Here is a 72089-nt window from a genome sequence, read left to right on the forward strand (position 1 = left end):
AACATGTCATAACTGTGGAAGTTCTAACCATCTGGCTTCTTTTCGCAGGAAAAATAAGAATATTAACTCCTTACCTTCAAAATCAGGAGTTAAGAGTCAGTCAGTTAGATACAAACCACAAAATCCTTGTTTTCATTGTGGTAGTTTATGGCATTCCATTTATACTTGTAAGGAATATCATAGTTTGTACTATGATTATTATCAAATAAAACCTTCTTTGAAGAAAGTTTCCATTGTTCCTTCTAGTGTAAATTCTGATTCAAAGTCTGATAATGTAAATTCTGATAAGAAAAATGTTAACATAAACTCTGATGCTAAATCCGCTGCAAATGTTAACAAACTTAATAAGGCCAAAGGATCCAAGCAAGTCTGGGTCCTTAAAACTAATAATTAGTGGTTTTTGTGATTGCAGGGCAACAGGAAAAATATTCTAGTTCTGGATAGTGGATGTTCTGGACATATGACTGGAAATAAGGCCCTGCTATCAGACTTTATGGAGAAAGCTGGCCCAAGTGTTTCTTATGGAGATGACAACATTGGAAAAACATTGGGATATGGCAATATCAATCTTGGGAATGTCATCATTAAAGAAGTAGCTCTGGTCTCAGGACTTAAACACAACCTACTGAGTATAAGTCAAATCTGTGACAGAGGTTATCATGTTGATTTCTTTGAAGAACACTGTGAAGTTGTGAGTAAATCTAAAGGCAAAGTTGTTCTGAAAGGATACAGACGTGGTAACATTTATGAAGCCAAGCTTTCAACAAGTACTGATGGCTCTGCAATCTGTTTGTTAAGTAGAGCATCAATTGAAGAAAGCTGGAATTGGCATAAGAAACTCTCTCATTTAAATTTCAACAATATAAATGAACTGGTCAAGAAAGATCTTGTGAGAGGATTGCCAAACACAGTATTTGCTCCTGATGGTCTTTGTGATTCATGTCAGAAAGCCAAACAAAGAAAATCTTCATTCAAGAGCAAGACTGAATCATCAATTCTTGAGCCTTATCATCTTATACATGTTGATCTATTTGGTCCTGTAAATGTCATGTCTATTGCAAAGAAGAAATATGTGTTGGTCATAGTGGATGAGTTTACCAGATACACATGGGTGTATTTCTTGCACAGAAAAAGTGAAACTGCATCTATCTTGATTGATCATGTCAAACAGCTGGATAAAATGGTCAAAGATTCTGTGAAAATTTTAAGGAGTGATAATGGAACTGAGTTCAAGAATTTGATAATGGAAGAATTCTGCAAAAGCCATGGAATAAAGCAGGAATTTTCTGCTCCTGGAACTCCACAGCAAAATGGAGTTGTTGAAAGGAAGAATAGAACTCTCGTTGAAGCTGCACGTACAATGCTTGAAGAAGCAATGCTTCCAACCTATTTCTGGGCTGAAGCTGTGCAGACTGCTTGTTTTACTCAAAATGCAACACTCATTAACAAGGATGGAAAAACACCATATGAGATGGTGAAGAAAAAGAAGCCAAATCTGAAATATTTTCATGTATTTGGATGCAAGTGTTTTGTTCTCAAGACTCATCCTGAACAACTATCAAAGTTTGATCTAAAAGCTGATGAAGGAATCTTTGTTGGATATCCACTTTCCACAAAAGCCTTCAGAGTCTATAATTTGAGAACAAAAGTGGTCATGGAATCTATCAATGTCTCTTTTGATGACAAGAAGATCACTGGTCTTAAAGATTTCGTTGACCATGATCAGCTGAGATTTGAAAATGAAGACTCATATTCTGATACTGAAAATCCTGACAGTCTAAGTCCTGATACTGCAAACTCTGATGGATTAAACTCTGATTCATCAAGTTCTGATTCGTCAAGTTCCGATAAGCCAAGTTCTGATAATACTGAAAATCTAAATACTGAAGAATACAACTCAGAAAGCATAGTTTCAGGGGGAGCATCAGAAAATGAAAATGAAGATAGCATGGATCATGGGGGAGCATCCAGTTCTAGAGAAAACCTTCCATCTGCAAGGAAGTGGACAAAATCACATACACCTGATTTAATAATTGGAAATCCTGATGCAGGTGTCAGAACTAGAACAGGTACTTCAAATGAGTGTCTTTACAATTCTTTTCTCTCTCAGACTGAGCCAAAGAAAGTGGAAGAAGCTCTTCAAGATGCTGATTGGGTGCAAGCAATACAGGAAGAGTTGAATAAATTTGAAAGAAACAAAGTCTGGACCCTAGTACCAAGACCAAAGAATAGATCTGTTGTTGGTACAAAGTGGGTATTCAGAAACAAAACTGACAGTGATGGTATAATTACAAGGAACAAGGCAAGGCTGGTTGTAAAAGGATATTCTCAACAGGAGGGAATTGATTATGATGAAACATTTGCACCAGTTGCTAGGTTAGAAGCCATAAGGATATTTTTGGCTTATGCTGCTCACAAAAAGTTTACTGTCTTTCAAATGGATGTGAAAAGTGCTTTTCTCAATGGAGAATTGGAGGAAGAGGTATATGTTGAACAACCTCCAGGTTTTGTAGATACCAAACATCCAGATTATGTCTACAGACTTGACAAAGCACTTTATGGACTTAAGCAAGCTCCTAGAGCATGGTATGAGACTTTAGCTCAGTTTCTTCTGGAAAGTGGATTCAACAGAGGGACAATAGACAAAACACTGTTCTACCTCAACCATGGAAAGGACTTACTTCTGGTCCAGATTTATGTTGATGATATCATTTTTGGATCTACAAATGACAAACTTTGCAAGAAGTTTGCCAAACTTATGCAGTCAAGATATCAGATGAGTATGATGGGGGAACTTAGCTATTTTCTGGGCCTTCAAGTCAAGCAAAATGAGGAAGGCACTTTTATTTGTCAAACCAAGTACACCAGAAACTTGCTAAAGAAATTTGGAATGCAAGATTGTTCAAGTGCATCCAGTCCAATGGCCACTGCAACAAAACTGGATAAGGATACCGATAAATCAGTAGATATTACTGACTACAGAGGTATGATTGGCTCTCTACTCTATCTAACTGCTAGTAGACCTGATATCATGTATGCTACCTGTCTTTGTGCAAGATTTCAAGCAGATCCAAGAGAACCTCACTTAACAGCTGTAAAAAGAATCTTTAAGTATCTTAAAGGAACAGCTGCTCTGGGATTATGGTATCCTAGAGAATCAGATTTTAAACTAATAGGTTACTCAGATGCAGATTTTGCAGGTTGCAAAATTGACAGGAAAAGCACAAGTGGAAGCTGCCAATTTCTTGGAGGCAGATTGGTTTCTTGGTACAGCAAGAAACAAAAGTCAATTTCCACATCAACTGCAGAAGCAGAGTATATTGCTGTAGGAAGCTGTTGTGCACAGATTCTTTGGATGAAGAATCAGTTACTGGATTATGGGTTAACATATTTCAAAATCCCTATTTACTGTGATAATCAAAGTGCTATTGCTATGACAGGTAATCCAGTTCAACACTCAATGACAAAGCACATCAGCATCAGGTACCACTTCATCAGGGAACATGTGGATGAAGGTACAGTGGAATTGCATTTTATTCCCACAGATCAACAGTTGGCAGATATCTTCAGAAAACCATTATGTGAAGCTACTTTTACAAGATTGATAAATGAACTTGGAATGGTTTCAGGTTCCTTCTCTAAATTTGCTTAGACTTGTTTTGTGTTATCAGACTTTATGCTCAGTATTTACAGAATTAATCTCATTGTGTATTCTGTGCTTAATTGATAAATGTCTTTAAGTACTAACTGTTGTCTGATATATGTTTCTAAACTCTGATAAGTGATATGTCTGTTCTAGTACCTATTCAATCCTATGAGGATAACTGTGCTAGATACTGACCTAGTAGTCTTCAATAAACAAATGATTCCATGGAAGAAGTAATTATTTCAGTGGAAATCTTATGACACTAGCAAATTCTAATAACTGAGCTTAGTTAAGTTCACTTTGTATATCTTATTACTAAGTCACAAATTAGAATAATGCTACTCATCTGTTAAGTTCTGATACTAGTAAAACTGCTGAATGTACTAAGTGCTGATAGACCTCTCTTATCAAAAGCAAAAGCAAAAAGATCAAAGATTAAAATCAGGTACTCCTTTGAGATCTAGAGTAAAAATATGGAAGGGAAGACCCAAGTGCATTGTTGGTATTAAGTAAATATGCATCAGAAAAGCAAAATATTTTCTTGGTGACTTTTCACACTCTATGATTACTGGAGAAATACTCTGAAAATAGCATAAATTCTGATAAACAGTCGTGACTCACTTACACTGAGAAGCCACTGTAAAATAGAATTTCAAAAGATGCATAAAATTAGCACAAAACAGTTGAGGTGGACTCAAGCATAAACTCATTCTTCAGTGGGTTTCAGGACAATGACAGATCTTTAGCAAAATTTTAGTTATGCCTTATTTCTAAGATGTACTACAGTGAATCAGACTTTACTCTTTGTCTGTTTTTAGCTTAATGCACACACTAATCACTCCATCTGAATGATGAAAATTTCTGTGGTGGTCTCTGTTATTTTAGATAAAACAGTCAATGTGTCATTATTGCACAAATTTTGAGGACAAGTTCTAAGCTACACGTTCTGATGATTAAGTACTGACGTCCATAACTCAAAACTTGTATGAGTAATTACTAAGATAGGCATTCCTTTTTCGAGTTAAGAAATTATGTTCTGATGACTGTTAAGTTCTGGTATAGGTCTAAGTTCTGATTTCTCAGTCTAATCCTATACTTGGCTTCTCTTTGAATAAAATTTAGTAACAGTCTCAGTTTGTACTCGAATATGTTGAAGTGGAAGATTAATAGTCACTGTGATTAGGATTAATGGTAGTTGTACTTGAACAGACCACTGTTTCTTGTGTTTTGTGCGGTCTTGACCATGCTTCCTCTTTCCAATGACTGTTATTCTTTTTCAAAGTCTAGGGAGACGAGGTAGAATAAATTCTACCTGTCAGTATTAAATATCTTTGCGTCTCTTGGCATTCTCTTGCCTATATAAACAGCCACTTCACATTAGTCTTCTCATCACACTTTTATCACAAATTTAGTCTTGTTTTTCATTTACTATCTCAAATGGCTGAATTTGGCTGGTTCTACAATTACGGTGATGAGACTGTGCATGTCTTTTTGAATGGAATTCCAACTCCCTATCCTATCACCAACATCCCTCACAATCTCTAGATTCAATTTCCAGAGGTTATCAAACGTGATCTGGTGGTCGTTCGAAGCGACCTTCACCTTCGTCGTATCCGTCAGCAAGAGCGAATCATACGACTCGCCATCTTATTCGTCGAAGATAGGAAGAGGAAGATGACTTAATCTCGTCTTCTTCCTGTTCTTCTTCATCATCAGCTTTGTCAGGCTTCTTAGCTAGGACTAAAGCTGTTGACGTTAGGATTAGAAGCTTAGGGAAAATCTTGTATAAGTATTGATGTAATTTCCATTTCATAAATGTATTGACTTGATATATTAATGAAAATTGTTTTTACTTCAAGATTTTGTCTCTGAGTTATTTTATCTTGTGTTGATAAATCCTGATTGATATTCTGATGACCATTTAAATTGTGCTTTTAGTTAAGTTCTGATTCTCTGTCAGCACTTATTCATCGAAATTATCTCGGTCATTTCTAACATGATTTATTTTCAGAATATTAATGATGCAGTGAAAAATAATTCAATCAGTGCTAACGGTTTAAATTTTGAATTAAAACTGTTTCTCTTGATTAAAGGAACGATTTTTCCTTGAATCAAGGCAACTGGGTAAGTAATCATTCCTGTTTTCTCGAGCCCAGTAACTATCCGTTATTACTGCATGTCTGACAGGTGTCCAACAGTAATATTTTTTTTGTATAAGTACAGTAGAGAGAAGATTTCTTTAATCTTTTTAATTTCTTCATCTTTTATCTCTCTTCTTACTTTTACTCTCCTTCACTTTACTATTTTCATTGTTTTCATACAGACATTATCTCAAACACCTAACAGGCATACTTGAATCTCAATATTTTTTCATGGCACCAAAGGATTTAATCATTGATGGAGCAAAGTTTGTTCCAAACAACTATGCTGCAATTCTTGATCATGCTGAAGCTCCATCTGAATTGCACTTTATGCAAGATCTTCTTGCACATAGTGAGGTTGGGTACGCCTTAACTCAGCCTGAATTATTTTCAAGTCAACAAGTTCTGAGGTTCTGGAGGACTGGAGTTTTTGATGATGGTGGTAAACATGGAACTCCCAATATTATCTTCCAAGTGGGTGATTCATCCTTTGTAGTCACTCCTGGTACAGTACGCAGGGCTTTACATCTTCCAGAAGATTGTACTTTCTCAATTCCAGAGGACTCAGCCCTTCGGGAGTTAATGGCTGAATTGGGATATGAAAAGAGTCTGACGAAACTTGGACAGTTGAAACGGGCTAATATCAGAAGAGAATGGAGTTTCTTCTTTGATTGCATCACCAAAGCTTTTGGGAACAAATGTTCAAACTTTGATGCTATCCCAATCATGAGTCAGCACATCGGGTATTCCCTTATCAATCAAACTCACTTTGATTTTGCACCTGCTTTAATTGGTTTTATTGGGGATAGGATGACAGAGGATCGAGATGTTGTTTATTTTGCTAGATTCTGTCAACTTATTTACACTTACTGTACTGATGAACCTCATTTAGTCAGCACTCAAACCCCACCTTTTAAGGTTGCCAAAAGGTACTTTAACGACCTGATAAATGCTGACACAAAGAAATCAATGGTGAGACCATTACAGATTCCTCAGTCTGTGAAACAGATTCTGGTAAATGCTGATCCTGCTACTTACAAATCTGTTTACTCAAATGTTCAACCAACTCACCATAACCAAAATCCATCAACTTCAGTACCTACCTCTCATTCTACTCAACCTACCCTCAGAACTTATCTCAAATCCTATCTCTCCACTTCACAGACTGCTCAACCTTCTTCTTCAGCACCTACTGTGAAGCCTACATCCTCTAAGCCATAGAGAACAAAGACTGTTCCTCAAACACCTCAAAAGAGGAGGAGAATTACTTTGAGAGATGAATCAGATTCTGAGGATCAGATTCCTTCTTCAGAACCTGTGGTAATTGAAGCTGAGAAAGCAACTTCTCAGAAGGATTCTGAAATTGGGGGTTCTAGGCTTCTCAAGAGGCTTAGACGTATGACAGTTCCTGAAACTCCCAAGGAATCCAAATCAACAAGGAAGTACAAGAAACAGAGGGCACAAAGGCCAGTTTCAGATGATGAGGAGGAAGCAGCTAAGGAAGGAGATCAGGAATCTCTGATCTCACAAGACAAGAAATTTGCTCCAGTCACTTCTTCTCCATCAACTCCATCTCAGGAAGCTGTATCTGACAAGGCTAACTCACCATCTGTGCCTCTTGTTGATCCAGGCACAAGTGCTGAAATTGATCTTCAGAACCTGGTTGTGCCTGCAATACTTTTCTTAGAAGCTCCAACAGCATATAATCCTTCCACAACACCTGTTACTGATGCTGTTCAAACTCCAGAGTTATCAACAACACCTTCTCTGCATCAAGATGCTGATGATCAGATTTTAGGTGAGCATCAGGATATGGCTGTTGATCAGAACTTAGTATCAGATCAGCAATTAGAGGATGCCGAAGCCTCCATTGCTACTCACACTGTTGTCTTATCAGAAGATACTGATTCTTTAAGTTCTGATGCTGCAAATGTTGGAGATACTGGTGAAGCTGCTACAACTGTAGATGCTGATGAAGCAGGTCCTTCAGGACATACTCCTCCACCGACTCTTCCTAAGTCTGAACTGGTAAAGGAGTTTGTTATCAGGGATGCACCAGTACCTTGGAGTGAAACTCCTGCAGGTCAGGAGTGGACTAAGGAATGGAACTCAGTTTCATGTGTTCCAAATGCCTTACATCTTGCTGAGCACTTGACTAAAGCTGATGAAATGTTAAATTCTGATGATTTTAAAACCCAGCTTAGAGTCATTGCATTGAGTACTAAACATCTACAAGGTCTTCATTCCAATACTCATGCAGAGCTACACAAGATTCAGGAGAACTTTATCAAACATGAACAAGTTTGGAAAATTGATAAGAAAAAGTTCTTCCAGCCTACCATTGACAGGGTTGCTTATATTGAGAAAACTCAAGAGAAACAACAAGCTCAGATTGATCAAATTCTGACAAATCAAGCTTCTCAGCAATTACAACTTACTGAACTCCAGACCTCAGTGGAACTACTTATCTCTCTTTTATTACCTGCTGATGCCAAAAAGGGGGAGAAAGTAATTAAGTCCAAATGCAAAACCAACAAGACACTGCAAGGAAAGGATGATGGAAAAGATGACCAAGGAACCTCTGGAATGGGTAGTGGTCATAGTCAAGGTAGAAGGTTTACATCAAGACAAGCTAGTCACAGAACAAGTTCTGATACTGGGAAAAGAATAAGTTTTGCTGCTGGTAAAAGGATAAGTTCTGATGAACTTCTAGATCTTGATGAGGAAATGTCAAGACAGTTATTTCTTCAAGAAAATCCAGGTGGAAAGTTTAAAGGAAGAAGAAGCCAGACTTAAATCAGAGAAAGTCGCATCTAAATCTGAAGCTTCTGGTAAAAAGTTACTTCCAAAACCTAAAGGTATTGTGATCAAAGAAAGGATACATACTGAAAAAACTTTGGCTAGATCACAACCACAGATAGATCCAAGATCCAAGGGTAAAGAAAAGGTTGGTGAACCTATCAAGCCTTATGTACCTCCTGAGGAAGAAGAAATTACTGGTGGAAAAGATGATCTTGCTCTGACTACAAGAAAAGTTCTTAAAACAACCTCTGACATGGCTCAAGTTGTTCAGAGTCAAGAAATTGTAAGTTCTGATATTCAGAAGAAGCAAGTAACCTCTGACAGTGCTCAAGTTAACTTGATATCAGAAAATAGATCTAAAACACTCCTACCAGGATTCACTAAAGCAAAACAGACTCAATTTTTGAAGACTACTCCAAGTGGTTTTGAAGCAAGAGTAGTTACTGGAAAGGAAGCTAGAGATAAAACTGGATTGGGAAGTGCTGATGAAAGAAGAGTACACAACACTACCAATGATCCAACTTCCTTGAGTGAACCAGGTATTGGAGCAACTCCTGAGAGATTGAATCAACTGGAATCTGTACAGATGGTTTACCATACCTACTTGAAAGAATACATCATGTTGTATTTCATGACAGATGGTAGGGTTTATCATATAAGACAAAATGTCATTCCTTTGAAGTATTTTGAAGAATTGGAGCATGTACTTTTCTTACTTCAAGTGGATGACAGAATAACAGAGACTGCTGCAAACTACTTAAAAGAACAGATTCAGAGACAGAAAAGGCTTTATTCTATTAAGTCTGACAGCATATATTTTCCAAAGTACAGAGATCACAATGGTGATATTGTTGATATGAAGCCTAATACTGCACAGATCAGAACGTATCTTGGTATTAAGGGACTTGAATTCAATCTTGAATCTGACAAAGCTTATGTCATAAGACTAGATCAGGAGTTAAGGAAAGCAAAGATTAATGATCTCAGAGCTGCAATCTTTCAAACTGGTGAAGATACTGCAGAGCTTAAAGGTGTTAAAAGGAGAATGATTGATGAACTAAGATATGCTGAGAAATGTTTGTTGAAGAACTATCTCAGAACAACTCCTGACATCAGAGAGATCAGAAAATGAAGAAGCCAAGTCGAAGATCTACAACTGCTTAAATTCTGATATTTATACAGATTGAAGTTGTTATCAGAAGTTGAAATTGGTAAAAACTTTAAGGACTGTAAGTTGTAGTTATCTAGTCTATTTCTCATGCATTTGTACTTAATGTTTTTGACATCATCAAATATCTGTTAAACTTGTATATTTTGTTAATTTACAAGTTGGGGGAGATTGTTAGATATATTTGATAATGTCATGACTAATATGTTTTATATTTAGCTTTCAGATCTTACGTGAATAGGATAAATCAGTACTTATACTAGAAGTCAGGATTTAAGGATATCAGTACTTATATTATCAGGAGATAATCATCAGAAGATAGATATCAGAACTTAAGTGCTGAAGGACAATCAGATAAGGACAGTAGCTGATTAAAGGAAAGAAGATCGAGATAAACATAAGAAGAGATATGCATGAAGAAGGAATTCCGTGAAGAATGGAATACTTGGAATAAAAGATATCTGATTGATATATTTTAGGAAGCAGAATTATATTCCATATCAATTAGCGATTATCTTGTAATTGTGTAGTATATAAACACAGGCATAGGGTTTACACTATAAGTGTTATCATTATCGAAGTTATTATTATATATAACCCTAGCAGCTCTCGTGATATTTGTTCATCATTGAGAGGTAACAGTTCCATACTGTAACAGAGTTTATTGTTTCAATAAAGTTTGTTTTCTGTTACTTAAGTTCTTAAAGTTCGATTTGAGTGTACTATACACTGTATTCACCCCCTCTACAGTGTGTGTGTGACCTAACATTGTGCATCCCTTACTGCTGCCGAGAATGGGGAAAGGATTTCAGCTGTAGCTGTCACCCTGCCTTCGAGATGGTTAAGTAGCCTTTTTTGATCTCCTACATTGAAAGTTCCCATGCCGGGAATGGTCTGCATTTGAGGCTGCGGACCTTGGGGTTGCAACGGAGGTATTTCCACTTGATTCCCCCCGGGAGGGGCTTGCTGCTGGTTTGTATTCTGGGCGTCTTCAGGTATTACAATTATTTCAGGATTTCGTTCTTGATTTCTCCCTTGATTCTCTTCCCCACCTTGGCCGCGACCTCGAACCGTACCGCGATCATAGTTTTCTATATTCCTGGGATCATCATGTTCCACATAATCATAGCCATCTGCTTGGTTATTCCAGCGGGAATCAAGGTGTCCGTGGTAATTTCCACGACGGTATCCGTCTAAATATCTGCCTCGGCCTCCACCTCTTCCTCTCCATTGAGGCCTTCTCCATCGATTGTTTCCATACCCACGTCCATATCGATCCAGCGATCTGCGAGGAGGAGCTCTCTCATGATCGCGGTGCAGCTCCCGATTTTCCTGGGGATTCGGGGGCACACGCGTTGGATCGCGGTGCCGCTCCCGATTTTCCTGGGAATTCAAGGGCACACGCGTTGGATCGCGGTGCCGCTCCCGATTTTCCTGGGAATTCAGGGGCACACGCGTTGTATCATTGGGCGTCACATCTCTGCGATCAGCTTCTCTCTACTATTCAAGTAACACCATTCTCAAATCGTCATCGCCCAAGCGAATCCCCAAGCGATCTTTCAGAGCTGCGAAGCCTCGTGGCTGATTCTCCGGTATTGACTCCGCCTGACGGCATTCCTCGAGACTACGTCCAGAGCGGTGCAGATGGGTGGCTCCCCGGTTATCTGTTCGCAGAATTTCCCGTCCATCAGCATCTTCTTCCACTAGCTCAACGATCGGGGACGTGTCATTAGAATAGTCCAGGCATCGCGGGGTTATCGGCACATGCCCTCTTTCAGTGTGGCCATGGCCGGCCGAGACATCCCTATCTGTCATGGGTGCTTTTCCAGGCGCCTGAGCCGCTCGGTTGTGGCGAAGACCCCTCCTGCCCTTGCGCCGTTCCACGGTGCTTAACCTTGAATCGAAACCATTCAAAGCGTCGCCCATGCGATACAGTTGTTCCAACAAGTCGGCGTTGCTGATGAGCACAGGCGGCTGTCCTCCAATGTCCGGTGTGGGACGGTCAGTCATGGGCGGAACGTAGGGTTCATATTCATAGCCATGATCGGGATCTTCTTTAGAGCTTCTATCGTAAAAACCTCCATCGTGATATTGAGACATCCTTCCTCCCAGATGTAGATCTTGTCCGGCCCCTCCTTCTAGCGCCAATTTGTTGACGGAGGAATTTGGGAACAACAAAACTTGAGGTTAGTAGCCGGAAACAAGATCTGTGATGACAGTTCTTCGTCGAAAACGTTAACAGTAACCGATGAATCCGATGAATAGTGTTCGTCGGAAAAGATGAACAGTGTTTGGTGGTGAGGATTATTGGGGGCTGAGATTGCTTAGGGTTAGTGGTGGCTCATTTGCGCTCTCGCTTCTGACCCCTTACAATGTGCCTACGTACCCCTATTTATAGGGGATCAAGCCCACGTAGTTCTTGGGGAACAAGAAACCTAATGGGCTTAGATTTCTTATCCCGAGGCCCAATGGGAAACCCACTGGAAACCGTCTTCTACTAGCTTTAGGAATATCCGCCGATGAGGCCCAACCACAAAGGCCCAAGGCTCGTCCACGGCTTCGAGACTTCACGGATGAGGCATCTCCCTGGCCAAGGATAACCCTCCGCTACCAGCTGTTTCTCTAGTCCGTGGACGCAGGTATAGCCGTGATTCACCCCAAATGTTGTACGCATCCTTGTCCCCCGATAAGGAGCCCCTACCAGATTGCAGGACAAGTGATCCCAAGCTTTTGGGTGCAAAGTGCAGAATACTCCAAAGTCTCCCAACGAGGATACTCGTTGACTACAGAGACAGAGCTCCCAAAGCACACACCAGATTTTACCCCACATCCCCAATGAGGACACCCATTGACTACAAGAGGAGGCCTTCAGTCCAGGCATACCCCTGGAGGTCTCTGACCACGGACACCGCATTTCCTGCAGATATGCTACAGGAAGGAGTTCTTCAATAGAGTACCTGCATCAAATAAGTTAGTAATAACATTCTCCATCTTCCTTGAGTCTTCCAGAGAATCCATCCAAGCAGCACATAAAAGCTATATTTATATGTTCAAGTAGAAGTTTAAGGCGCGCCCTAACATCTCTGTATGTTGGCGCCGCCCTGTGTTACCAGCCTTTGGTCTCTTCTTATATCATTCTACATCATAGGGCGCGCCCTAAACTATTCATCTTTAGGGCTCGTTCCAATTCTGTCTAAATCAAGCAAGTCTGCCAAAGCAATCATGTCCAAACAACCCGTCCAAAGAGTCTTCCTTGCTCTAGGCGCGCCCTAAGGCTCACTTACACTACAGGTTTTAGTTAAGAGAATTCTCTCCTCCTTCTCGATAATTGGACGCGCCTCCTTCACCTGTTGGATGGCGCGCCTTTAAAGCATGATAACCACAACTGTCAATCAGCTATTCAATCAATGGGGCGCGTTCTTAGGGCGCGCCTTCTATTTATGGAAAGTCAATCTCATCCTTTTCCTAGATTTCAGGCGCTCCTTCTTTAATTCTGCCCATTATATTAATCTTAATCTAAATATTGTTTATACCAATTTTTGGGCATAATAATAGGAAACGTCTTCAATTAAACAGTCAATAAGGCACAACTTCAAAATTTAAATAGGAGTATAGTTTTCCAGATTGTTCTACCAATAACAACGAGAACTATTTATTTCAAAAGATGCCTCCATGATCTTAAAACTCATACGAAAGATCTATTTGATCTTGCATCTAGAAGTAATCACGACTACATAAAAGCAATTAGCTAATAATATATCCTTAATAATATCAACCACAATAACTAACTATTTATCTAGGATCGTCCATAATGTAAGAGAGCAAATTGGCATACAGGATAACAAGGCAAAAGTTGCGGTCGAGGCGTTACCCTGGTGCAAATAATTTCAGCAACAAATAATATATCTTTAATAATATGAACCATAGTAATAAACTACTTATCTAGGATCGTCCAGAATGTATGAGAGCAAATAGGCTTACAAGATAACAAGACAAAAGTTATAGTCGAGACATCCCTCACTCTCCCTGATAAACTCAATTTCAGTCGACAAATTAAAAAATGCATAATTTCTAATTTAATTCTATCGTACAGTTATCAAGACTTAGCATTATGATATGGGTACACATAACATAACTACATAATTTGATTATTTTCTAGAACACTAAAATAAACATAATTAGAAAAATAAATATATTTTGTGCTCAAGACTTCTATTCTGATTATGTTACAGAATCGAAAATTTACAAAGTATAAATAAAAATAATGCAGAAGAATTTTACAATAGAATTAAAAAATACATAAATTTCTAATTTGATTCTATCGTACAATTATTATAAAAACTAAATGCTAACAGAATCAATAGAGATATCCGTAAAATTATGTGTTAAAGATATCAGTAAAATTTAGTTCAGGTCTTTTTCTTTCTAGGCAGAAACTCCTTTAACAAAAGTTTTAGTCAAGTGACGAAACTAAATTCATGCCGGTAAAGACAGAACAGAGAAAACGCAGAGGTCTCACAATTCATTCTGATCATTTTACAGTCCAAACTATTTCAATTTACTTTCCTGAATTATATAGTATTTACAAGAACAGCAGGCATAAAAATGCATCAAGTATTCGAAAACAAATATACAAAATGCACAAATTATAAAAAAAACTATAGAGAATAAGTAAACCAGTAACAGTAAACACTCGTTTCTAGTCCAAGAAAGCAAGGATAGACGTCTGCACAGGCACACAAACAGAATATTGACACAATACCATAAGTCAGGTGCAGTGTTTCTGTAAAATAATTTAATTGGCTTGCTTAAGCTTCTTGGTAATTGCTGCAATGTATTTGCCTTGGTGGAAAGCCTGCTCTAACTCGAGGTCCGATGGCTGTCTTGAGCCATCACCAGCAAAAGTTCCAGCACCATAAGGACTTCCACCTTTTACTTTCTCCATTTCAAACATGCCAGCACCAAAGGTGTATCCAATGGGAACAAAAATCATCCCATGGTGCACAAGCTGAGTGATGGCAGTTAAACTGTAGAAAATAAGAATAATATTAAGCCTCATAGGATCTCATGTGGTAATTTTTTATTAACAATGAAGTAAGATCTTACGCAGTAGTTTCTTGTCCACCACCTTGGGATCCTGTACTATAGAATATCCCAGCAGGCTTTCCAGCAAGCTGCTGAGTTCTCCATAGCCCTCCGGTTGCATCAAAAAAGGCTTTAAATTGGGCAGCCATCATTCCATATCTCGTAGGAAAGCCAAAAATGAACCCATCAGCCTCAGCAAGTTCAGCAGGTGTAATGTGTGGTACATTACTTTTTGGAGGTGCACTCATTTTTGCAAGTACCTCATCTGATAGTATCTCCGGAACCTAGTATCACAAACATAAAGATGATAACTTTAAGAACATTAGATTTTAATAATTTAAGCTAAAGACTAAATGATGAGATAACCAAGCAAGGCACACTAGTAGAAAATGTGTGAGCTAAAGCAAGAAGAGACAACAACATATTATATCAATGAACCACATTGCTGATGGTTCATTCTTTAGACTTTGAAAAGCAACAGGAAGCATCTCTACTACCTGCCATAATTTGGCCTCAACTCCCTCAACAGATACAGCTCCTTTCTTTATCTCTTCTGCAAGCTTCTCAACATGTCCATACATAGAATAGTATCTGCCGAGAGAGAAAACAAATTAGTCACATTAGTCAAGTTGCGTTAACCATTTAGGACAGGCAAAACACCAAAATGTGATATCTGTTGCAGGAAACACAGTAGGTTATGAATTTTAAGTCACTAACAAGATTAAAACAGCAACTTCTTTTGGTGTCACTGTCACCGGAAGATTAAATTTGTTTGTTTGTAAAGAAACAAACACGTCAAGAAAGTTACAATTTAAGGTAAAATAAAAAACAGTGATTAAGATAAAAAGAATAAACAGTGATTGGAGACAAAGAGCTATTAACACACAAGTCATGTTATATGAACTTATGTAACGAATCCAGAGTCGAATATCTTCCAAGAACAATAAAGGGTATAACAAACACATTATTTCCATTACATGGCCGAGGACTTGGGTCCAAAACCATGGAAACGCACCTCATAAACCTAGCTAACTAGACCGAGTTAAAAAAATTAAATTAAACAGTATCAGCCAATTAGAATACAACCCAAAGATATGACATGAACCAATATCTATTGGAAGAAATGAATAGAAGAGTACTTTTGACATCTTAGAGTGAAAATTTTTCAACGTTCTGTATTCAGTGATGTGATTTAGTTATTGCCCTGCTTGGCTGTCATTTTTTAGTAAGATCTTACTCAAGAATTTTAGTACATGTATACAACACCTCCTCAATAGGATTGATACACTTAAATAGTTTGAACATGAACATACTGTTACAGAAGAACAGCATCATAGTGCAAGCCTAAAAAGTAAAGCCTGATGAACCTAAACTTGAAGAAATTAGTTATACTATACAAAACAATATTTTTCCTTGTCTAAACGCGGACTGTTCAAGTGTTTATCCACTAGGTTAAGTGTTTAAACCCCGGATTTTTTTTTTCACATTTTACAGAGCTTTATGCATTCGATATAATACGTTAATGCTCCAGTACGACACTATAGACAATGATGAGAAAAAAAATTAGTGATATGCACCACCAAAGCAAGCAGTTGCATTTCAATAATACGGGATAAACATAATTAAATTCCATAAATACATCTCGTCATAATTATAATTCTTTAAGTTTGCTTTGATACGATTTCTGCACTTAAACTTATTTTTGTTAAAAGATACATAGACTTATGATGTAACCAAGGAGGGGCTGGCCAGGATTGAAGTCTTGCCTGCACTGAAAAAATTAGTGAGATTAATTGATTTTGAATCTGGGAGTGGGAGTGTCTTAAATAATGAGTTGAAATTCTTCTTTTAGCCCGAACAATCTTAAATGATTCAACAAAAAATTCATAGCTGAATATTTCTGCCCAGTTGTCCTTAAAAAATCTAGCTCCGCCACTTGCCTTAAAAAAAAATATTTGTATTAGCAATTTAGTGGTGTGTAATGGGAACCTCGGGCCTTATAGACGGGTAAATCAAACTTATCATACCCCATCGGTTTCATTCACATTCCCACTAACTCCTGCCCTTCATCCTCATTCCATAATAATGCATCCAAACCCCTCCAAAATATTAATACTTGTCTACGGCACTAATGATATTGGAAGCTTTTCCAAACCAGTCAATCCACACATTCCACTACAAAGCAAAGTCTACAATTCTTCGGACTAGAACTGAGTCAAGCTTAACATGGATCATAACGAAATTGTATAAATATATGGATCATAACATACATAAATCAATTTAAGTAGAATGATATTATTAGTTTTTGCAACAAAATGAATCTACAAAAAAACTTTAGGTAACATGAAACAATTACATATTGCACTTACATGATGATTCATGCTAGAAACTTAAAAACAGAGAACGATAGAGAGGGAGAGTAGTAGTAAAATGTAATACTAACATGATATAGAGTTTGGTTGCCATTGATTTTAGACCTGGTTTGGTTCTGATTTCTCAGTTAGCTCCCTCCCCGAAACTTGTGCCTTGCTCTACTGACTCATAAATTTAGGTGGTGTCTTGATTTATACACCAAACTGAACGGCGTCGTTTCGCGAGAGGTTGCATGGGGCCATTAGGGGGCATCACCTCATTTGCGTTAATGATGGATTATTAGTTGTGAGTTGGTACTACCGGCCCGATAATTATCGTTTCGTACCTAACACCGTTTTATCTAGAAAGAAACTACTCAAATTAAGATTATATTAGATCAGTTTCAAAAAAAAGATAGATAATTCTTTGAGATAAGTGTACGCTTAAAAAGTTCGGAGGCATCTAATTAGAAATTTAAAAGAACTGTTGAATTTTGCCTTTTGTGTCTGCAATGATTCTATAATCCAAAATTAACAAGCAAGAAGAACATTGCAAATGCAATTGTCTAACCAAAGAAGACAATAAACGTATATTAGTCTCAAACCTTCTTTTAAAACCTCTTTAGAACTTAATACTGGAAAAATGAAATCATAACAATGAAGATTAAAAAACTAGGAGGAAATATATATAAATCCTTTCTCTCCATGTAATTGTGAGAGCTGTGTTTTTCTCTTCTTTTCTTTGTTAAGATCTGTAAGAGTGTTTTCTTTTCTTTTCTTTGTTAAGATATCAATAGGCAAATGGAAGGGATGGATATCGAGGACGAGGAGAATGAGGAATTGGTTTTTGACGAGGGGATAGAGGACAATATAAACAAGTTTGAACTTTGTTTTGTTGGATGCTTCTTGACGGAGAAGAATGTCAACTCAAAGGCCATGAAATCGAAGCTGGCGGACGTGTGGAGGCCAGCAAAGGGCATCAACATTAAGGATAAGAAATCTGGTCTTTTCCTGTTCCAGTTTTATCATATAGATGATATGCAGTGGGTATTGAATGGTGGTCCTTGGTCTTTTGATGGAGCTATGTTAATCACTAATAAAATAGGTACGGGAGAGGATCCTTTGGAGGTATCTTTGTATAACATTCCATTCTGGATTCAGTTGTATGGTTTACCTGGGAGCCTCATGACTGAACAAGTTGGTAAAGAGCTGGGTGATTTTTTTGGTACGTTTGTTATGTATGATCCCAACAATAACTCAAGCATATGGCGTGAATGCATGAGGCTGAAGATTTTAGTGGATGTCAGAAAGCCACTAAAAAGGAAGAAGAAGATATGTCGAAAGAATGGTTCTGAATGCATTGTGCAATGTAAATATGAAAGATTGGGCGAGTTATGTTTCATTTGTGGCATGGTAACTCACACTGAGAGGTTTTGTAACAAAAAGATGGATAGGAGTTCAAGTGAAATTGTCAAGGAGTGGGGGAACTGGCTCAGAGCTCCACAACGCAAGGCGGCAGGGCAAGAACGGAGTAGGTGGCTCAGAGATGAACGTGACGTTGAGTGGGTCGTAAATTCAGGGAATGCTAACTACAATCAGCACTTCTCGGAATCAGTTTCTGCAGATAGGATGAGGGAAGGTAATCAAGGGCGAGATTTCAGGGGAAAGGCTCATATTGGTGCGGAGAAATCTCAATAGATTGAGTTTTCAAATGTGTTGGTGGCAAACATAAAAACCAACTCACTTATTGGGCCTGATATTGGGGAGCTAAATGGGCTTAATGTGGAGGAAAGAAAAAGAAGACGTGGGCTGGATAACACTGAGTATATGGAAACTGAAGGTGATAACATGATTTTATTATCAGAATCTAATCTTTCTAAAGGTGATTGTGTAGATTCTTCTCCTGAATTTTTGGCTCAGCTTGCAAAGCAAGCTAGCCAGCCCAAATGAATATCCTCAGTTGGAATTGTCGGGGGTTAGGGAGCCCTCGAACAATTCGTGTTCTTAGTGACCTGTTAAAGTCACGTAATCTCGATTTCTTATTTCTTTCAGAGACTATTTCTTTTGCAAATAAAATCGAGGAGCTTCGTGTTAAGTATGGCTTCTCTCAGTGTTTTTCAGTTGATAGAGTAGGTCGTAGTGGTGGTTTGGCGATTTTTTGGAAACACAATGTGGCTTGTGAAGTGGTAGGATATTCTCAAAACCATGTTGATGTTAATTTTATTGAAAATAATGCAGCTATCTGGAGGCTATCTTGTTTTTATGGCTTCCCGGAGAGAGAACGTCGTAAACACTCTTGGGATCTAATTCGCAGGTTAGCAGGAGTTTCTCAAATTCCTTGGTGCATCATAGGTGATTGCAATGATTTACTTTATTCGTCGGATACATGGGGTAATCTGCCTCATCCTCAAAGTTTAATGGATGGTTTTAGAGCTGCAATTGATGACTGTTTTCTTTCGGAGCTTGATCTTAGTGGTGGTAAATACACATGGGAAAATAGTCATGGGAAAAGTGATTGGGTTCGGGAGAGATGGGATAGAGATTTTGTTACTCAACAGTGGTGGAATCTTTTTCCTCTCTGCAAGTTGCTCGTCTACCATGTGTCGGTATCTGACCATGATCCAATTTTTCTAGACTTGCTCAGTACATCATTTTCAAAGAAGCAGTTTCGTTTTAAGTTCGAGAACACATGGCTCCAGGAACCGAATTTTCGTAAGGAGGTTTCAGATTTTTGGCTTGAACTGCCCACTGTTAATATAATTCCAAAGCTTGTTTCTGTCTCAAGCTTCATGGCTCGCTGGGGGAGGAACTTTTTCCACAAGTTCCGAGATAAGATCAGACGTCAGAAAGAGGTGATAAGGCTTCTGGTTGATCGTGTAGATGAGGATGGAATCAGTAATTATTTTATGGAGAAGGAAAAGTTAAATGATTTGTTGTGCCACGAGGAAGTGTATTGGAAGCAGAGGGCTAAAATTTCTGGCTTACAGAGGGAGACGCTAATACAAAGTTTTTTCACGCGAGTGCATCAGCTAGAAAGAAAGCTAATTATCTTCCGTTTCTTGAGACGGATTCAGGGGATGAAGTAAGTAATCATGAGGATATGTGTCAAGTGGTAAAGGATTATTACACTGCAGTGTTCACTAGTGGGCATAATGCTGAGATACTTCAGCTGGATGAATCTGAAAGACGTATAACAGAGGAGCAAAATCACATGTTAGTGGCTGAGATGACTTTCGAAGAATTTTCAGTTGCTATCAAGCAGATGCACCCGGATAAAGCCTCGGGTCCTGATGGATTAAACCCTGCTTTTTTCCAGCAATTTTGGTCTATATTGGGGCGAGAAGTTTACGAGAGTTGCAAGTGCTGGTTAGACTCAGTCTCTTTTCCAGCAAACCTTAATGAGACCAATGTGGTTCTCATTCCTAAAAAGGAAAATGCTCGTTGTATGAAGGACTTACGACCAATTGCTTTATGTAACGTTCTATATAAGGTCTTAGCGAAGGTGCTCTCAAATCGATTGAAAGTTCTATTACCAAATGTTATATCAGAAAACCAATCAGCCTTTGTACCGGGAAGGAGTATAGCCGACAATGTGTTAGTAGCTTTTGAAGTTGTTCACCATATGCGTAGGAAGAGTCGAGGCAGTGATGGGGAGATTGCTTTGAAACTGGACATTTCTAAAGCCTACGACAGGGTAAACTGGTCATATTTGAAAGCTCGAATGCAGGCCATGGGTTTTTGCAGAAAATGGATTCAGTGGATCATGCTTTGTGTAACCACAGTGTCATATGATTTTTTTTTTAATGGCACTTCTGTAGGTCCTGTATGTCCATTACGGGGTCTACGACAGGGGGACCCTTTGTCCCCGAATTTGTTTCTCTTGTGTGTGGAAGGTCTGTCTAACTCTCTTGATAAAGCTGCTATGGAGGGCAACATTCTGTTAGTGTATACTGAAAATATTTATTTGAAGTATGTACATTTATTTCTGGCCAGTTTATTTGAGAATCATTAATATTATATATTGTGAACAAATCTAGTATCAAATGGGATACAGAATATTAGATTGTTAAATACGGTTGTATAATATAATAAGGTTCACAGCACAGGTGGTGTTGGACAATCCACTGGTATGGCTGTAGTATTATTTAGATTAGTTTATATTGACTAATAAATAATACTAGTATACTTTGTGTATATTGAACATGATCAAATTTAGAATTGTTCCCTTAATACTGATTAAGAAGGAGAACTAAGATTATTTGTTATTATTAATGCTTAGGTTCTTAATCCGGAAATAGTAATTGACACGTGTATATTATTTACATGCTTTGATTTATATATGAAATAATTCTTTTGAATTATATCATTATATTTTGGGTGATGAAATTATATACATGGTGGATATTATTTATTGAAGGAATCCATGTCCTGATAATATTCGGGTTAATGATGTCCCCTTGAAAGCTCAAAAAGATTTAATTATGTGAAACCCTGCAGGTGGAATTTATTCTGGCATAATTAAATAAAGGTTGAGTGGATGATCAAGGATAAAAGATATTAATTAAATAAATTATCAGTAATTTATTTAGTTAATGGACATATGATATTTTAAACATGGGGAATTTAATAAGCAAATAATATTGGAACCGAATTAATTAAATTACGGTATTAGGAAAGATAGTGCAAATATTAATTCTTTAGTGGATTGAATTAATATTTAATTACATTGGGCTAGGCTCAAGATGTAATTAGAAGGCCTAACCTAATTATCCATGGTCCCTATTGTAGCCTATATATATTCTTATTCTCTTCTTGCTTGGCAATTGTGTGAAAACATATTGTAGCCACCAAGGAGCAAGAAGAGAGGATAACTTGAGAAGACGGAGGCCACACTTCACTCCAGGGAATTTGGGAATACAATAGAAGAGCGTGGAATCAACCATTAACAAGGTAATCCTCTTTTCATAATCTTTATCGTAAAACGTAGTAACAACCTAAGTCCGTGGTTCCCAACAATTGGTATCAAGAGCCTGGTAATGGGTTCTACGTTTTATGATATAATGTTCGTGTCGTAATTATGTATGCGTGTATATAGTGTTTTGCTTGTATTGGTTTTGATGCAGGTTGTTAATCCACTATTATGGTCATGTATATTTTTAATTATGTGTTTGGATCCCACGTGGTTTAATCGTGGTTAATTTTTGTTTTGGTTTCCACATGGTTTAATCGTGGTTGTAATTTACACGAGGGTTGATCGTGTTAGAATAGATTTTACAAAATTAGTTTTGTATTAGATCTATTTTTTTAATTGTTCCGGGTATTTTGTAATAGTTATGTGCGATCGGAAATCAATTCCGGTAGTTTTTTGTTCCGCTGTGCGATTACAAGGGGCTGCTGGGGCCGCTGCGGCAGCTGACACTGCTGGGGCTGCTGGGGCTGTTGCGGCAGCTGGGACTGCTGGGGCTGCTGGGGCTGCTGGGGCTGCTGGGACTGCTGGGGCTGCTGGGCGCGCTTGGGGCAGATTTTTTTTGAGAGCTGGATTTTTTTTCAAGGGCCATAATAATGGAAAATTTATTTTAATTTTTTCCATTAAATTTTAATTATTGCTTTAATTTATTGATTATGTGTGTCGTTAATTATGTGTGTAATTCTTTTAAAATTGCATGTTTAACTTAATTAGGACGACATGGACATAAATTTTATTTATTGCTTTAATTAAATGTTATATGTTGCTAAAATTATGTGTATATTTTGAATGCATGATTAGACATAATTATAACAACATAGAGCCCCATTTAATTTTAAAATTCCTCAATTTTAATAATAAAAAAAAATTCTAAGTGGGAGAGGGAATTAATATGAAATTAAATCCCATGGTCTCCATTATTGGTTGTAGGTAATTTAACATAAAGACGAATATAAATTATATATATGTCACCCATCGTGGCATGTAATTTATGGTGTCTAGAATGTTATAGAAATTACTAGAACAAACTTCTTAAATTAATAAATTTTGAAAGGAATAAATAAGGATTTTCTTTATTTCTGATTTGGGGCGATTTTGTCAAAAACGGGTTCATCAAACTTGTAAGGCTGTGGGTTTTAAGCGAGACCGATGTGACTCCTCCACTACCTGGAAATCAAACCATTGATGAATATTGAATTGAAGTATTCTATTCAAGGCAGAATTACGAATAATTGGAAGGTTTACACGCCACCCATCGTGGCGTACCAAGTTCCATAGATTTCAAATAATTTAAGATTTGATGATGGTATACACTTAGCTATGAAAAATAATATAGTCCACCCCAACGTGGCATATTGTTTAGTAATAGGACCGAAGTAACATTTAAACAAAATTAGGTGGTATACATGTCACACATCGTGGCGTACCAGAAGCTTATGGTGTTTATATGTTGGTGCATTAAATTTTAATAATTGTTAGAGGAATCAATAGATCTTAATAATTAATGCACCCTTATTTATGTGATGTTTTTATGCATGATTCTCAGGATAAAATGGGTTTTAATCCACTATTCACCATACTTAAGGATAACAAACTTACCGGACCTAACTATATTGAATGGAAACGAAATTTGGACATTTGTGTTGACTGCTGAGGAGTACAAGTTTTGCACTTATGAACCCAAGCCTGAACAGCCTGCTGTTGATGCTCCTGAAGATGATAAAGAGTATTATAAACGGTGGATTAAGGCTGATGAAATGTCGCGATGTTACATTCTGGTAGAAATGTCGGGTGTTTTGCAGCATCAACATCAGTCTATGGCCACTGCTTCGGATATGCTCTTTAATCTCAAGAAACTTTTTGGAGATCAGAATAGGGCTGCAAGGCAAGTAGCCATGAAGCCTTTAATGAACACTCAGATGGCTGAAGGCACATCTGTAAGGGATCATGTTCTCAAGATGATGTCTCATCTGAATGAGATAGAGATCCTTGGTGCTGAACTTGACGGGGAAACCCAGATTGACATTATCCTTATGAGCTTGTCCAAGAGTTTTGAGCAGTTCCGCTTGAATTACAACATGAACAAGAGGCAGTATAGTCTCGCGGAACTGCTGACAGAACTTCAGGCAGCTGAAGGATTATTTCGGCAGAGTGTTCAAGTGAATATGGCTGAGAAAGGTTCTTCCTCTAAGCCGAAAGGTATTAAGAAGAAGAAAAAGGCTCAGACACAGAAAGCTGTGAAGGCAGTGTGAGTTCAGGGTGGTGTGAAAAAGCCTAAGGGAAAGTGCTTCAGATGCAAACAGTCAGGTCACTGGAAACAGGATTGTCCTCTTCCTAAGAAGACAAACAATACTGGTATGTCTCTTTCTCTAGTTACAGAAACATTTATAGCGGCTATATCTACGAGCACTTGGTGTGTAGATACAGGAGCCACTGATCATGTTTGTAATTTTATGCAGGGGTTCCAATGCTTAGAGATGGTGAGATATACGTGTTCATGGGAGATGCTACGAAAGTAGCAATAGTTGCAGTAGGAGTTATTCATTTATCTTTTGGTTCTGATAGGATTTTGGTTTTGAACAATTGTCTTTATGTACCTTCTTTTAGAAGGAATTTAATTTCGGTTTCTAAACTTGCTTTGGATGGTTATAATGTTTGTTTGGATCGTAATGTTTCTATTATGATGAATAAACGAATTATATATTCTGGTACATTGCAAGACAATTTGTATATAATTAATCCTAGTCAACCTGCACTGCAACTGCAATTTAGGGAATTGATCAACACATCTTCTAACTCTACTAAAAGAAAGGAACCTTCTAGTTTGAACCAAACATATCTTTGGCACTTGAGATTAGGTCATATTAACTTGAGGAGGATTCAAAGACTGGTAGTAGACGGGCCTTTAAGCTCATTGGCAGTGGAGCCATTTCCAGTTTGTTAATCCTGCTTGGAACGTAAAATGACTAATAGGCCTTTCAAGGCAAAAGGGAATAGAGCCAAACAACTGTTAGAATTGGTTCACTCTGATTTATGTGGACCCATGAATATCCAAGCAAGAGGTGGTTATGAATATTTCGTCACTTTTATTGATGATTATTCTAGATATGGGTACGTTTATTTGTTGCACCGTAAGTCTGATTGCTTTGATAAGTTTAAAGAGTACAAAGCTAAAACGGAGAAGCGACTTAATAAAAGTATCAAGTCACTACGATCAGATCGTGGTGGCGAATACTTGCTTGGAGAATTAGGGAATATTTATCAGAAAATGGGATAAAATCCCAGTTAACTGCACCAGGCACACCCCAGCAGAATGGTGTAGCAGAGAGAAGGAACCAGACTCTTTTAGAGAGTGTTAGATCGATGATGAGTTATTCGGATTTACCCAAGTCATTTTGGGGACATGCCTTAGAGACAGCAGCTTATCTTCTGAACTTAGTACCTTCTAAGTCGGTTCCTAAAACCCCCTTAGAATTGTGGACCGGGGATAAACCGAGTCTAAGACATATTCGAATATGGGGTTGTCCAGCACATGTGCTGAACAAGAACGCGACTAAGTTAGAATCTCGTACAGAAGTAAGGTTGTCTATAGGCTACCCCATGGGAACGAAATGATATTTATTTTATAGCCGAAGAATCGGGATGTCATTGTTAGCACCAATGCAAGATTCTTGGAGGAGGACTATATAATGAATCACAAACCCATGAGTAGTGTCGTTTTAGAGGAACTAGTGGGAGGGACATATAATACCCATGAAGCTGTAGTACAAGTAGAACAACCACAACATAATGTACAACCTGTCACTAATACCGCACCAGTGCCTCGTCGTAGTGGGAGGGTTGTTCAACAGCCTGATAGATTCATGTTTTTGGGAGAGTCTTCAGACTTGGTCCCTGGTGAACATGATGATGATCCCTGTACATACGAAGAGGCAGTACAAGACAAAGATGCAGATATTTGGCAAAAGGCGATGGAATCTGAGATAGAATCAATATATTTTAATCAGGTCTGGGAGCTCGTGGAACCACCCAAAGGTATAAAACCTATTGGATGTAAGTGGATCTACAAGAAAAATAGGGGATTAGATAAAAAGGTGAAAGCCTGGAAAACAAGACTTGTTGCGAAAGGGTATACTCAGAAAGAAGGTATCGATTATGAGGAAACCTTTTCACCGGTAGTCATACTTAAGTTAATCCGTATTCTTTTATCTATAGCAGCTCATCTCGATTATGAGATTTGGCAAATGGATGTCAAGACAGCTTTTCTTAATGGAAGTCTTGAAGAAACCATCTATATGTAGCAACCAAAAGGATTCATTAAGGAAGGCCAAGAGCATCTGGTATGTAAGCTTAAGAGGTCTATTTATGGACTTAAACAAGCTTCTAGAGACTGGAATATTCGTTTTGATCAGGCAGTCCAGTCATATGGATTTGATCAAAGTCCAAGCGAATCGTGCGTGTATAAGAGAAGTGAAGGTAATGCAGTGGTTTTTCTAGTACTATATGTAGATGATATTTTACTCATTGGAAACAATGTTGAGATGTTGTCATCAGTAAAGGCATGGTTGTTCAAATAATTTGACATGAAGGACTTAGGTGAAGCGACATACATCCTTGGGATCAAAGTTATAAGGGATCGCAAGAAAAGGATGTTGGCTTTATCTCAAGAGCCCTACATTGATGAAGTATTAGCTCATTTTAACATGCAGAACTCCAAGAAAGGTTTTTTACCTTTTAAGCATGGAGTTGCTCTATCTAAGAAGCAGTGTCCTTCGACACCTAAGGATATAGAGAGCATGAAAGCAGTTCCTTATGCTTCAGCATGTGGAAGCTTAATGTATGCTATGTTATGTACGAGGCCTGACATCTGCTTTGCTGTAGGCATGGTTAGTAGATATCAGTCAAACCCAGGTCAGGAACATTGGAGTGCAGTAAAAACTATACTCAAGTACCTGAGAAGGACTAAGGAGTATATGTTAATTTACAAGGCCTCAGATCTATTTCCTTTGGGATATACTGATTCAGATTTCCAATCAGATAGGGATAAGAGGAAATCAACCTCGGGATATGTTTTTACTTTGGGAGGTGGAGCCGTTATATGGAGGAGTGTAAAGCAGAAATGCATTGTAGACTCCACCATGGAGGCCGAGTACGTGGCGGCCTCTGAGGCTGCCAAGGAGGCTGTATGGTTCAGGAACTTTCTTTTGGACTTAGATGTGGTACCTAATTTGCCTAGGAGCTTGACAGTGTATTGTGATAACACTGGTGCTGTGGCAAATTCAAAGGAACCGCGAGACCACAAAGCAGCTAAACATATTGAACGTAAGTATCATCTCATACGAGGAATCGTAAAGCGAGGGGATATAGTTGTGGCTCACACATCATCAGAAGACAACCGAGCAGATCCTTTCACAAAGAGCTTGCCAACCAAGGTTTTTGACAAGCATGTGGAAGCGATAGGAGTCAGATGGATGGACACATAGATTTTTATATAATAGTGGATTAAATAAACACTCATGTACACATAGAATATTTTGAGTATAAGTGGGAGATTGTTAGTGTATACTGAAAATATTTATTTGAAGTATGTACATTTATTTCTGGCCAGTTTATTTGAGAATCATTTGAATGTTTACATGTTGTCTAATATTATATATTGTGAACAATCTAGTATCAAATGGGATACAGAATATTAGATTGTTAAATACGGTTGTATAATATAATAAGGTTCACAGCACAGGTGGTGTTGGACAATCCACTGGTATGGCTGTAGTATTATTTAGATTAGTTTATATTGACTAACAAATAATACTAGTATACTTTGTGTATATTAAACAGGATCAAATTTAGAATTGTTCCCTTAATACTGATTAAGAAGGAGAACTAAGATTCTTTGTTCTTATTAATGCTTAGGTTCTTAATCCGGAAATAGTAATTGACACGTGTATATTATTTACATGCTTTGATTTATATATGAAATAACTCTTTTGAATTATATCATTATATTTTGGGTGATGGAATTATATACATGGTGGATATTATTTATTGAAGGAATCCATGTCCTGATAATATTCGGGTTAATGATGTCCCCTTGAAAGCTCAAAAAGATTTAATTATGTGAAACCCTGCAGGTGGAATTTATTCTGGCATAATTAAATAAAGGTTGAGTGGATGATCAAGGATAAAAGATATTAATTAAATAAATTATCAGTAATTTATTTAATTAATGGACATATGATATTTTAAACATGGGGAATTTAATAAGCAAATAATATTAGAACCGAATTAATTAAATTACGGTATTAGGAAAGGTAGTGCAAATATTAATTCTTTAGTGGATTGAATTAATATTTAATTACATTGGGCTAGGCTCAAGATGTAATTAGATGGCCCAACCTAATTATCCATGGTCCCTATTGTAGCCTATATATATTCTTATTCTCTTCTTGCTTGGCAATTGTGTGAAAACATATTGTAGCCACCAAGAAGCAAGAAGAGAGGATAACTTGAGAAGACGGAGGCCACACATCGCTCAAGGGAATTTGAGAATACAATAGAAGAGCGTGGAATCAACCATTAACAAGGTAATCCTCTTTTCGTAATCTTTATCGTAAAACGTAGTAACACCCTAAGTCCGTGGTTCCCAACACATTCATGGGTCTCAGGTTAGCAATACAGCTCCAATTATTACTCATCTGCTTTTTGCAGATGATAGTTTTCTGTTCTTTTGTGCCAATCTTGCTGAAACCACTGTTGTCAAGTCTCTCTTGAACGATTATGAGGCTCTGTCGGGTCAATCTGTGAATTTTCAGAAGTCTGCAATTTTGTTTAGTTCAAATGTCCCACAGTCTGAGAGGGGAACTTTAGCTGGGATTTTAGGAGTATCGAATGAGCTTCAGGATGGAAAATACTTAGGCCTCCCTTCTTTTGTAGGTCGTTCAAAGAAAAGGGTGTTTGGTTTTATCAAAGATAAAGTATGTAAAAGATTACAAGGTTGGAAGTCGAAAGCTATTTCTCAAGCAGGTAAATCAATTCTGATTAGAAACGTGGCTCAGTCTATTCCCTCGTATTGCATGTCGTGTTTTTTGCTTCCAAAATCTCTATGTCAGGAGCTTGAGAGGATGTTAAATAAGTATTGGTGGTGTACTAGCTCTAGTGATAGACGAGGAATAAGCTGGCTCTCTTGGGATTCTATGAGTTCATCGAAGAGTAGAGGTGGTATGGGTTTTAGGAATCTTTACGGTTTCAATATAGCACTATTGGGGAAACACTGCTGGAATTTTATAAAAAAGCCTCATTCATTGGTTGCTCGTGTTTACAAAGCACGTTATTACCCAGATTCTCATTTTCTTCATGCCTCTGTGAGTCCAGGATCTAGCTACATATGGTCGGGGATCATGACAGCAAGGAGAAGCGTTTGTAAGGGATATAGATGGATTCTTGGAGACGGTAGGGACATCAATGCAATAAGGGACCCATGGTTGCAGAATAAGGATGATTTTTGTGTGTCTCAAAGTATAGACTATGGCTGTAATCTAGTGCAGGTATCAAGTTTTTTCAGAACAGATAAGAGGAGTTGGGAGGCGGATAAAGTTAAGTCCTTTTTTATAGAGGATGATGCTCGTCTGATCTTGGCAGTGCGTATCCCACAAAATCCTGCAGTTGATCGTTTAGCATGGTCTCGAACGACAAATGGTCAATATACAGTGAAGACATGTTATCATCTTTGGCATGATTCCAATATAGGACCTGGTAGTGTCTATCAATCTAATGGCTGGAGCAAGTTGTGGAGACTGAATCTTCCTCACAAGATCAAAATTTTCTTGTGGAGATTTTGTAGAAATAACATCCCTGTTCGAAGAAGATTGAGTGCAAAGGGAGTGCGGCTACCAATAACTTGCCCTATGTGTATGGCAGATATTGAACACCTGGGGCATGTTTTCTTCGATTGTCCGTTTGCTTCTAGTTGTTGGCATTATGCAGGTTTAACTTACGATATGCAGACGGTGAATTTTGTCCCTGACTGGCTTATACAAAAGATTAGTAGTGCTTCGAGGGAGGAAATTGAAGTGGTGGCCAAGGTTTTGTGGGGAATCTGGTTTTTTAGAAACAGAAGGGTATGGGATAACAAGGTGGTTACAGGACGGGTGGCTATAGACTGGAGTTCTAAGTCTATCTCGGATTGGAAGAAGGCAAAACATCTTAAAGCCCAAAATCGGGTGCTCAGTGTTAGGGCTAGTAACAAGTCACTTCAAAAATGGAAACCTCCTCGTGAGGGTTGTCTGAAGTTAATTGTTGATGCATCTATAAAGCTGGGATTAAACTTGTTTACCGTAGGTCTTGTTCTTCGTGACCATCATAGAATTTTTGTGGGAGGAAAGGCCATCTGTTTACAGATGGTGAGCACAGTTTTAGAAGCAGAAGCTCTGGCTATTCAGGAAGGTTTGCATTGGTTGTGTTCGATGTCGAATCAGGTGGTCTGTATAGAATCAGACTCTCTCCTCTGTGTGCAAGCTATTAATCATTCCCAGGAGAATCATTTGGAAGTTGGCCATATTTTGGAAGATTGTCGCACGACTTTACTGGCTAGATCAGGGTTTTCAATTCAATTTGTTAAAAGGCAGGCGAATAAAGTAGCCCACTTGATGGCTCGTTTACCTTATTCGCTAGATTGCCCAAACATATTAACGTCTCCTCCAGATTTATTGTTGGAGACTCTTTTGCACGATGTTGCTTAATGAAAGTTAGCATTTTCTTAAAAAAAAAAAAAGAACTGTTGAATTTTAAGATTATTCTTTGATTTTCTAGAAATATATTTAATTAGAATTCTTAAGTTTGAAGTCTAGTTGAATCTTGATGAAATAATAATTAATAAAATAATAAATTTATTAAAATAATATTTTATTCTCATTTCCAAACTTTTTCTTTTCAAAATGTTTAACTGTATTCAATAGAAACAATAAAAATATGGTGTCGACTATACAAAAATACTATACAAATATATGTGAAGTCGATGAGCATTATAAAAATCTTTTTATTTACAAATATATCATTGTTAATTGAACGAATCTAACCGAGTGGGCTCCGTCCCTTTTTTTATCATATTTATACGTTCAGTTTCAAATATGGCAAAGAATGCCGGTTCACAAAAAACGCCAGTTCTAGGATTCAGTAGGTGATACCGGAGATGCAAAAAAAATCGGCCCGAAAATCTGGCCCAACCCGACATATTTTTCATCTCCGGTAAAAATCCGGCCCAGCCCGGGCCGGTTAAAAGTTTAGGCCTCGGCCCGGCCCGGCCTGATTAAAAACCCGAAAAAATCAGGTTAAAATTTGATTATTCTTATATTTTCTTATATATTTATGAATTCACATTTACTATAAATATAAATAATATTTTAAACACATATATTTACATATTTTTGATTAATAATATTATTTATATACTTCATTGCATAAATAATGAAATAAGATATAGTAAATACACTATGTATATTTGGATAACAGTGATAAAACATATTATTCTATAAACATGTTTATTTTTTGCCGCACTTAAATGTTTTCAATAAAGTAATGTTTTCATAAAATATTCCATGTAAACTAATACATTTTTACGATTATCTAGTTGCTAACATATGTAGTCTTCAGAATCTCTAATAAAACTCGATCCAATTTAAATTAGAAAAAGTCCGGCCCTATCCGATCCGGTTCGGAAAAAAGCCCGATTAGGCCCGCCTCGAGTGCCCAAACAGACTCTCACATTTTCGGAAAATCCGGCTCAACACGGTTAAGGTCAAAGTCCAAAAAGTCCGGTCTGGTCAAATCCGGGTTTTTTAAGGCCGGTCAAAATTCGGTCCGGTGGGCCTTTTGAAACGATCGTCCCGGGTATAATAATTTTTTTTATTTCTCCCTTCCAGCGGTGTATGTCTTCTACAGATTTTGTAAGAACAAAGATTTATATTAAGATCCAGTTTTTGAACTTTATTATTAAATTTCAAAAAAAATATGTTGGAGTCAATTCTTTAATATGACTTACATGTTTGATGAAGTAATTGACTTAAATATTTTCCTTTTTAATTATTTTTTATTATTGCTTTTACCGGTTTCATGAATTTCCTTCCCATTTTATATTTTCATTTTTAATTTATGGATGTACTATTTTAGAAACTTGTCGTACCATTTTCAGGGGTCAAAATGTCATGTTTTCTAATTTTTTTGAAAAGAAATTTTTAATGATCAAATTACATTAAATGTACTTATATATCAAACAAATAATATTTTCATATATGATATACAAATGCACTTCTGAAATCCCATTCTTCGTCAAAAATTTCACATTCACCCCTGATGCCCTTTTTGAAACTACTAAAATCACACATAAAACAATTTAAATAAAAAAATTCCTACTTAAAATAAGTTAACATCATTTGTCAATTAAAAAAAATTGACACCAAAATTAAAATTTTCTAATTTAATAAAATAGGTCCAAAACATGAGCTTCTCAATTATTTTACCCCTCCAATAAACCATTTGTCCAAGACAAGGCAGATCAGGGAAGAAGGAGAAAAAATAAAAAATAAAAAAATAAATTATGCTCCAACCTCACTTCCTCTATGTGTCAAAGACATATGCTACTTTTGTACATCTAACATACAAATATTCCAAAAAAGAGACGGAACCGACGAAAGTGCATGTAATACAAACCAGTTTTACTTTTAGATTGAACATGAGTGACAGAGGGAAGACCCATCATGGAGCATACAACAACAGTAATTTGCAAAATCACAACGGACTAGTCCAGAAATAGGTATCACAACTCTGTTGCTGCATTTTAATGTTGGAGAAGGGGTTAAACCCTTAACACTTGCCAAAGATAGGGAATACTACCTATAATTGGCCCAGGGATCTTGGTTAACCATTTTTTTTAATCACTTTTCCCAATTTTGTTGTATCTAGAAACTTGCGTCTACGAAGGGGGTAGATAAGTCGAATTACTAAATTTTACGATACTTTTAGATTGTTTCAAAAAGTATCTAGAAAAAATTCCTTGAAAAAATATATCATATTTTATGTGAGGAAGCAGTATATTTTTAAAATAAATTTATTTTCATTTAAAATAATATATTATGGATTGATATTTTAAATTTCAATATGTTAGATTATTTTTTAAGTACTTAGATTTAAACAAATTCTGAATCCAAATTTTTAGAACTTTATTAGCATGCAAATTTATCAAATCAAGAATTTGAAATGAAGTTTTTGTTCCCAAACCGGGAAGACAAATATTTTCATGCCTTTTGGTTTTATTAGTAACAAAAAGTGGTGCTATGCTGCTGTGACTAGATCAGCAATGCAGGGTGACAATGGTTTTAAACCTATGTGCATAATCTCACAATTTCAGGTCACCATAGAATCGACCACAAAATATCTGGAGCAGTTTAATTTTCTGTACCAACTCCTAATTGTTCATTGGTTTACATCCCTGCACCATCAAATTCAACCTCCACATGCAAGTCAAAATACCTTCGTTAAAAGTAAACTTGTTCATCATGCTTGTCTGTCTGGTGGCGTTTCTTAAGAATCCCCAGCCCCCACAAAGAAATGAACGCAACCCACTTTTTGCATACTAATCCATTACACCGGGGACTCACCCTTGACTTTAGACCTAGCCATTGCTTATTTGGTTCCACAAAAGTTTTCACCTTGCTTACTTGAGTAGTTGACTTCACTTGTCGATGACCCACCTGCATTATTCAGCTGAAGATGTTAATATTCTCATTTATAGTCTTTTAGCATTTTCTTTCTCATGGTTGCAGAGTTATTTTATATAAGAGATTCACTTAATTTTTAAGAGGTTCAGTTGACCCACTAATTGGGTGCAACTCATGTCCATATGGTTGTGGATCGAGCGGGCAATCAGATCGTGTCGTGTACGAAAGTGTAATTTCATGTTTCGTACACGTAAACATGAAATCCATATCCGATCCGAATTGATTTCGTGTACCCATATGTGAAACTCATACCCCATTCGAATTGTGTCTTGTATTTTCCGTGTACTTTTCGTGTATATTATATAAAAAATTAATATAATATATATATACATATAATATATAAAAAAATCTATTTTAATATATAATTTAATAAAATATAAAGAGTGTATATATAAAGATATATATTTTTACATAGTATTCTATAAAAACTTGTAAATATTTATATTATATACATAAATATATACATGTTATATATATATTAATTTATAAATATTTTATCTCGTATAATTTCGTGTACTTTCGTGTACCTAAATTGAAACTCATATCTGACACTAATTATCTATCATGTAATTTCGTGTTCGTGTACATTCGTGTTTCGTGTACCAAAATTTAAAACTCATATCCGTATTTTTCATGTCGTTTCGTGTCGTGTTCACGTGTCTTGTAGCAAATTGTCCGCTCTAGCTGTGGATTCGACTTTTTTGCCCAATATGCAAAAGGTCGTTTCAGAACTGCATATGTTCTGCCCTCCTCACATTGAGCGAGAATGCGGGAGTATTTTAAGGTTACCTTGCCTATTCAATGAATAAAGGATCATAATGTGCGTTACATCAACCATAGAATTTGTTTCTTTACTTTCAAAAACCAAAAGTGCTGCACAATTAAAACAGTAACGTTAGGGTGTGACAAGGTAGAGTCGCGCGCTTAAACTAAAGCTTGCACAATATTATTGGTTTTAGGTTTCACAGTCGCATTATTTAAACGTATATCTGCTCTAAATCTCTAAGATGAACAAGCAATTGTTGCTCGACTTTGGTGTGTGCATTGGATTTAGACTCCCTTTAATCTGTTCTATTGCGAAAATATAGAAATCATTAGCATGAAAACTGTGACCAAATTTGTGGTGCTATCACAGTCCTTATAATGTTAAACAGACTTACAGATGATTCATGTCCCATTAGTATCACAATAAGTCAAGAACCACTACTGTTGCGAGAATCTTCCAGCACATAATATTTATCCACCAAGCCATAATTGTCATTGCAATCATTTCCATTTTGATTCACACAATTCAATAGGCCATTCTCCATGCTTTCCCTTTCACGTAAATGTTGGAAATAATAGTAACTATTACAGCACTATAGATGTAATTATATAACATATTTAGCAAGTCAAGGTCAAGATAATAATTAATGAAATAAAATATGTAGGTAAACAACATGCATATCAGTAAGAACGAGGAAAGAACAAAAAGCGTACCAATAACCATAACTTTAACACAGTGAATAGAATCAGAAAAGCAGTGGTAGGCAGCATGTACAATGCAACAAGAAAATAATCAGAGTCGCCAGGCCTTGCTCGAAGCCTCTTGAAGAGATTATTGCTCCCATCTGCTGTGTTGGGATACTTGCAAAGCCTCCTCCAGGATAAAACAGCTCCGGACTTGATGTTCACAGCAACAACAAATCCAACTTCGACTAGCACCTCAGTCGCCGGAAAAATCAGCAGCTCTTAAACAGTGTTTAGGAGAGAAGAAAAAGCAGAGAGAAGAGAATGTAGGTGTGGTGTATGAAACTGAGCAACTTAGTCCTCTATTTATCCTAGAGGTAAGTGTAACTAGCCACCCCTTTAATTTCAGAATTAAACTACACATTTATTAAATAAATCAAAACAGGTGAATTTTGAATTTAAATAAAATGTAACAACTTTGCATTTATCTCATACATTATATCAGCTTTAATTTTTAATTTGAATATATATTATCAGTTACAAGTTATATATGAAATATCCAGGTTCAATGAATCTGACAAAGCACACTTACAAAGTGACTCAACCTAATTCAGAAACCGAACCCAGCCCAACAGTAATAACCCGGCCCAAACTGATAAATAAATTCTAATTAAAATATTAAATCACAAAGAAATAAAATCCTCGCCCAGGTAGCCTAGCGTACGCGAGACGCCGAGACGTTCGCCCAAATCGCCCTTCGACCCGACCCGGTGCGGTGCGTGACAGTGCGGCGGCGCGCGGGGGTGTGTGTGCGTGCGCGCGTGAAACATACAAGAACACAATGCTAAAAGGTTTTTAGCACATAAACGCAGTGAAAACGTAAACTTAAATCTTAAAAAAACCGAAACTCTCCGCAGGATCCATGCGAAAAATAATATTTAATTCGTAGTTCAGTATGTTTACCTTAAAAAGCTTTACATTAATGGAAATATGGAGGTCTTTAATAGCGATCCAAGAACCACGAGCGGAGATCCTTAGCAGCTGCTCCTCAAGTGTGAAGCACTTCACCGGTATCCACCAAGAAAACGATGTAATGGAGAAGGAGGAGGTGGAAAGAATTTGGGTTTTGTAAAATTTTTAGGTTGAGGCAAAAATAGGGTTTATAATAGTATATTTATAGGCAAAATTTTCAGCTGAAAATTTTGCCATAAAATATTATTATTATTAACCCTTTATTATTCTCATTAATAATTAAAACACCTTTTAATTATTAATCCTTTTTCTAAACACTTTAGAAATAATTCTCTCTCTTGATTTAATTTCCAAAAATTAAATTCTTAATTAATAATATTAAGAACCTTTTCTTAATTAATTTATAATCAATTAAATCTTATTTAATCAATTATTAAATTTGCCAATTAATTATTTGTTTCATAAATAAATAATTATCAGCCATTATTAATTAATACCTCTACCATTAAATCATTCTCTTTTATGGTGTGACCCTGTAGGTTCAATATTAAGCCAGTAGTAGAAATAAATAATAATAAAACTATTTTATCATTATTTATATAATAACTCTAATTCATTAAATATGATTAATTAATCATATTTATTCTACATTGTGAGAGATACTTCTCAGCATATCGCGACTATCCGAATAATACGAATTCACTGCTTAGAATACCAAGAACCTATTCAGTGAGTAGTTACCGTACAATTAATTCCTTCTACCCTGCAATGTAATAACCCCAATTTTTGGAAATTTTTGAAACACGGATGAATAGTAACTTTTGTTGATGATGCTGATTAAGGAAAATTATCAGAACACGCTATATAGGAGTACTGTTATGGAAATTCTAAGATCGTATTAGTACTCCATAAAGTAAATAAGTGTATGTAAAGATCGTCAGAATCCAAATTCGAACACTTTGATTTTTCCCGAAAATCCACCAGATACCGAAAGAATTGAGTATAAGGTAACATGATTAAAAGGATTTAAATTCAAGGATTATAAGAGAGGATCATAAAAGGAATATAAAATATTGAGAAAGGTTTAGGGGAACCCAAGTAATAAGATCCCGAATATGATCCCTCAAACGACGAACGAGAATGAAAGTTAAGCGAACCGTAAAACAAATAAGCGACCAAGAGACAAGCTTGTACAAGAAACCAATGATTGTGACATCATCAAACCACAAGGAAGAGACATGTGGCAAATGGATGACATAGGCATTGGTGACATAAGCATGACAAATGGAGGGATTGGTTGGTTGATTTTAAGCCATTCATTTTTTACCATGGTAAAAGGATAATTAACAAAATAAAACAAAGCAACCAAGCCAAAACAAATCAAAAACAAAAAATACAAGTTGACTTTCATTTCCTTCAAAAAGCTCTCGGCCAAAACCAGAGCAGCAACTTCAAACTACCATATCTCCTTCAATACTCACTCAAATAGTATGTTCTATAGCTCTTTGGAAAGGTATTGAGATGGCCTACAACTCTTGTTCACAAGTGTCGTCCAAATAAACATGGGAAGACCCTCGTTTTAACAGTTCTTTCAATCTGACTTTTAGAAACTTCAAACCCTAACTTTGTGCTCTTGATTTCTTTGGAAAGATCAAGCTTGTAGGAGGCTCCCTAAGACTTCCTAGCTACTCTAATCACTCCAAGGAAGGTATAACACCTCCAAACCATAAATTTACTTTGAGTATTAAGATGGTTTTGATGGTTATAGTAAATGAGAAGCATGATGCTTGTGTGTTTAGAGTTTGGATTGGATTTGTAGTGATTTGGATGTTGAAATCTTGTTTATAGTTAATGAAACTTAAGTATAGCTAGTAGTTCATGTGTGGGGTTGTATGAATTGGAAAATCTTGAGGTTTGGGGACTGATGTAGTAAGGTTTGGATGAGGGTTGGTTGTATTGTTGGTTGTGAGTTGAATGGTTGTTGTTTGGAGTGGTTTAAAACTTGGTAATCGCGTAAACATAGCCGCCGTAATGCCCAATTTCATACAACTGCTTGTTCTTAGTGTTCGGGATAGAGATCTAACTATTGAATCTGTGACTTTTCCATGTTTAGTTAGATTATGTCGTAATCTTCGTTTTGATATGTGGTTCACTTGAATCCGATGTACGGTTTAGGAGAAACGACCGTTTTAAGTAACAGCGTTTCGCGAATGAACCATTACCCCTCGCCTTACTTTGAAACCTTGGTTAAGGCCCTTAAATGACTAATTGGAGTATGAAACAATTATGTAAAGTGGCCTAGGCAGTTGGTAGGGTATTCGCGAAAGCGTCTCCTTAAAATTCGTAACGGTTAATTTATTAAAAATGGTGGAGCCGAGGGTACTCGAACAACTTATGTGATTTGTTAAGCGTAGAAATGACCATAAGCAAACGTTAGGGTTCAATTGATTAAAGTCTAGTTTCTTAAGCGACCGTGGTTTAATTCCGGCTTATGTTATTGTTCATAGGTTACCGGACCCACTCTAAGCTTAAGTCTACCCCGGAGCACTCAGGCAAGTTTTCTACCCGTTATACTGTTGTTGTGATGTATATATGTATATGCATTATCTTGTGATAAGTGCATTATTATTATTGGAAAATCTTGCGATATATTGGAGCATGTTGATATGATATATATGCATGCCTGTTTCGTAATCTTGATATCTAATTGTTGATTTAATTGCTTATAAGTTGCATAATACCTATGCTAGAGATAAGCAGTAGTTGCGTATACCCTTAGTATAGGGGACTTAAAGGTGAACATATTTCTAAACCGGGAGTCGATGTTCCCGAGTATAATATATATATATATATTTATATATATATTTATATATATATAGATATAGTTTTCAAAACTATTAATCGAATAAGGTTTATTCGATAGCTTTATTTTATTTAATGAATATTATTTTGAATATTCACTCGAGGACTTATGACTCCGTTTAGTTTAATTAATGAATATTATTTTGAATATTCATTCGAGGACTTAAGACTCCGTTTATTTTGTTTAATGAATATTATTTTGAATATTCATTCGAGGACTTATGACTCCGTTTAGTTTAATTAATGAATATTATTTTGAATATTCATTCGAGGACTTAAGACTCCGTTTATTTTATTTAATGAATATTATTTTGAATATTCATTTGAAGACTTATGACTCCGCTTATTTATTACATAATATTCTTTATTTTATTAAAGAATATTGTTTCGATAATTAAACTTATTTTCGATTATTCAAATAAATATCGTACTTTCGTATAAGTATATCTTTGGTTATTAATTTTTCATTTCAAGTATGAGTTTTAAAACTCCTACCTCGATTATTTTTATAAGGATCATCCTTATGGGAATATTATTTAAATAATAATATTCAGATACTCTCTAACATATCGGGACTGATTTATTTTATTAAATCAGTGTTACTCTAAATATTCTTTAAAATGTTTTCGAGTCTTCAAAATGTTTTTAAAAGTTAGGGCGGATCCCAAAACTCAGTTTTATATTTAAGATCCTCCTTTCGAAAGGGATTTAAATACTCGCTCAAAACCTGAGGGATCCGGCTCTGTGGTGTGTTTTATATTCGCAACAAGGTTGCTATTTTGATAAAAGAGTTTTTGATTACTTACCCAACACTCGGGAAGTAAAATTCTTGGAAGAAGTTAATCCATTAACAGGCATCGCCTGAGAAATATCGGTGAGTTTTCCTTTCCAACTAGATACGATTTCTTGGTGGAGCCGTATCAACAAGTTTCTACTTGGGGAAAGGGGGGACGAGCTTTACGTTTCAGAGTCATGGATTTCATCTGAACTAGGAGTGGCGTAAGTGGTCGAGTAGCGTCGGCCCAGCCTTATTTATTGGCCCAAATGGCCCGGAAGTTCCGCTAAGACGGTCCATTCCTTAGGAGTCCAGTGTTCGGTTGACAAGTAAATCCAACAGGTTCTCCTCTACATGTCGAAAATGGTGGGGTTGCACTACTAAGACTGATCATCGTAAGTGGTCTTCCTGGCGCGGCAAACTCCTGTAATGAGTTCATATCCAATTGGATATTTCTGCAACACTACCCAGAGCACTTCGATAGAAAGGCTACGGCTGGGCGATTGTTGAGTGTTGGCAGGGTCGAGTTTTCAAAATGATGTTTTCATCAAATGAAGTATCTCGTAACTTCATTTTATTTTGATGATATTTCAAAGATTGATTCTATACAAGTTTTGTCGTGTAGCTTTATCTATGGGATGAACTATTTATACCTTGAACGGTGGTAGTTCAAGTAGTATTCGGAAAAAGATATAAGTATATCGGAGTATCTTGTAACTTCATCTTTTCAACTTATATCTAGTTAATGATTATCTTATAAATGACAAAGGTTTTCAGAAAAACGTTGAGACAAGGTTAGATATATGAGATCACCTTGCAACGATATTTTTATACAGTTATAAACTGGAACTCTGTGTTATTATACATGTCAGAGGATTTCAAAGATTGTGAAAAGTATATATGTATATATATACTGAATATTTTGCGACTTTGTCGTGTTAAGATATCAACTTGGTTCAATTCTTCTTGACCAAGACTTTCATGAGTGCTATGAGAACGCTCATATATTGTTATTCATTATACATATTATTTCAGTGGGCTTGTTGCACACCCTTGCTTTCTTCTTTCATCACACAACAACAGATAGACAAGATGAACAGGATCAAACTCCCAATTCGTGAGCGGTTAGGAAACGTTCCGCAGTTTCCTGTAGGCGTTGATGCCGTTATAGCTGAGGTAGGAACTACCAGTAGGCTAGGCTTTCAAATTTTGTTGTACCGGACTTATGTATCTATATGAATTGTAATAATGGCAAAGAAATGTAAATTTATTCAGAAACCCTCTTAAGGTGTAATGGCTTATAATGTGGAATAAAATGACTTGTGTTATTTTTGGTATTCATCTCTGAGACTATAACTTTTGGCATGTGTGTGTATATTGTGGGGTCACAGTACGGAGTAGTTGATTGTTTATTAAGATTGGGTGTTATTAAGGGAAATGGAACTCGTGACAACCTGGATCCCCGACCCCGGATTTGGGGTTGTTACAGAAATGGTATCAGAGCTAAGCGTTATAAACCTCAGAGATGATATGACGTTAAAATAATAAGTTCACTAAGATAATAAGAACTCTTGCCAAGTTCATAGTCGGACTACCTAATATAGTACTGACAGTTAAAACCCTTATGGGAACCCTTATAAATATCGTGATAGAAGCGTAGTTCATTATCGTATATGGTAGCGGGACTCCGAACCCTAAGGTTGAGGAGCAACAATGCGATGATGTTTTATTAATTATTGGAGATCGGATTGTAGATTCGATAGAGCGTCCTAACACGAGACCGGATGATGTTCATATTGAGGATGTAGCGGTTGAGAATTGTTGCTGAGAAGAATCCCATGGAGGATCCTGACAAGAATGAATAAAGGACCACTGAGGAATTGATGACTATGGTTAGGGCGACTACCAGAGGTAGGATTGGCCGGTTACTACCCGAGGTTCGTTCAAGTTCTTAAAGATAGTAGCCCCTTTAACGCGCTTACTCGTAAGACTGAGAAGTTCGAATGGACAGAAAAATACGAGAACAACTTTCAAGAACTGAAGCAAAGATTGGTGACGGCCCCTATGATGGCGTTGCCGGATGGAAAAGGAGATTTTGTGATGTGTTGTGACGCTTCACATAAGGAATTAGGGTGCTTCTTATACATCACAACAAGGTAATCGCGTACGCGTCAAGACAATTAAGGGAATATAAAATTCGATATCCCCACCCATGAGCTTGGGCTCGTGGCAATAGTTTTGCCCTAAAGATTTGAAGTACTACTTGTATGGAGGGAAGTGCGAGATTTACACAAACCATAGGAGCTCTAGTACATTTTTACGTAGAAAGAGCTCAACATACGCCAGAGGAGGCGGTTAGAGCTAATCAAGAATTATGATTGGGAGATTCTTTATCATTCGGGGAAAGCCAATGTGGTGGCTGATGCCCTTAGTAAAAAGATGAGATCTTAGATGAAAGCTAGTTTGAGGAATAATATTTAGAGCAAACCTTGAACGTGATAGTCAGGGAGGTCGCCATCAAGATAGAAGGAACCCATAACATAATGAAGTGGAAAATGAGGATTTAAAGCATGAAGGATGACCCCGATTATGGGGAGGAGGAGGAGGGAATGTTCAGACTAAGGAAACAGAAGTCGAGTAAGGAAAGGAGACCCGAAACGGTACTCCTATACGACAATTTATGGACCTTTCTAGACAGAACTTAGACTATTATCCCCAACCACCACCCTGAGGAAACAATGTAGTGAGAAATTCTTTCAGGACCTTTAAGTCTCTAAGCTCTCAGAGTTCCAAGGAACAAGCTGACCCAGTCGAGGCAAGAGCCTGGCTAAAGGAAAGATATGAATCATTTGAGATTCTAAATGATTGACGAATCACAAAAGACTGTTTTTGTCACTTACCCTCCTAAGAGAGAGGCCACTCACTGGTGAAAGGCCAAGGAAGGCACGGAGCAAGAGATTATAATAAACTGATTTAAGTTCAGTCAATTGTTTTCAGGAAAGTACTTCCCAAGGTTATGAAGGTAGTGTAAAAGCTTTAGAGCCAGAACAAAGGCAGACGAGTATGATGAATTATGAATTTAAGTTGTAAAAGTTGTCAAGATTCGTTCTGAGGACACGAATCCAGAATGACGGGATGTTTGAAATCAATGCTTATGTTGTGTTGGTTCATGAAATAATGATAAGAGAAAGGAAAATAAATAGAAACTGAAGTGGAAAGGAATATAAAGGTAATAGAGTTTGAGGAATGATAAGGGAGTTGGGTATGAGGAAACCCTAAAGACTCGTAGCAATAGAAATAGAAAAGTATGTAATCGTCAGGATGAGGGTGATTCACCATGAGTTAAAATTGATGGTTGAAGGCATACGAGATACATATATTTTATCCCCTGTAAGTTGGGAGGATTCGAGGAAACCTTGAGATAGTTCGAAGGATAAATAATGAGACGCGGATAGACTGAGGAGACAAGGAAGTAAGAAATTAGGAAAATTGGATGAAGGAAGTGACCTTCAAGAATGTGAAGTGTAAGACCGGTGGCTTGATACCCAGAAAGGGAGATGCCAGGTATGAAAGATATCCCAACATTGAGATGACTGTTGAGATAAACAACAAAAGTAAATAAGGAATTATTAAGAAGAAGTTCACGTTGAACACGACCAATATCTTCCAGAACATCCCTGTTGTCATTACCAAATTAGGCAAGCAAAGCGGAAAGGAAAAAAAACCGTTGTTATCTTTTGGAGGCCATATGGATTGACCTCAGTTTGAATAAGGATGCTATTGTGAAATTAAGTATAGACTATCGAAGTGAGAATGATTGAATAAGGTAATCTATCAATTATATTTGACTTGATTTATCCATGAAAAAGTGTAAGTATCTTTTAAAGGTGGAATTAAGGATGAAACCCCGATAACTTGAAATGAATCCTAGGGGAATGCATAAAGGTTGGCATTTCACCCTTAATAGGGACAACATGAGTTTTGACAGTATGAATTGGAAAGGATTAAGGTAACAACAACCTTTAAGGATCAGTGGAGAAATTTTTCAGAAGTATATAGACAATGATTCTGGTATTAGTAAATGGTATCTTGATATGCCCTGTGCCTAGGGTGTACCTGATGAAGGATTTAAGGATAACCTTAGAGGTTTTACAAGGAGAAAGGTAATATTCAAAGTTCTCAAGAATAAAAATTTTGATGAAGGAAATATGACGTAATTATAATATTGCCAGGTGGGGCACGTGTTGAACCATAAGAAAGTATAGATCGATCCAATGAGGGTCGAGATTGGTGAAAACAAGAAGGACCCAAGATAAGAGACGTCCTAAGTATGATCGAGGGTCAGTCGTGGCAATGTTCACATCTAAAGACTAAGGCAATGACTTATGGAAAAAATGGTGATTTTTTTTCTCACCAGGACTTAAGAGAAGCATTTTCACATACGCAGTGATTGAAATGAGGTAGAAAATTTAGTTGGAGGTGGTTAAAATGACATTGATTGTAAGGAAATTTTACTATCATGAAAGGCCAAAGAGGTGGCCAACACTTTAAGTATAAGAGGACAATTATAAGCACACGTGCCAGAGGAATACAGTGACGATGGTTAAAGCCGTGAAGGTTGTATTATGGTTTGAAAGATTGATATTTCTTCTGATGATTGTACGATACTCAACCGTAATAGTAGTTTGGTAAAGATTTAATTCATGTTAGCACTGTGAGCGGGCTATCTATTTTAGAAGGTCCTATCTTGAGATAAGCCAGGACCATGTTACGAGAGGACTAAATGAACCTTTGAGCTTCATGTCTACTAATAAAGACATATGGTTAATAATGGTATTAACCTGCTATCGTTGCTTTCATTGAAACTCTTCTGAAATTTTATCTGCTTCATGTCATATGTGCGTCAAGTTCAGGAGTGTTCTTCATGAATCATGAGCGGTGATCATGTTACCTCCTTAGAAGAATTCGATACGACAGGTATGGACTCCGTATGGTTAGCTATTAAGATTCCAAGGAAAACGAATGACTACCCTAGGTCCGTGGTGGACTATAGTAATGCATCAACGATTCTTTGAATAATGAGCCGATTACAACCGCGAGAGTTGTATAGTAATGGATGTTGAGATTAAGTACCACTAATCGGGTCGTGGTGATGTATAAGTTATCACTGATAGACTAATAAATCGATTATCTACCTATTGAATATTTATTTCTTCTTATCAATAGAGAGTCGTATTACTATACGAGGAGGGTTGCGGTGCAAGCATAAAATTCTAGTAACGAGGAGGTCTAGAATGAAATCCCAGATTCGATTTTCGCTGTCGAGGGAGTTTTAACGGTGATTGTTTATAACTCGAGCAAGAGCATGGGTCCATAGAATGATGGACGGAATAGTAAATATTCAGACACGTGAAATACGATGCTATAATACTTGATGTTGATATATATACATATATGTTTTGTTTTCCTATGACAAACCTCTATAGTTCATAGGTAGATTCCAAGCCAGATATTTTGTGGCAGTATATTATATATATACAATTCTCTTCAATTCGTTCTTTTCTCTCCTTTTCATTTCATATAAGCTGAGAAGAACAACCCTTCCAGAAGGGGAGGTATTCCCGAATGACTATCTATCTGTGTGATAGAAGCCTAGTAGGATACCATCTATTATTTAATTGCTTGTCAAGTACTAAAGGCTGACCACCTTCTGTACTAACTATGCAATGTAACAAGTGTTCATGATCATAGTGATCTCTCAATAAATTATTTTACTTCTATATGAAGGACCAAGCTTTCGAAGATGGAGGCAACTAGAGATGAAGTGGTACCAAGTATGGTGGTATTCCGATTCTAACGCGTTCGTGATACTAAGGTTGACGCGATTATTAAAAGATTATAGAACGCTAACGAGCAAAAGTGTAATCAGTATAAAATTTGGTACGGAAGGTAGTAACGATTAAGAACTGGAAAAGAGTGGGTATTGAGAAGCAAAAGCTGTAGATCTAGATTAGATAATGAGAGTCTTTACAATATACTTGAAAGAAATTTGGAATGATCACTTAACGCGGATTAATTTTTCTTACGATAATTGATCGTATGCCAGTATCGAGGTATCGCCTTATGAGATCCTTGAGGGAAGACAATGTCGATCTCCCTTATGTTAGGATGAAGTTGTAGAGCGCAAGATGCTCGGACCCATAGTAGTCTAAAGGACCAAGGATATAATAGATCTAATCAGAGGACGGCTGGTAGTAGCCCGAGATGGACATAAGAAGTATGTGGATTCGACACAAAAGGACAAAGAATAGGAAGTAGGGGACCTAGTGTTGTTACAGGTATTCCCTGGGAAAGGATGGATGAGGTTCCAAAAGAAAGGAAAGCTAAGCCTACGAATTGTTGGACCCTTTGAGGTATTAAGACATATTGGGAAGTTAGCATATGAGCTATCCCTACCCCCGAACATGTAGCAAGTTCATAACGTGTTCCACGTATCAATGTTAAGGAAGTATAATTCGGATGCCAGACAAATAGGGGCATATGAGCGCATAGGCATGCAACCAGACGTAACCTATATGGAGCAACCATAAAGGGTTATAGATCGAAAAGGAACAAGTGCTTAGGAGAAGGGTTATCAAACTAGGCATAATTTGGTGGTAGAACCACAATGTGGGAAAATTTAATTGAGACTTAGAAAGTGCAATGCTAAGAGAGCATCCCTATTCATTTTCTATCTGATTCCGGGACGGAATCCTTTTAAGGAGGGGAGACTGTAATAACCCCAATTTTTGGAAATTTTTGAAACACGGATGAATAGTAACTTTTGCTGATGATGCTGATTAAGGAAAATTATCAGAACACGCTATATAGGAGTACTGTTATGGAAATTCTAAGATCGTATTAGTACTCCATAAAGTAAATAAGTGTATGTAAAGATCGTCAGAATCCAAATTCGAACACTTTGATTTTTTCCGAAAATCCACCAGATACCGAAAGAATTGAGTATAAGGTAACATGATTAAAAGGATTTAAATTCAAGGATTATAAGAGAGGATCATAAAAGGAATACAAAATATTGAGAAAGGTTTAGGGGAACCCAAGTAATAAGATCCCGGATATGATCCCTCAAACGACGAACGAGAACGAAAGTTAAGCGAACCGTTAAACAAATAAGCGACCAAGAGACAAGCTTGTACAAGAAGCCAAGGATTGTGACATCATCAAACCACAAGGAAGAGACATGTGGCAAATGGATGACATAGGCATAGTGACATAAGCATGACAAATGGAGGGATTGGTTGGTTGATTTTAAGCCATTCATTTTTTACCATGGTAAAAGGATAATTAACAAAACAAAACAAAGCAACCAAGCCAAAACAAATCAAAAACACAAAATACAAGTTGACTTTCATTTCCTTCAAAAAGCTCTCGGACAAAACCAGAGCAGCAACTTCAAACTACCATATCTCCTTCAATATTCACTTAATTATTATGTTCTATAGCTCTTTGGAAAGGTATTGAGATGGCCTACAACTCTTGTTCACAAGTCTCGTCCAAATAAGCATGGTAAGACCCTCTTTTTGACAGTTCTTTCAATCTGACTTTTAGAAACTTCAAAACCTAACTTTGTGTTCTTGATTTATTTGGAAAGATCAAGCTTGTAGGAGGCTCCCTAAGACTTCCTAGCTACTCTAATCACTCCAAGGAAGGTATAACACCTCTAAACCCTAACTTTAATTTGAGTATTAAGATGGTTTTGATGGTTATAGTAAATGAGAAGCATGATGCTTGTGTGTTTAGAGTTTGGATTGGATATGTAGTGATTTGGATGTTGAAATCTTGTTTATAGTTAATGAAACTTAAGTATAGCTAGTAGTTCATGTGTGGGGTTGTATGAATTGGAAAATCTTGAGGTTTGGGGACTGATGTAGTAAGGTTTGGATGAGGATTGGTTGTATTGTTGGTTGTGAGTTGAATGGGGGTTGTTTGGAGTGGTTTAAAACTTGGTAATCGCGTAAACATAGCCGTCGTAATGCCCAATTTCATACAACTGCTTGTTCTTAGTGTTCGGGATAGAGAGCTAACTATTGAATATGTGACTTTTCCATGTTTAGTTATATTATGTCGTAAGCTTCGATTTGATATGTGGTTCGCTTGAATCCGATGTACGGTTTAGGAGAAACGACCGTTTTAAGTAACGGCGTTTCGCGAACGAACCATTACCCCTCGCCTTACTTTGAAACCTTGGTTAAGACCCTTAAATGACTAATTGGAGTATGAAACAATTATGTAAAGTGGGCTAGGCAGTTGGTAGAATATTCGCGAAAGCGTCGCCTTAAAATTCGTAAAGGTTAATTTATTAAAAATGGTGGAGCCGAGGGTACTCGAACGACCTATGTGATTTGTTAAGCGTAGAAATGACCATAAGCAAACGTTAGGGTTCAATTGGTTAAAGTCTAGTTTCTTAAGCGACCGTGGTTTAATTCCGGCTTATGTTGTTGTTCATAGGTTACCAGACCCACTCTAAGCTTAAGTCTACCTCGGAACACTCAGGCAAGTTTTCTACCCGTTATACTGTTGTTGTGATGTATATATGTATATGCATTATCTTGTGATAAGTGCATTATTGTTATTAGAAAATCTTGAGATATATTGGAGCATGTTGATATGATATATATGCATGCCTGTTTCGTAATCTTGATATCTAATTATTGATTCAATTGCTTATAAGTTGCATAATACCTATGCTAGAGATAAGCAGTAGTTGCGTATACCCTTAGTATAGGGGACCTAAAGGTATAGGGGACCTAAAGGTGAACATATTTCTAAACCGGGAGTCGATATTCCCGAGTATAATACATATATATATATATATTATATATATATATAGATATAGTTTTCAAAACTATTAATCGAATAAGGTTTATTCGATAGCTTTATTTTATTTAATGAATATTATTTTGAATATTCATTCGAGGACTTATGACTTCGTTTAGTTTAATTAATGAATATTATTTTGAATATTCATTCGAGGACTTAAGACTCCGTTTATTTTATTTAATGAATATTTTTTTGAATATTCATTCGAGGACTTATGACACCGTTTAGTTTAATTAATGAATATTATTTTGAATATTCATTCGAGGACTTAAGACTCCGTTTATTTTATTTAATGAATATTATTTTGAATATTCATTTGAGGACTGATGACTCCGCTTATTTATTACATAATATTCTTTATTTTATTAAAGAATAATGTTTCGATAATTAAACTTATTTCGATTATTCAAATAAAGATCGTACTTTCGTATAAGTATATCTTTGGTTATTTATTTTTCATTTCAAGTATGAGTTTTAAAACTCCTACCTCGATTATTTTTATAAGGATCATCCTTATGGGAATATTATTTAAATAATAATATTCAGATACTTTCTAACATATCGGGACTGATTTATTTTATTAAATCAGTGTTACTCTAAACATTCTTTAAAATGTTTTCGAGTCTTCAAAATGATTTTAAAAGTTAGGGCGGATCCCAAAACTCATTTTTATATTTAAGATCCTCCTTTCGAAGGGGATTTAAATACTCGCTCAAAACCTGAGGGATCCGGCTCTGTGGTGTGTTTTATATTCGCAACAAGGTTGCTATTTTGATAAAAGAGTTTTTGATTACTTACCCAACACTCGGGAAGTAAAATTCTTGGAACAAGTTAATCTATTAACAGGCATCGCCTGGGAAATATCGGTGAGTTTTCCTTTCCAACTAGATACGATTTCTTGGTGGAGCCGTATCAACAAGTTTCTACTTGGGGAAAGGGGGGACGAGCTTTACGTTTCAGAGTCATGGATTTCATCTGAACTAGGAGTGGCGTAAGTGGTCGAGTGGCGCCGGCCCAGCCTTATTTATTGGCCCAAATGGCCCGGAAGTTCCGCTAAGACGGTCCATTCCTTAGGAGTCCAGCGTTCGGTTGACAAGTAAATCCGACAGGTTCTCCTCTACATGTAGAAAATGGTGGGGTTGTACTACTACGACTGATCATTGTAAGTGGTCTTCCTTGCGCGGAAAACTCCCGTAATGAGTTCATATCCAATTGGATATTTCTGCAACACTACCCAGAGCACTTCGATAGAAAGGCTACGGCTGGGCGATTATTGAGTGTTGGCAGGGTCGAGTTTTCAAAATTATGTTTTCATCAAATGAAGTATCTCGTAACGTCATTTCATTTTGATGATATTTCAAAGATTGATTCTATACAAGTTTTGTCGTGTAGCTTCATCTATGGGATGAACTATTTATACCTTGAACGGTGGTAGTTCAAGTAGTATTCGAAAAAAGATATAAGTATATTGGAGTATCTTGTAACTTCATCTTTTCAACTTATATCTAGTTAATGATTATCTTATGAATGACAAAGGTTTTCAGAAAAATGTTGAGACAAGGTTAGATATATGAGATCACCTTGCAACGATATTTTTATACAGTTATAAACAGGAACTCTGTGTATATTATACATGTCAGAGGATTTCAAAGATTGTGAAAAGTATATATGTATATATATACTGAATATTTTGCGAGTTTGTCGCGTTAAGATATCAACTTGGTTTAATTCTTCTTGACCAAGACTTTCATGAGTGCTATGAGAACGCTCATATATTGTTATTCATTATACATATTATTTCGGTGGGCTTGTTGCTCACCCTTGCTTTCTTCTTTCATCACACAACAACCGATAGACAAGATGAACAGGATCAAGCTCCCAATTCGTGAGCGGTTAGGAAATGTTTCGCAGTTTCCTGTAGGCGTTGACGTCGTTGTAGCTGAGGTAGGAACTACCAGTAGGTTAGGCTTTCAAATTTTGTTGTACCGGACTTATGTATCTATATGAATTGTAATAATGGCAAAGAAATGTAAATTTATTCAGAAACCCTCTTGAGGTGTAATGGCTTATAATGTGGAATAAAATGACTTGTGTTATTTTTGGTATTCATCTCTGAGACTATAACTTGTGGCTTGTGTGTGTATATTGTGGGGTCACAGTACGGAGTAGTTGATTGTTTATTAAGATTGGGTGTTATTAAGGGAAATGGAACTCGTGACAACCGGATCCCCGACCCCGGATTTGGGGGTGTTACATGCAATGTCACGATTAAATACAAGGCATATAACTTGTGTCAAGCCTATCTTATTTAATCACTTGCTTTCCCATTCACTATGCTTAGTTCTATTTAATGTAAATTAGAAACTCCTTTATAATTTCATTCACTCTGGCCAGAGATTCCTGAACTAACATAAGTGGATCAACATTGAACATTCTCTTCCTACACTGGAAGGGGTAGATCCTTTATTGATCATACACTATCTTCGTATACAAATTCCTATACCCAGTAGAGCCCTTATAATTGTCCCTTGAGACTAAGAACTAAACCAAAGCATAGTTCAGTGTACACAAGATGACTATGATGACCTCAAGTCTAAGGATACTTGTACAACTATCACTATGTGAACAACTGCTGACACGTGAGTGAACTCCATCAGTTGTTCAGCTGTGTGAGTCATGTTCAGTGAACTTATTCTATAATAAGCACCTACATACTAGCTATAGTGTCACCACACAAATGTCTATGAGACCAGACATCCTTCATAATGAAGCAAGCATTGTATGTACCGATCTTTGCGGATTATTAATTACCAGTTAGTAATCCTACGACCAGGAACTATTTAAGTTTAGAGTTATCATCTTTTAGGTCTCATTATTATGATCTCATCACAATCCATAAAAAGCTTTACTCTAAACTGTGGTATATCTTATTTAAATATTTAAATAGATAGAGCCCGCAATAAAAACAAAACAAGCCTTTTATTAATATCAATGAAATCAAAACAGATTACATAAAAGTTATTCCTAAATCCTCATACATGATTGGACTTAGGACATATCTCTTTCAATCTCCCACTTGTACTAAAGCCAATCACTCTGGTATCTAATACCCATCTTGTCTTTATGACGATCAAAGTGACTCTGAGAAAGTAGCTTTGTGAGTGGGTCTGCTACGTTGTTATGTGTGTCAACTCTCTCGACGTTGACATCTTCTCTATTTTTAACTCAGATTCACCATCAAAAACAAGAAAAATGTCCTGAGTCATTCGCAAGTACTTATGGATGTTTTTCACTGCTTTCCAGTGGTCTTCACCTGGATTGGACTGATATATGCTCATCACACTAATTGAATAAGCAACATCAGGGCTTGTACACAACATCGCGTATATGATAGATCCTATTGCTGAAGCATAAGGAATCTTACTCATATGCTCTCTTTCCTCAAGTGTCTTAGGAGACATTTTTTTCGGAAAGGGATTATCCATGGCTCATCGGTATGAGACCTCTTTTGGAGTTTTCCATGATAAACCTTTTAAGCACTTTCTGGATGTATGTACCCTGGGTAAGTCCTATCATTCTTCTAGATCTATCTCTATAGATCTTCATACCGAGAATGTAGGATGTTTCTCCCAAGTCCTTTATGGTGAAGTTCATTGATAGCCATACTTTGACTGATTGTAGCATCGGTATATCATTTCCTATAAGAAGTATGTCATCCACATACAATACAAGAAATGTTACTGCACTCCCACTAACCTTCTTGTAGACACATGGTTCATCTATGTTTTTTATAAAACCAAACTCTTTGATTGTCTCATCAAAACGGATGTTCCATCTACGAGAAGCTTGCCTTAAACCATATATGGTTCGCAGCAGCTTACACACTAGGTGTTCATTTCCCTTGGAAAGAAAACCCTCTGGCTGTGTCATATACACTTCCTCCTCAAGTTCCCGATTGAGGAAGGCCGTTTTCACGCCCATTTTCCAGATCTCATAGTTGTAGTAAGCAGTAATCACAAGCAAAATCCGAATTGATTTTAACAGGGCTACAGGAGAAAAAAGTTTCATCAAAGTCAATCCCTTGCCTTTGTTTGAATCCTTTTACCACGAGCCTGGCCTTATAGGTCTCCACCTGGCCATCTGCTCCAATCTTTCTTTTGTATACCCACTTGCACCCAATAGGCTTAACACCTTCAGGTGCCTCAACCAGAGTCCATACTTGGTTGGTATACATAGATTCTATTTCGGATTTCATGGCATTATGCCATTTCTCTGAGTCAACACTACTCATAGCCTCATTATAGATCACAGGGTCGTCATCATCAATGATTGAAAACTCATTGTCATTCTTAATGACAAGGCCATAATACCTCTCAGGTTGGCGAGACACTCTCCCTGTCCTACGAATGGGCCGTTCCACAGAAGGTTGTTCAGTCTGAACAGGTGTTTCCACTTGATCCGTAGTAGTTTGTGCTTCTTGAACTTCATCAAGTTCAATTTTGCTCCCACTGTTTCCTTTAAGGATAAACTCCTTTTCCAAGAAGGTAACATGTCTGGAGACAAACACCCGATGATCGGTGTAAAAGTAATACCCCAAAGTCTCTTTAGGATATCCCATAAAATTACATTTTACGGATCGAGATTCCAGCTTATCTGGGTCAACTTTCTTGACATAAGCTGGACATCCCCAAATCTTAACGTGTTTAAGACTCGGTTTCCTTTCTTTCCATATCTCATTTGGTGTTTGAGGAACAGATTTGGAAGGCACCTTATTCAGTAAATAGGCTGAGGTTTCCAATGCATAACCCCATAGGAATACTGGAAGATTCGCATAGCTCATCATGGACCGAACCATGTCTAACAAAGTTCGATTTCTCCTTTCAGATACCCCATTCAACTGTGGAGTATATGGAGGAGTCCACTGGGAGACTATACCATTTTCTTTGAGATAATCTAGAAACTCTCCATTCAAGTATTCACCACCTCGATCTGATCGAAGAGTTATAATATTGTGTTTGGTTTGTTTCTCCACTTCATGTTTATATTCTTTGAACTTTTCAAAGGCTTCAGACTTGTGTTTCATCAAATACACATATCCGTATCTAGATCTGTCATCTATGAAAGTAATGAAGTATGAAAATCCACCCATGGCTTATGTAGACATTGATCCACATACATCTGTGTGTACTAATCCTAGAAAATCTGCAACCCTCTCTCCATGTCCACTAAATGGAGGTTTGGCCATTTTACCCAATAGACAAGACTCGCATGTAGGATATGATTCAAAATCAAAGGGGTCAAGTAACCCTTCCTTATACAATGTCCGTAGTCTATTTTCACTAATATGACCTAGCCTACAGTGCCATAAATAGGTCAGATTTTCATCATCTCATTTTATTTTATTAGTTTGTTCAATCTGAAGTAAATCATGCTCTACGTCACATACATACAGACCATTATTTATAATACCACGTCCATAAAGAACATTATCTCTAAGGATAGAACATTCATTATTCTTAATAATAAATGAAAAACCATCCAAATCCAACATAGGGATAGAAATAATATTCCTCACAATAGAGGGAACGTAATAACAATTATTCAAAATAATAGTCTTGCCCGTAGGTGTATGTAAACTAATGATCCTATAGATATGGCCGCAACCCTTGCTCCATTGCCCATACGTAGAATCACCTCATCTTTTTCAAGAGTCCTACTTCCCTTTAGTCCTTGCAACGAATTGTAAATATGAGAACCACAGGCGGTATCTAATACCCAAGTAGAAATTTGACCTAGTGACATATTAACTTCGATCATGAACATGCCTGAATCACAAGCGGTAGTCTTACTACCTTTATTCTTCTTCAATTCTGCAAGGTAAACCTTGCAGTTCCTCTTCCAGTGCCCCAACTTGTTACAGTGAAAATAAACATCTAAATTAGGACCAGTCAACTTGTGAGCATCTAGTATGCTTCGGAGTGATAGTGCAGAAGACATGACGAATATAGTAAATCTGTAAATGATAAACACATAACAACACTTAGCAAATATTCAATTTCATTTCAAAACACTATATGAATCGGCTCTTTATTCATAAGTATCTCCCACTAGTTTATCTAATTTATTCAACCCCCTAAGTGAAAATTAAGCATTCATAATGCTAGTGGGAATATGGATCCTACATTCCATCACACAACCTCGGCTGTGGCATGAATCGTCATGTGATGTTCAATAGGCAGACAACTCTTGTCAATTACATCTTATGTTATTCCCTAATATAACTTTAGCCTCTTGAATAATTGAGTCACGGCTGTGGCATGACAAATTCAATATTCTAAGTCAAGTCTAACCCAACATTTCGTACAATTGAATCAGTCTCCAATGGCCCACGGTTGTGGCATGTACCGACCTTTAGATTCAATTCAATGTACACATCTCTATGTAATAGACAAGTATTTCTTATTTCGAAATCAAAGCCCTCGGCTGTAGCACGAAACGATAATAATTTAAAAATAAGAACCACTTTCTACCATGTTGGAAGGCTATGACCGACACAAGCCCGTTGTGTCATTGGCCAATTACTACTTGATATTATTTAATTTTAGAGGGATTATATTACGTTATAATCATAATCACATTATAAAGAGATTCTTCCTTTTAAATTAAATATTTCAAATCAATAATCGATAATCAGATGATTCCCAGATCGGGTGGAGCATTGTCAAGAGGCGTCACTTAATAACCCTTTCTTACAGATAGAAATCTGTTGTTGACAGAATCATCCTTTCTCTCAATATTGAAAATTCATATTCAATTACGTGTTTCGTAAACACAAGAATCTCATGATCGTATTCATAATATTTATTGTTAAGGCAAGAAACGATTCCTATTCTAGATTTTCTAGAGCACGCCTTATATTGATTTAAGTTCATCTAAATCTATCATCGCATGGTAAACATAGGCATATATCTCATATATAAAATTAAATAAACAAGTAAATGTAAAGTGCAATAAAGTAAATGTGTTTGGTTATGGCCCCATCCTATGTGATCTTTATCAAGCTCATGATAAAGATCAAGGTCAATCTAATATGGTGATGGAAATAAATACAACTACTTATTACATAAGTCTTCTTCTTTGTTTAGACTTCTTGTATGCCTCGTCTTCTTCTTTGTATCACCTCCATTGGATAGCCTTCTTGAGTCTTCAATTACATTACATGATTGAAAGTAAAACTAATCTAATGAACTTACAAGAATAACTCGAGTTATATTCGAGATTTATGATTACAAAGATTGACGACATACAAGTCGTATTTAAAACCAAAACCAAAACCATTACACTAAGGTCGAAAGGCCATAACCATCCACCATGCTCATAAAACACATAAAAGCATGTTAAAACACATAATCTGATCTTAACATATCATATTATCCATGATCTAATCATAAAAAGAAAATATGACAAAAATCAGAAAAATCAGAATCAAATCAGAAAAACAAGAATCACTGTTTACGGGCAGTAAACTACGTCCAACGCCTTACAGACGAGTCGTTGATAGCTTTAGCTATCATTTTTGTTCAGGCGCTCGTTTACCTATGGAATATGGTATTCGTTTGCGTAAATCGGACACCAAACCCAGATTTCAGCGAATCTGCAGCAGCCAATTCAAAATCTGTATCTAATATGATTCTCATAATTAGAACAAACATAAATCATGTATATTTCAGTATATATACAGATTACATAATCATTTTATGATTATACAACTCACAAGAATATCATATATTCAAAACCATACATATATAAGCATATTATATCAACATCAAATCATGGCGAATCACGTACATGCTCATATATCGAAAACAGTTAAACACATAACGAATTAAAAACTTTTTGCAAGTAGCTCTGATGCCATTGAAGGGTTTTTAGCACATAAACGCAGCGAAAACGTAAAATTAAATCTTAAAAAAACCGAAACCCTCCGCAGGATCCATGCGAAAAATAATATTTAATTCGTAGTTCAGTATGTTTACCGTAAGAAGTTTTACATTAATGGAAAGATGGAGGTCTTTAATAGCGATCCAAGAACCACGAGCGGAGATCCTTAGCGGTTGCTCCTCAAGTGTGAAGCACTCCACCGGTATCCACCAAGAAAATGATGTAATGGAGAAGGAGGAGGTGAGAGAATTAGGGTTTTGTAAAATTTTAGGTTGAGGCAAAAATAGGGTTTATAATAGTATATTTATAGGCAAAATTTTCAGCTGAAAATTTTCCCATAAAATATTATTATTATTAACCCTTTATTATTCTCATTAATAATTAAAACACCTTTTAATTATTAATCCTTTTTCTAAACACTTTAGAAATAATTCTCTCTCTTGATTTAATTTCCAAAAAATATATTCTTAATTAATAATATTAAGAACCTTTTCTTAATTAATTTATAATCAATTATCTCATTTAATCAATTATTAAATTTACCAATTAATTATTTATTTCATAAATAAATAATTATCATCCATTATTAATTAATACCTCCACCATTAAATCATTCTCTTTTATGGTGTGACCCTGTAGGTTCAATATTAAGCCGGTAGTAGAAATAAATTTATTCTACATCGTGAGGGATACTTCTCAGCATATCGCGACTATCTGGATAATACGAATTCACTACTTAGAATACCAGGAACCTATTCAGTGAGTAGTTACCGTATAATTAATTCCTTCTACCCTGTAATGTCACGATTAAATACAAGGCATGGAACTTGTGTCAGCCTATCTTATTTAATCACTTGCTTTCTCATTCACTATGCTTAGTTCTATTTAATGTAAATTAGAAACTCCTTTCTAATTTCATTCACTCTGGCCAGAGATTCCTGAACTAACATAAGTGAATCAGCATTGAACATTCTCTTTCTACACTGGAAGGGGTAGATCCTTTATTGATCATACACTATCTTCGTGTACAAATTCCTATACCCAGTAGAGCCCTTATAATTGTCCCTTGAGACTAAGAACTAAACCAAAGCATAGTTCAGTGTACACAAGATGACTATGATGACCTTAAGTCTAAGGATACTTGTACAACTATCACTATGTGAACAACTGCTGACACGTGAGTGAACTCCATTAGTTGTTCAGCTGTGTGAGTCATGTTCAGTGAACTTATTCTATAATAAGCACCTACATATTAGCTATAGTGTCACCACACAAATGTCTATAAGAACAGACATCCTTCATAATGAAGCAAGCATAGTATGTACCGATCTTTGCGGATTATTAATTACCAGTTAGTAATCCTACTACCAGGAACTATTTAAGTTTAGAGTTATCATCTTTTAGGTCTCATTATTATGATCTCAGCACAATCCATAAAAAGCTTTACTCTAAACTGTGGTATATCTTATTTAAACATTTAAATAGATAGAGCCCGCAATAAAAACAAAACAAGTCTTTTATTAATATAAATGAAATCAAAACAGATTTCATAAAAGTTATTTCTAAATCCTCATACATGATTGGACTTAGGACATATCTCTTTCAAATGCACCATCACACACCTTCGTAGTTGTACACTGCCCATATGTGTGATACAATATAAAACCTACACCCCCTTTAATTATTTTTAATGTGGGACAAAACACATTCTCAATTTTTTTCAAGCTCTTTCATGCTAAATTCAACTCTAATTCTTTATGGATTTCATTAAGAAAAATTCTTAAAATCATACATGAAAGTTTAATTTCACATATCATGGAATAACTTCCTATCATTAGATTTTAGGATTATCATCAAGACCATAATAAAACATTATGATCTAAAATCCATTTTTCTAACAATAAACTCAACGTGTGATGCGTGCATACTCTATTAAAGTTCCATAAGCAATAACAGTTGCGGTAGTGGATAACACTTTTTAACTCGAACTTTTTTGTTAACAGAATGATATTATTTACCAAAAAGAATAAATGTAAACATGTAATAAACAGAGCACATCAGCATGTAGCAGAACTTTTTGTACTTGATCTAATGATTTACTGAACCGGAGATTCGTAGCGGGTAGCTTACCACCTAGAAAATTGTTCACAAGAGGGAGACACTGCATACTTGTAATAGATGAGAAATGCTAGTGCAAATGGACAAAGTTGCTATCAGTGAACCATTCGACATACACCAATATGTATGGGAATATATGCATTGATATCCTGCGAAGCTATTTTTAAGTAGATATGAGCTATGTATATGCTCTCTAGATGCCCAGATGATAAGTCAAAGAATTATTGTTGTGTTTGGTTTGGGAGAAAGGAATGGAATGAGTAAATTTAATGGACAACAATTGACTTTGAAGAAAAAATTTGAAAAAATTTGACCTGAGTGCAAATTTATTTTATGATAAAAATTGTGAAAAATGGGTATAGCAAAAGGTATGGAGCATTCCGAATGGGATGTTTGAGTATTATTTTATGTTATTATGAATGAAATGAAGAAAAGGCGAAAAATGTGAATATCCACATATGTTATACTTCAAAACTCCTTCCATTCCTTTCATTTTCATCTTTCCCAACCAAATACAACCAAAAAACCTAAACTTGTGTTCTCATTTCTCCCGTAAGTAGTATGTACTGCTTTTATCAATTAAAATTTTAAATCGATAATATGCTTTGCGAGGAGTTTATCAATCTGGCAATTTTTCCAAGCAACTTTTTCAGCTACAAAATATTGGAATAAGTAAAAGCCAAACACACCATTTACTTACAGGGTATTGGTAAATTTATAAAATATTTCATTGTACTCTTTCTCTTTGATGTAAAACTATGTATACATGAATCTTAAAAAAATTGCCTACATTTGGTGTCATTTTGACTTTTGAGTGAATCATATGATTATAATATCGTGTTTGTCTTTAGTAAAAACTGATGAATCCCCCATGGTTTTGATGGTGTCATCAAGCTCTACCCCAGCTAGTAGCCTCTCACCATCTGATTGTAGTGTCTGGGTGGTGAACAAGGTTTCTTGAACCAAGTCACTTGATTTAGCTTGCACTTGAGAAATGGATTCAAGTGCTGTATGTGAAGAAGAAATTTGTGAGATTAAGATTTGTTGTTCTGAAGTGAGTGTTGTTAGCCCCCCTGAATGGATGAGGGAGCTTCAATAGATGTGCTCTCACTTTGTGTGACATCCTTATTTCTTTTACCATATACTTGAATTTGTTCAAGTGTTGGCTGTGCAGACTCTGTACAAGGTGCATTGGGGAGAATGCTCTTTTCAATAGACGCACCCTGTTGAGAGGATGTATCTAGAGTCTGTTTTGTCCCCATTTTTACAACTGCATCCTTTTGGGAGGATACAGAGGTGGTTTGAGTGGTCAGCTTAGATTTCTTACCCTTCTTTGTTCTCTTGACCAATGGTGACTCAGCCTCTATTTGTTCCTCACCACTCTCATTCGTCATAGTTAAGGTTATCTCATTTCTCTTTTTTTTACTCACTTCACCCTTTTGAGTGGATGAAGTGGTTGGTTTCCTAGCTGCTACTTGGTTTGAAGAAGTGGTCTCAGCTTTGGAATGTCCCTTTTGGTGTTCATGTGTTTGTACTTCCACAGGTTCAGAGACCATAGCTGTGCTAGACTGTGCATTTGATCTCATGTCAGACATTGAGTAAGGGCAAGTCCTAAACCTCTCTATCATGAATGGAGTGATTTTCAGACTTACATTTACCTTGTTCTTTGTAGTAAGTGAACCAAATATTATTTTGGACACTTGTTTACAATTTCCTATTTTAGTGTTATCTATTACATTCAACAAATGTATGTCTGTTACTTTATGATTTAAAGTAGACATAATGAATCTAGGAAAGAAAATTTCCTTACCTCTAGCAGATTGGGTCATGGTCAGTCTGGTTGCAAGTTCTTCCAGGATCAATAGACCAACATTCACGTGTCTGTTGTGGGCTATTGAGTACACCATCTTTTGCACCACACTTGAAATGTTGTCATACCCTGTCTTCCTGCATTTAAAGGCCCTTACTACAGAATCAAATATAAAGGACCATTCCTTCCTGAAGTTTGTTCTGTTTAAGCTTGACAAGTTGATTCTTCCCCCATAGTTGATGAAATCCATGAACTCAGTCAGTTCATCCTGGGTTGGCACCTCCACTAAGTTTGCAGTTGGTAGACCCAAAGCTATATTAACATATTTTTCATTGAACTCTATCTGTTGGCCTCCAATTGTGCAAGTTATCACCAAAGATACAGAGTTGTCAATCATTACAGTTCTCACCACAGCTGTTGTCCAGAACTTATGCTGGACATCCAAGTATAGGACTGGGTTAGCAGTTAAAGCTCCTGCAATGTAGGATTCCGATAATAAATTCACAAACCCCTTGAAACTATCAAGGGCTTGGTTAACATCAGTAAAAGCTAGGTAATTGGTACCTTTCTCTGGGATAGTAGCTCTAACAATATTGAGTGCCATTGATGTTGAATGAGAGTGAATGGTTAAAAAAATTAGTGAGAAAGGAGTTGAAACGAGAGAGGAATCGATTTCGGATTGAGAAAGCTAGGTCACTTAGAGTTCTCGAAGGTGTAAGTATGTATATGTATCGAGATGTCTGGATATTTATAGTAAAAGCAAATGACTTATCGAGAACTCAAAAATTGATGTTTGGAATTAGTCTATCGAGAAGTCATTTTAAGAAATGAAATACATGTCGATAAGTCATTTTATTTATTCTTGTAGAGAACTAAAAATAAACCTATCGAGATGTCAAATAAATACCCAGTTTTTCCAAAATGGACTGAATTGTTTCCAATTTTTATTTGAATAAATCAAAATAAAATCAGAATAATTTTGTCAAAAGTATTTTACTAAAATATTTTATTAAATTAAATTATTTCAGTTATGAGTTGTTGATAAGTCTAAAAGTTATATTTGTAGAGAACTCTGTGAGTTAATACTATTAGAGAACTCTACAATGACTTATCGATAAGTCATAATAAAGCTTATCGAGAAGTCACTCGAGAAGTCAGTTTATTGACTTATCGAGAACTCACTCGAGAAGTCTTAAAATGACTTGTCGATAAGTAACACAGTTCTCTATATACTTTTGATCACTTTGATTCTGCCTTGTGTTAATTCTACATAGTAAGGATGTAAATTAACAGCTAGACAGTTTTCTTAGAATTTGAAAAATTTCAAGCTGAATTTTATTTTTGAAAAATAAATATGCCGAGATTTCTGAAATATTTATAATTTATATTTCAGTTAATTTCCAATTAAATCAAATTAATTTTGATTTACTAGAAATTAATCTGGTGCAAAACATTAGCTGAGTTTTTGCCTTGGGATGAAGAATTAAGCATTCTAATTTCACCTACAAGTCTAGTGAAAGTTACTTCATCCAAAAGTTTAGTAAAAATGTCAGCTAATTGTTTTTCTGTTGGAACAAAAATGAGCTCAATGGTATCATTTGTAGCATGTTCTATAATAAAATGGTACCTAACATCAATGTGCTTTGTTCTAGAATGATTAACAGGATTAACCATAATAGATATAACACTTGTATTGTCACACATGATTGGAATTTTATGTAACACGAGGCCATAATTCATTAGCAGATTTCTAATCCAAAGCACTTGAGCACAACAACTTCCTGCAGCTATGTATTCAGCTTCTGCTGTAGAAGTTGACAGAAATTATTGTTTCTTGCTATACCAGGATACAAGTCTTTGTCCAAAAAATTGACAGCTTCCACTAATACTCTTTTTGTCAACCCTGCATCCAACAAAATCTGCATCTGTGTAGCCAACAGCTTCAAAACCAGTTCCCTTAGGATACCATAATCCCAAGTTTGGAGTCCCCTTCAGGTATCTGAAAATTTTCTTTATAGCCATCAAATGTGATTCTTTTGGATTGGCTTGAAATCTTGCACACAGACATGTAGCAAACATGATGTCTGCTCCACTTGCAGTTAAGTAAAGCAATAATCCAATCATCCCTCTATAGCTTGAAAATATCTACACTTTTGCCCTTTTTATCTTCATCCAACTTTGTTGCTGTAGACATAAGTGTAGATGCAGGTGAACAATCAACCATGTCAAATTTTTTTAAAAAATTTTTGACATACTTAGTTTGGCTGATGAAGATTCCATCACTTCTTTGACTAACTTGAAGTCCAAGAAAGTAACTTAATTCCCCCATCATACTCATCTCATATTCACTCTACATAAGCAAAGATGCAGAGTAGAACCAAAGATGATATCATCCACATAAATCTGAACTAGGATCATATCATCACCATGCTTCTTGTAGAAGAGAGTCTTGTCTATAGTACCTCTAGTAAAACCATGTTTAAATAAGAATTCTGATAATGTATCATACCAAGCTCTAGGTGCCTACTTTAGTCCATATAGAGCCTTGAGTAACTTGTACACAAAATCTGGAAATTCTGGATCTTCAAAGCCAGGTGGCTGTTGCACATAAACCTCTTCTTCTAGCTCAGCATTTTGGAAGGCACTCTTGACATCCATTTGATACACTTTAAAATTTGAATGTGCAGTAACTGCTAGAAAAATCCTTATTACTTCAAGTCTTGCAACTGGAGCAAAGGTTTCATCATAATCAATTCCTTCTTCCTGTGAGTAACCTTTTGCAACCAACCTTGCGTTATTTATGGTAAAAATACCATTTTCATTCATCTTGTTCCTGAACACCCATTTTGTTCTAATTACACTTCTGTTCTTTGGTGTAGGAACTATCTCCCAAACTTTGTTTCTTTCAAACTGATTCAGCTCTTCCTGCATGGCAGATATCCAATCAGGATCCATTAGAGCTTCTTTAGTTTTCTTGGGCTCTACTTATGACAAAAAGCATGCATGTAGGCACTCATTAGCAGTTGCACTTCTAGTTCTCAAACCAGCAGTTGGATCACAAATAATTGCTTCTCTGGTGTGACTTCTATCCCACTTCCTTGTGTGAGTTTGTTGACTTGTGCCTTCATCATTTTCTTCATTATTGGTATGACTGGTAGATCTTTCTTCTCTTTCTCCGCCTGAGTTTGTGCTATCAAATTCAAGTGTTTGAGATGAGCTTCCATTCCCATGATTTTTCTGTTCAGTAGTCTCTTCATTCATCATCTGTTATGCTTTGAATTCATCTTCTTCATCTGAATTACTGTCAATGTTGAGGTTTTCAAATGTAAGGGCTTCAACTTCATTATCATCAAGGCATTCGAAGCCTGGACACTTGTCATCATTAAAAGTCATATATGTACTTTCCATGATCTTCTTTTGATCAATTACATAGACCTTATAGGTAGTCCTCTCCAATGAATATCCCAGAAAAATTGCTTCAAAAACCTTTGAGTCAAATTTTCCCACATATTCAGAGTTGTCTTTTAAAATGTAACACTTAATTTCAAACACATGAAGATGTTTTATAGTTGGCTTTCTCTTAGACATGATTGAGTAAGGTGATTTTCCATGAACCTTGTTAATGAGATATATGTTTTGAGTATAGCATGCAGTGTTAACAGCTTCTTTCCAAAAACTTGTTGGCCACTTGGTATCTTGCAGCATTGTTCTAACACCTTCAACTAATGTTCAGTTCTTTCTTTCAACTACTCCATTTTGTTGAGGTGTTCTAGCAGCAGAGAACTCTTGAATAATGCCTTTGTTTTTACAGAATTCACTCAATGTTGTATATCTGAATTATATTCCATTATCACTTCTCAATCTCTTTACACAGTTTTGATCTTCAGCCTGTTTCTCTATCTTCTTTATGTGCTCAATTATGATGTGTGGAGTCTCATATTTAGAATGCATGAACTCTACACAAGTGTATCTTGAGAAATTATCCACCATCACAAGTGCATATTTGTTCCTTGAAATTGATAAGACATTTACTGACCCAAACAAGTCCATGTGAATAAGTTGCAATGGTGCACTTATGGAATTCACAGTTTTTGACTTGTGACTTGATCTTTTCATTTTTCCTTTCTGACAAGCTTCACAGACTTCAACTTGAGCAAACTCCAGATTAGGCATGTCTCTAACTAATTCCTTTTTGACCAAGGTATTAATTGCCTTGAAATTCAAGTGAGACAACTTTTTATGCCATAGCTTGCTTTGTTCTACAGATGCCTTGGTGTATAAGCAACAAATTCCATCCTTATTTGCTGTATCCAAGTTTGCAACAAATAAGCTTCCTTTTCTTTCTCCTTTCAGAGCAACTTCACTAGTTTTCTTGCTGATAAAAGTGCATTCTTCTTTGTTGAATAAAACTTCAAAACCTTTGTCTGCAAATTGACTAACACTGAGAAGATTCACTTCAAGACCATCTACTAGTGCTACATCATCAATGACAACATTTCCAAAAATAATCTTGCTACATCCCATTGTGAATCTTTTGTTATTGTCTCTAAAGGTCACCAAAGAGCCAACCTTCTCCTCAAATTATGATAGCAGGGCCTTATCAACGGTCATATGTCTGGAACATCCATTGTCTATGATCCATATGACCTTCTTCATTTTGCCCTGCACATAATGAGTTTTAAGTGTGTTTAGCAACCTAAGCAGTTTTGGGCACTTTCTTCTTGTTAACTGATTTAACAGAAGTAGAATGAGTTGTTTTAGATAAAATAGAATTCATTGACTGTTGTGCATTTTACCTGTCTGTTGTAGACCCAATTTTAATTTCTTTGAGGTCTACTCTCAGCTTATGGCAACTTTTCATCACTTTCAAGTTACAAGGAATACAATCAAACTTGTCACATAATGAGTAAGGATCATTTGCATCTGCTTCATTGTATTTGCAGGCTCCTTCAACTGGCTTGCTAACAACCTTTTTACATAGGTGAGTTAGGTGATTCACATAGCCACATTTCTCACATTTCTTTCTTGGAGCATCTGCAACATAAGAAAAATTGTTGCTCTTGTTTATCCCAATCTTCCTATTTCTATTTTTCTTCTTCTTTCTTGTATCTTCAGCTTTTGTTTCTTTCACAGGTATCTTGGAACCTTGGTTGTCCATGAGCTTCTCTTCAGCTTTGGAAGATTGAGTTGCTTCTGCTTTTTTCTTCTCATTGTCCTCATCAGCAATTTCTATCTTTATAATCAACTCTTCTTCACTGAAGTTAACTTCAAATGCCTTGAACATAGGTGAAACAACCTTTTTCAGCATAGCTGGAACATTTTCATTTTCTGTTGCTTTTCCTTTGTCACCTATATCTTTCTTCTTGATGTTCAAGGCATCATAATCAAGAACAATAGAAATATTTGTATATAGATTGTTCTTCTCATGGTATTGTCCAAGGACTTTAACTTGACTTTATTCTTTTCCAGCTTCTCCCTTAACACTGCTTCAATCTCACTTGCACACTTGAGCTTGTTCTTCAGATATGCATTCTCTTGTCTTACAACTTCAAGCTCTACCAACAACAATTCAGCTTCTTGTTTCTCATTTTCAAGTTTCTCTTTTATCTTTATCAGTCTGCTAACCTCTTCATTAGCAACAACCATATTTGTATGAATGTGAAACATTTATGTGCTCATCTTCTCTATAGTTTCCTTATATTGACTCACATTTAAATCAATGGTAGTAAGAGTTGGTACCTGTGATTTTGATGAGGATGACTCTCCTTGTTGCAATGCCATTAGTGCATAATTTCCAACTTCCTCATCTTCATCATTATCAGAGTCATCCCAACTCTTTCCCTCTGCAATATAAGCTTTGCTTTGCTGTTTCTTCAGAAGAGATTCATACTTTGCTTCCAGTTCAAGATAAGCTTTGTCTTTCTTTTCTTTCTTGGGTTTCCTGCATTTTGTAGCAAAATGGCCTAGTTCATCACAGTTGTAGCACCTTATTTTTGATCTGTCAACAAATCCAGTTTTGTAACCATTTTGCTATCAGATGTGTACTTCCCTTTTCCTTTCTAGCTGCTGTTTTTGTTGAATGACTGTCCTTTACCCTTGAAGAATCTTGGCTTCTTTACTTTAATGTTAGAGAACTTTCTTGCCAAATAGGCCATTGACTGATCTAGCTCACCAAGTTCATCCAAGGTGTAGAACTCATCTTCTTCCAATTCCAGTATTACTTGTTCCTAAGAGTCATTATTTCTTTGCTCACTTGTTGAGGCAACTGGAATCTGGGATCTTGGCTCATCATTAGAGGTCTGGCCTTCATTGACAATTAGAGCACTTGAACCATCCATAACATGCCTTTAACCAGCTCTCAATGATTTCCTTTGAATCATTTCTAATTCATATGTTTTTAAGATTTTATAAAGAACTTCCAGAGTTATCCTGCTTAAATCTCTCCCTTCTCTAATTGCAGAAATTTTCTGTTCCATATGATCAGGGAGTGTGAGAAAAAAACTTTAAATTTACCTCTTCAGCTTCATAATATTTGTCATGCAACTACAAGTCATTTATCAGCTTGTTAAACCTTTCAAACATATCAGTGATACTTTCCTTTTGGCTTAGCCATGAAACCCTCATATTGTGAAATTGGTATCCTTCTTTGATTAGATCTAACTTCTTCAGTTCCTTCATGGAGTATTTCAATCTTTTCCCAGATCTGCTTAGCAATGTCATAGTTGACAATGTTATTGTACATTACATTGTCAAGTGACTCTATCAAGATCAGCTATAAGCCACTATCTAGGGAAACTTTTTCTTTCTCAGGCTCAGTGTACTCAGAAGGGTCTTTTGGAGCATAATGAGCTGGAATGACCATATCACCAGCTATAGATTCCTCAACTCTAACCATAGGAGTGAAGGGCCCATTTTTGAGAATCTGAATGTATGGTGGATTGGCCATCCTGATAAACAACAACATTTTCTTCTTCCATAGAGTAGAGTTACTTTTATCAAAAGTAGGAATTTTGATACTACTGATTTCCTGTGTATTCATTTTTCCAAGCTCTTGAATCTGTTTACTTTCATATTTTTCTCTGATACCACTTGTTAGGTAATGAATTACACACAGGGGGGGGTGAATGTGTTTTTATGTTTTTATGCTTTTCTTAAAGTATTTATGGTTATGAACAAAGTAAATTAAATCTTGCAGTAAGATGTGTTAATACCGAAATTAAACAAGCAATAACAGTGAACACAAATCTTTTAAAACTCACTTAATTTTATATTAAAATTAAGAATGTTTTTCTACAAAATTTCTAGGCTCTTTGTTGCTAAAGAGTTTAGATTCTTTCTTGAGAGAATGCAACATTTTCCTTATCTAAATTGTTACATCTAACAAAGGACAAGTGTTAACTTTATATAATAATTAACTACCGGTTTACACAGTGTATAATAAGAGATGCTATTCACTTTAGTAAATTATCACTAATTATTCCATTTTATGAAAAGCATATCTTCCATTTCTGGCTTAGCATATCTTTACATAATGTGTTAACTTTGATCTTCCTTTATCAGTTAATCTTCACCCTTGATCTTGCACGCCTCAAGCTGCCTTTTATAGACTTTTCAATCCAACTAATTGAATTGTTTGTTGATTGTTAATCTTGGATATTGAACTAATCTGCACTTTGTACATTGAGTTTTTACCTCGAGATCTCGAGTTTGGTATATAGAGAACTTGACATCTCGATAAGTATAATGGCTTATCGAGATCTCTTATTACTCTATAGTTGTTTTAACTTGTAGAAGTCTTTGAGTTCTCTATAAGAGAATTTAGCCTGTCGAGATCTCTCCACGTCATGTCTTCACTTTGGCTTATAGATATCTCTGAGTCCTCTAGTGACTAACTGACTTGTCGATAACTTACAGTTCTCTAGTGATATTTGACTTGTCGATAACTCAGAGTTCTCTAGTGATTTTTAACTTATCGATAACTCTGAGTTCTCTAGTGAAGAAATGACTTGTTGATTTCTCCATTCTTCATGTCTTCAATTTGCTTGTCGATATTTCTGAGTTCTCTAGTAGCTTTCCTGACTTCTCTATAAGTCATTATGGAGTTCTCGAATGACTTCTCTATAACACTAAATCTGTGACTTGTAGAGATCTTGACTTAGAGAACATTTTTCTCAAAATAGGTTTATTCAACTCCAAGATTCTTCATAATTCTTCTAAGGCATGATCTTCTTAATCTTCTTCCAAATAGAATTCTTAGGCTTGATACTATTCAAAGAAAAAGACTTCAGTCTACTCTTGATCATTTTTACAGACTTTGAATGTTACAATACAAAATGCAAACTAAGATTACAATAAAACTTACTTAGGGTTGTCTATTTGACATAGTCTTGTTATAGTACAGGCATGCCTTGCACAACAGAAAGAGTTGGGATAATTTTGATAATGATGAAGATGAGGAAGTTGGAAATTATGCACTAATGGCCTTGGAGCAAGGAGAGTCATCCTCATCAAAAAAAGGTACCAACTCTTACCATTATTGATTTAAATGTGAGTCAATATAAGGAAACTGTTGAAAGGATGAGCACAGAAATGTTTCACATTCACAAAAGTATGGTTGCTGCTAATGAAGAGGTTAGCAGATTGACAAAGATAAATGAGAAACTTGAAAATGAGAAGCAAGAAACTAAGTTTTTTCTGGTAGAGCTTGAAGCTGTGAAACAAGAAAATGCATATCTGAAGAACAAGCTCAATTGTGCAAGTGAGATTGAAGCAGTGTTAAGGGAGAAGTTGGAAAAGAATGAAGTCAAGTTAAAATCCTTCAAGAATGCATCTGAGTTGGTTGGACAATACCATGAGAATAACAAGCCATGTGCTAATATTGTTATTGGTCTTGACTATGATGCCTTGAACAATAAGAAGAAAAATCTAGGTGAAAAAGGAAAGGAAAATGAAAATGAGAATATTTCAGTTATGCTGAAAAAGGTTGGTTCACCTATTTTCAAAGCATGTGAAGTAAATTTTAGTGAAGAAGAGTTGATTATAAAGAAAGAAATTGCTGATGAAGACAATGAGAAGAAAAATGCAGAAACAACTCAATCTTCTGAAGCTAAAGAGAAGCTCATGGATAACCAAGATTCTAAGACACCTGTCAAGGGAACAAAAACTGAAGATGCAAGAAAGAAGAAGAAGAATAGAAATGGGAAGATTGGGATAAACAAAAGCAACAATTTTTCTTATGTTACAGATGCTCCAAGAAAGAAATGTGAGAAATGTGGCTTTGTGAATCACCTAACTCACCTTTGTAAAAAGGTTGCAAGCAAGCCAGTTGGAAGTGCTTGCAAGTATAATGAAGCCAAGGCAAATGATCCCTACTCATTCTGTGACAAGTTTGACTGCATTCCCTGTAACTTAAAAGTAATGAAAAGTTACCATAAGCTAAGAGTAGATCTCAAATAAGTCAGTATTGGATCTATAGCTGCAAGGGAAAATGCACAAACATCTATGTTAGATATATTTGATAATGTCATGGCTAATATGTTTTATGTTTAGCTTTCAGATCTTACGTGAACAGGATAAATCAGTACTTAACTGTTGATCAGTACTTATACTGGAAGTCAGGACTTAAGGATATCAGTACTTATATTATCAGGAGATAATCATCAGAAGATAGATATCAGAACTTAAGTGCTGAAGGACAATCAGATAAGGACAGTAGCTGATTAAAGGAAAGAAGATCGAGATAAACATAAGAAGAGATATGCATGAAGAAGGAATTCCGTGAAGAATGGAATACTTGGAAGAAAAGATATCTGATTGATATATTTTAGGAAGCAGAATTATATTCCATATCAATTAGCGATTATCTTGTAACTGTGTAGTATATAAACACAGACATAGGGTTTACACTATAAGTGTTATCATTATTAGAAAAGATTATTCATTGTAACCCTTGCAGCTCTCGTGATATTTGTTCATCACTGAGAGGTAACAGTTCCATACTGTAACAGAGTTTAATGTTTCAATAAAGTTTGTTTTCTGTTACTTAAGTTCTTAAAGTTCGATTTGAGTGTACTATACACTGTATTCACCCCCTCTACAGTGTGTGTGTGACCTAAGAATCTATGAATGTTATTCTTTCTGAGAATTCTAACTCTACTTTTGCTAAATTAGTTAACAAGAAGAAAGTACCCAACACTGCTCGGGTTGCTAAACACACTTAAACTCATTGTGTGCAGGGCAAAATGAAGAAGGTCATATGGATCATAGACAGTGGATGTTCCAGACATATTACAGGTAATAAGGCCCTGCTATCACAATCTGAGGAGACGGATGGCCCTTTGGTGACCTTTGGAGACAACAACAAAGGATTCACAATGGGATATGGCAAGATTGTTTCTGGAAATGTTGTCATTGATGATGTAGCATTGGTAGCTGGTCCTGAAGTAAATCTTCTCAGTGCCATCCATTTTGCATACAAAGGTTTTAAAGTTTTATTTGACAAAGAAGAATGTATCTCCATCAGCAAGAAAACTAATGAACTTGCTCTGAAAATTGTAAGGAAATGAAGCTTATTTGTTGTAGACCTGAACTCAACAAATGAGGATGGTATTTGTTGCTTCTATACCAAGGCATCTATAGCACAAAGCAACTTATGGAATAAGAAACTCTCACATCTGAACATCAAGGCAATCAACACTCTGGTATAGAAAGAGTTAGTAAGGGACATGCCAAAATTAGAGTTTGCTCAAATTGAAGTTTGTGAAGTTTGTCAGAAAGGAAAAATGCAAAGATCAAGTCAAAGTCAAAAACTGTGAATTCCATAATTGCACCATTGCAACTTATTCACATGGACATGTTTGGGCCAGTAAATGTCTTATCAATTTCAAAAAACAAATATGCACATGTGATGATGGATGATTTCTCAAGATACACTTGGGTAGAATTTATACACTCTAAAGATGAGACTCCACACATCATAATTGAGCACATAAAGAAGATAGAGAAACAAGCTGAAGATCAAAACTGTGTGAAGAGATTGAGAAGTGATAATGGAACATAATTCAGAAATGCAACATTGAGTGAATTCTGCAAAAACAAAGGCATTGTTCAAGAGTTCTCTGCTGCTAGACCACCTCAACAAAATGGGGTAGTTGAGAGGAAGAACAGAACATTAGTTGAAGCTGCAAGAACAATGCTGTAAGATGCCAAGTTGCCAACTAGTTTTTGGGAAGAATATGTTAACACTGCATGCTATACTCAAAACATATATCTCATTAACAAGATTCATGGCAAATCTCCTTACTCAATCATTTCTAAGAGAAAGCCTACTGTAAAGCATCTTCATATGTTTGG

The 72089-nt window shown here is 36.3% G+C and overlaps 2 protein-coding genes across 3 annotated transcripts; one reads left to right on the plus strand and one right to left on the minus strand.

Moving 5' to 3' along the window:
- Positions 1-14255: 14255 nt before the first annotated feature.
- On the minus strand, positions 14256-17437 carry LOC141687404 (putative NAD(P)H dehydrogenase (quinone) FQR1-like 1). 2 transcript variants are annotated; one of them, XM_074492655.1, is made up of 4 exons: positions 17286-17437; positions 15340-15433; positions 14864-15126; positions 14256-14784 (listed from the first exon to the last, which is right to left on the minus strand). In XM_074492655.1, the coding sequence occupies exons 1-4, from the start codon at positions 17306-17308 to the stop codon at positions 14553-14555; spliced, it is 612 nt and encodes a 203-aa protein (XP_074348756.1). In that variant the 5' UTR covers positions 17309-17437; the 3' UTR covers positions 14256-14552. The 2 variants fall into 2 exon arrangements, with proteins under 2 accessions (XP_074348756.1, XP_074348757.1); XM_074492656.1 differs by having other exon boundaries at positions 17320-17368.
- Positions 17438-17994: 557 nt separating this feature from the next.
- LOC141685406 (uncharacterized) lies at positions 17995-30897 on the plus strand. Its single transcript, XM_074490509.1, has 5 exons — positions 17995-18832; positions 19246-20088; positions 20181-20927; positions 21012-21086; positions 28868-30897. The coding sequence occupies exons 1-5, from the start codon at positions 17995-17997 to the stop codon at positions 30895-30897; spliced, it is 4533 nt and encodes a 1510-aa protein (XP_074346610.1).
- The last annotated feature ends 41192 nt before the right edge of the window (positions 30898-72089 follow it).

This window comes from Apium graveolens, chromosome 9 (genome assembly GCF_009905375.1).
Source record: "Apium graveolens cultivar Ventura chromosome 9, ASM990537v1, whole genome shotgun sequence".
Lineage (NCBI taxonomy): Eukaryota > Viridiplantae > Streptophyta > Magnoliopsida > Apiales > Apiaceae > Apium > Apium graveolens.

Bases quoted from the DNA above. Each gene is read 5' to 3' on its own strand.
- LOC141687404 (XM_074492655.1), bottom strand. From the start codon at position 17,308: ATGGCAACCAAACTCTATATCAT. The intron at 15,127-15,339 runs GTAGTAGAGATG...TTGTGATACTAG, and splicing joins TTGAGGCCAAATTATGGCAG to GTTCCGGAGATACTATCAGA. The intron at 14,785-14,863 runs GTAAGATCTTAC...TATTTTCTACAG, and splicing joins GGTGGACAAGAAACTACTGC to TTTAACTGCCATCACTCAGC.
- LOC141685406 (XM_074490509.1), top strand. From the start codon at position 17,995: ATGGAAGGGATGGATATCGAGGACGAGGAGAATGAGGAATTGGTTTTT. The intron at 20,928-21,011 runs GTTTTTGCAGAA...GCACTTCTGTAG, and splicing joins AGCTCGAATGCAGGCCATGG to GTCCTGTATGTCCATTACGG. The intron at 21,087-28,867 runs GTCTGTCTAACT...TGCTTTTTGCAG, and splicing joins GTTTCTCTTGTGTGTGGAAG to ATGATAGTTTTCTGTTCTTT.